At 45.9% G+C, this 72,089-nt stretch overlaps 2 protein-coding genes across 3 annotated transcripts; one reads left to right on the forward strand and one right to left on the reverse strand.

Moving 5' to 3' along the window:
* Positions 1 to 8,817: 8,817 nt before the first annotated feature.
* PHC1 (polyhomeotic homolog 1) lies at positions 8,818 to 30,880 on the forward strand. Of its 2 annotated transcripts, none has more exons than XM_069980156.1 (15): positions 8,818 to 8,968; positions 12,135 to 12,262; positions 12,727 to 12,837; positions 13,573 to 13,650; positions 13,788 to 13,940; positions 14,536 to 14,694; positions 16,359 to 16,683; positions 16,936 to 17,492; positions 17,587 to 17,719; positions 17,843 to 18,030; positions 18,104 to 18,203; positions 20,445 to 20,550; positions 21,905 to 22,055; positions 23,113 to 23,338; positions 27,942 to 30,880. In XM_069980156.1, the coding sequence occupies exons 2-15, from the start codon at positions 12,149 to 12,151 to the stop codon at positions 28,094 to 28,096; spliced, it is 2,556 nt and encodes an 851-aa protein (XP_069836257.1). In that variant the 5' UTR covers positions 8,818 to 8,968; positions 12,135 to 12,148; the 3' UTR covers positions 28,097 to 30,880. The 2 variants fall into 2 exon arrangements, with proteins under 2 accessions (XP_069836257.1, XP_069836256.1); XM_069980155.1 differs by having other exon boundaries at positions 8,819 to 8,968; positions 21,905 to 22,064.
* A 7,791-nt stretch (positions 30,881 to 38,671) lies between these two features.
* Positions 38,672 to 51,900, reverse strand: M6PR (mannose-6-phosphate receptor, cation dependent). The gene is made up of 8 exons (XM_069980157.1): positions 51,802 to 51,900; positions 51,505 to 51,653; positions 46,528 to 46,674; positions 46,064 to 46,236; positions 43,859 to 43,968; positions 41,679 to 41,809; positions 41,005 to 41,131; positions 38,672 to 39,538 (listed from the first exon to the last, which is right to left on the reverse strand). The coding sequence occupies exons 3-8, from the start codon at positions 46,671 to 46,673 to the stop codon at positions 39,416 to 39,418; spliced, it is 810 nt and encodes a 269-aa protein (XP_069836258.1). The 5' UTR covers position 46,674; positions 51,505 to 51,653; positions 51,802 to 51,900; the 3' UTR covers positions 38,672 to 39,415.
* Between the last annotated feature and the right edge of the window lie 20,189 nt (positions 51,901 to 72,089).

The following is a 72,089-nucleotide window of genomic DNA, read 5'->3' on the forward strand; positions in this document are numbered from 1 at the left end:
GCCAGCAGTTGCTGCACGATTATCGAGACGTGTAATAGCTAGCAGATCAAAGCTCGCAAGCTGTGGGTTCTCCAGCCCACTGAATGTATGCCCAGATACAGAAACTCCTTGGAAGCCCACTGATAATGGATGGACGGCATTTTCTAAAAAACACATCTATATTTGTGCTAAGCTACAATAACCATAACAACCATACTCAACCCTGCATGCTTTATGATCCTACAGACCTATAAAGAGCTAAAACTTTCTTGAGGCCAATTTATAATCAATATACAGAATGCAAAGGACACTTCTATCAAGCATAGCAAAAAAACAAACAAAAAATACATGTTGAGATGTCCGGTCAGCTCAGATGTTGGGCAAGCAGTGACCTCACATATCATCTTCTCTTTTTCTGAGCTACCATTATAAGGTAGCTTCTATCATGGGGTTCAATCACCTTGTCCAAAACCTTGCTTTTCCCACGTGTCTCATGTTCCCCGCTGTTGTCGGCTCGCCTTGTTTGAGAGGCCATATTCATCAGATATCCGATCACCCCTTTCAATCACATTCCTTGTAGCCGCTTTGTGTCTAGAGGACTTGCTCAGTTTCAGGAATAAGTGTTTTCTCAGGGTAGACAAAGCTGTTAAGCAGCAGACTGATATCAGTACCGTGTCCTATATTAGATCATAGGGAATGAGTTATTTAGCGTAGTACAAAATATAAAATCTTTTCAAAAGTCAGGGGTCGTTATATACGCCGGGTGTCGTCTTATAGGGCAGGTGTATAAAAACTGAACTCGACTAGAGAATCTGCGGTCACCGCATATGGTGGGGGAAGCTAAAAACAGCCGCATCCCCTTTGTATGCGGCGACTGTATGAAGGGCAGAACAAGCTGCAGGCGTCCAGGGTATGGGCAGAAAAACACACCTCTACCACCTGTCTGGTTGCCCTTGTATCCCACCGGGATTACTGTACCTGCTTCTCTGCCTCTCAGATCTCGCTGCTGTCTGAGGGTTTTTTTATTAATTTTTATTTGATGTGCGTTGGAAGACGGGTAGTCTTATACGGCGAGTATATGCCAAACTCTGCATTTTAACTGGAAAAGTTGGGGGTGGTCTTTTTTTTTTTTTTAAATTGTAATTTTTATTAAGTAGTTTTCCATTATAGTAACAGAGAACAAATGGACAACACAATACAAATCAAAACAGAAACAACAATGCAGTTTCCTCAACAATACAGAAACAGCAAGAGGAACTTAGCAGGAAAGGATATAAAAGGAAGAGCATATGGAAGGTGTTCAGTGCAGGAAGACAGTATATCGTGAACAGTTTCACAGGTTAGAACACAGCCATCAGTATGAGGAAATCAGTAGCAAACCAAAATGAAGTTCAACAGTTTATGCTATAACCTTCAGTCTAAGGTAACACTAGCCACACATAACAAGGACATAGGAGTTGACACTCAGGGAAGGAGGGGAAATGGGGAGGGAAGGGGGGGTGAGAATAGATAAGCCGCATGTAGGTGAGACTGTCGGGTCGACATTCAACATGAGTAACCAGATCTCAAGCAATAGGCGTCCCATGGCGACCACACCGAATCGAACATGGGGAGCGTATTATTCAGGGACGCTGTTAGATGTTCCAGAGACCTTATCTCCTTCACCCTGGAAACAAGCTCAAGGGTTGAAGGTGGCGTAGTTTTTTTCCAGTTTCGGGCGATCAGGGTCTTAGCAGCAGTTAAGACCTGAAGTGCCAGCTTAGTGTGCTTTTTCCCTAAAGTCTTAGGAGTGAGGTTGAGCAAATAAGCCATAGGGTCTAACGGAATCTGGACGCCCAGGAGATCGGTAAGCAGAGTGTGGACGGTCGACCAGTATCCACAGATGCCTGTACAGGACCAGAAAATGTGAAAGAGAGAGCCAATGGCACTCTGGCATCTCCAGGTTGGGGGTGGTCTTATATGCCCAGTCGTCTTATACGCTGGCTATATATATATATATATATATATATATATATATATATTAGTCATGAGGTTTTAGCCACAATTCCTGCTGTTGCTTTACTACAGATACAACCCAGGCTGGCACACAGCAGGACGAGCTGCACCATGACACAGCAGGGGACAGGTGCCGTCTGTCCTTTGCACCCTGGTGCACAGGGCAGGGGATTGCTGTGTCATCTCAGGCATTGAGCCCAAAGACTTAAGGCCCTATTACACAAAACGATTATCACCCGTTACGGCCGATAATCATCTTGTGTAATAGAACACAACAATCAGCCGACATGAATGATGTCGGCTGAACGTTGCAGTCCCTTGTCTTTCAACATGTTGAAAGACAAACGACTCATATAGCAGCGATCCGCTGCCGTCGCCCCACGGAATAGGAGCGGCGGCGGCAGACTGCTGATATCTGCTATGGGCTGCCTGGACGATCTAACAATCACCCGGGCAGCCCCCCCTCCCGATCCCCATTGCCCCCCTGCACTCACACGCTCGCTGCTGACACGTGTAATAACGCCGGCAGCGAGCGGGGAACAAGAAGCAAGCAAGCGCTGACAGTGCTTGTTTGCTCCTCTCCTTCGCCCCGTGTAATAGGGGCTTTAGTGTAATGGAGTGGTAGACATGTCTGTGCAGTTGTTCTATTCATTGTGTATGGGAGCTGCCATACTTGGCTATCTCAGGCAGCTTCCATAGATAATGAATGGAACAGCAGTGCGCAGGTATTCTGATGGAATACTCAGGACCCTGTTCTTGAGATCATGAGGGGTCCCAGCATTCAGACCTTCCATAATCAATGATCATACACCAGCCCATTATCCTGCGGATAGAAGATAAGTGTAATGGTGGGGCAACCCCTTTAAGAGGAATAATTTACTGGTTTTAAAGGGCAGTTACTTTCCTTTTCTTCTCCATCTGGCCAAGGCCACCATGACGATTTCTTCCAGCTGTAATTCATCTCTTCAGAACCTGCCAGACTAACATCATAGGCTCCACACTTGCTCAGCAACTTTCTTTGCCTTTTCCCTCCTATAGGGTCTCAAACAGTAGTAATTCTGCTGTCAGGTGTAATGAGCAGTAAAGTGAGTAGGTATGTGGATTGCCCCCTGTATGTAGGATCTGTGCCCCCTATCTAGTAATAATGCCTACTGCTCTCCACTCCCTCATAGTAATCATGCCCCTGCTGTGCAACCCCACATAGTAATAATACCCCCTGCTGTGACCTCCATATAGTAATAATGCCTCTGCTGTACCCCCATATAGTAATAATGTCCCCCTGCCGTGCACCCCCACATAGTAATAATACCCCCTGCTGTAACCTCCATATAGTAATAATGTCTCCTGCTGTGCACCCCTATATAGTAATAATGTCTCCTGCTGTGCACCCCTACATAGTAATAATGGCCCCTGCTGTCCCCCATAAAGTAATAATGTCTCCTGCTGTGCACCCCCACATAGTAATAATGTCTCCTGCTGCGCCTCCATATAGTAAAAATACCTCCAGCTGTGACCTCCATATAGTGATAATGCCCCTATATAGTAATAATGCCCTATGCTGTCCCTTCCATATTGTAATAATGCTCTCTGGCGCGCACAGCCCCTCATAGTAATAATGTCCCCTGCTGTGTCCTCCCACATAGTGCAATGCCTCTTGTTGTGCCCCCCCAGGACATTGCCATCTGCTGTGCCCTAACAAAACAAACACAATACTTCACTAATCCAGGCTGTGTGGCTGTACTGAGCACGTCCCTCCATATTCTGCAACCGTGAACTGCAGGGTCGGGATCCTCCAGCTGGGGCAATGACATTATATCATTGTGCCTGCTGAAGAGATCATGACCTGGCGTCTCATTGGCTGCAGATCTTAAGTGCCCACCGGAATGCTGCGGCACCTTTGGATTGCTCTCCCCAGTCAGGAAGTGCTGCATAGAGCACTGTCTAACCCTTTGGGGGTAATAGAACACACCTAAATCTGTAGCTTCCAGCCATGTCCTGTATGCAGAGTGGTTTGCTATTGACCTGGAGAACAGTTTGTAAATCAAAGGTCTTTAAGCAGATAGGAAAGCAAATAGTATTTCATAATTTTAGCTATCTGCCAGAGACCTTCAATCTCTCTGCTTCCAGAGAAAAAAAATCATTACACTTCAAAGACATTTTGTCATTTACACCTCTGCTTTTTTGTGTAGCTACATTTGTTTGGACAGCGCTGACTGTGAGCTCCACACTCCCCCCCCCCCCCTATTTTCCTGTTTTTTTTGTGTAGCTTGCACCAAAAGTGGCACCAGAAATAAGCCCTCTTCAGGAACTATACCTTTAAACATGACCATGTCATAAACGTGTAGCCCAAACGGCGCACATTATTAGTAAGCGGTGTGTACCCGTCACATATACAAGAACTCCTCATGTTTAGACTTTTTTTTACTGCCCATGTTGTAAAATGTGGCACTAGGTATGAAATAGTATTACAGTATAGGATTGGCGAACACCTCTGTATTACAGTATATGGCTATGTTCACACAACGTATCTTTTCTTAAAAGTACGGCCGTTGTTGCAATCGGCAACAACGGCCGTACTTTTTACGAAAAGATACATTGCCTAGTCCTCTATGGCCGGGATAATCTCTTGCGGTGCCATAGAAAACTGAAATGTCATTTTCTGTGGCCGCTATTCAGTGAATAGCGGCCGCAGAAAACCCTGTCAGTGCACACTATGGAGCAAGCGGCTGTGGCCGTACACTCCATAGTGTGCAGTGGAAAGTTCTGATGCGGGCACGCACAGTTGCGCCCGCCTCAGAACTTAGCAGTGCTAAAGATGATCCTGCCAGTACTGCAGTACCGGCCGGGATGATCTTTTCTTAAACCCTGCCAGGGCACAGAACGGCCGGTCTCTTACAAAGTCTGAACATAGCCTATAACTGTAGCAATATTTAAAAAGTTTTCCAACACTAGAATAGGTGTTCCACAGATCTCTCCTGCACTGAAAAAAAAAAAAAAAAGTTTAAGGAAAATAGACGTTATTAGCAGGGTCTGATGTGCATTGTGGCAATCTCTATACAATGTGGCCGAACGCATTGCCACTATGAGTAAGATGTTGCTGTATCCCATAAAAAAAGAAAAAAAAACCTTTAGTGACTGTCCATATATGTTTTTACGGCTGTCACTAAGGGGTTTTATGCTATTCTATCGCCTTCTACTGCTACAGACCAGCAGTCTGCAGTAGGTCTCCAATAAAGATGAGCGAACCGTCGGACTTTCGGTACGAAAGCCGCTCACTCCAGTGCGATGCCTGCGATCCCGGGTAGATAGTTGCACTCCCGGGAATCTGCGGCCGGGATCTTCCAGGGAATTCAAGATACATTCCCTGGAAATTCAGGGAATGTATCTTGAATTCCCTGGAAGATCCTGCCCACAGATTCCCGGGATCGCAAATATGCACCCGGGATCGCAGGCATAGTAATTGAGCGAAGATGCCGTCGGACCAAAAGTCCGACGGTTCGCTCATTCCTAGTCTCCAACCCAGGCAATTTAACCCATAACATGCTGCTGTTAAATCCTGACTGTGGTAAGTAATAATTGTGAGGGTTTCTCTTACCCCATCAAGGGTATTGATTGTCAGCACAATGCTCGCAGTCTAAATACACTAAGGGTCCTATTCCACGGGCCGAGGAGGGCCCGATCAACAATGTAAACGAGCGCCAATCTGCTAGATCGGCACTCGTTTACTGGGCCTATTCCACGGCCTGACAATCGTTAGCGAGGGCTGCAGGGACATAGTTACCGATATCCTTGCAGCCCTTGCAGCATACGTTACCTAGCATGGCTTCTCCTCCGCTCCATCTTCCTCGACGGGTCCCGTGGCGCAGCATCACCTCCGGAGCAGCCTGACTGAGCTGTCAGACCGCTCAGCCTATCACTGGCTGTGGTGGTCCCGGCCAGTGATTGGCTGAGCGGTCTGACGGCTCAGTCAGGCCGCACCGAAGCTGCTGCTGCGCCGCGGGACCCGGGGAGGAGAAGCCATGCTAGGTAATGTATGCTGCTTCTCAAATCGTCGGTCGCCCGCCGCGCACCGCTATTCCATGAAGCAATGCAGGGTGGGTGACCGATGATTTTAGGTTTGGACCTAAATAAACGATAGTCGGCTGATCGTTTTCTATATTCCTCAGAGCGATAATCGGCCAAATTGGGCCGATTATCTTTCCATTGAATAGGCCCCTTAATTATAGTTGTAGCAACTAGGTAGTAAGTTAGAAAAAAAAAACTGCAGTATTGGCTGGGTGAACATTACTTTATTTTAATTGGAATGCAGGCACATTTGGGTGTGCCCGCGCTCCAATTTGCCATAAACCAAAGTTTAAAGTATAGCCGGAAGCCGTAGTATACACTGTGAGCACAGCCTATTGTGTACGGCTAAATAGTGGCCATACAAAATAGACCTGTCAATTATTTTATGCTGCTGCAGAGAACCACGGCTGTAGCGTATTCAGGGTGTATACACTTACAGACGTTGTTCCATATTGTCATGTAATTGATCGTTGTCATTAAACAACGGCCGCTGTTTAATGCTAAAATACAATGTGTGAACATGGCCTTAGGGTAGATTCACATGTAACAAGTTTGCAGTGTATTTCACACTGCACATATCTCAGCAAATCCTCTGCCATACTTGTTCCCATTAGGGTGCCTTTACACAGAGAGATTTATCTGACAGATTATTGAAGCCAAAGCCAGGAATAGATTTGAAAAGAGGAGAAATTTAAGACTCTCCTTAGAGTTTATAGCCCTGCATTATCACAACTGATTGTAATTCTGCTGCCAGAATGTAGTGGCAGCTTTCTTGTAGTGGCAGCTACTTCTGTGTTGAGCTGGTAAAAATAATAGACACCATGCCTCTGGCGAGCTCCCGCCTGCTTCCTTGGGTCCTGACTCACTGACAATCCGCTCAGCCAATCACTGACTGCGGTGGGACAGAGCAGTGATTGGCTGAGTGTGCCAGAGGAACATAAGCAGGTAAGCATGAGGTCTTTATTATTTTTACCGACCTGGCATAGAAGTAGCTGCCACTACAAGGAAGCTGCCACTATGAATGCAGGGCTATAGACTCTAATGGTAACAAACCCACTCCTGCTGCGGAGAAATCCCCACCGGAAGGTCCGCACACTCAATATGCAAATGAGAAGAGTTCGACGTCCATAGGAAGTCACTGCTCCAGTCGTTTTCTCATCTCTTCTCAATTACATATTGAGCGTACAGACTTCCGGGTGGCAATTTCTCAGTGGCGGGACGGCCTTCAGGAGCAGGTAAGTATCAGGGGCTGTACCTGGGGGGTTTCGGCAGGCTCTGCTCAGGGTGACTGGTTCCCTTTAAGTGTGAATCTACCCTAAGGCTATGTGCACACACAGTAAGAGACCAGACGTTCCGTGACCCGACCCGTACTGCAGTACCGGCTGGATAATCTTTAGCCCCGCAGAGTTCTGATGCGGGGCGCATCAATGCGCGCCTGCATCAGAACTCCCCACTGCACACTCTGGAGTGTACGGCCGGAGCCGCGAGCTCCACAGTGTGCACTGACAGGGTTTTCTGCGGCCGCTATTCACTGAATAGCATCCGCAGAGAACTGACATGTCAGTTTTCTATGGCGCCGCACGGGATGCCGGCCAGTGTTTCTATCAGTATTTTGGCCAGGTTTCTATCAGTATTTTGGCAAGGTTTCTATCAGTATTTTGGTCAGCGTTTCTATCAGTATTTTGGCCAGGTTTCTATCAGTATTTTGGCCAGGTTTCTATCAGTATTTCGGCCAGGTTTCTATCAGTATTTCGGCCAGGTTTCTATCAGTATTTTGGCAAGGTTTCTATCAGTATTTTGGTCACCGTTTCTATCAGTATTTTGGCCAGGTTTCTATCAGTATTTTGGTCAGCGTTTCTATCAGTATTTCGGCCACGTTTCTATCAGTATTTCGGTCAGCGTTTCTATCAGTATTTTGGCCAGGTTTCTATCAGTATTTCGGTCAGCGTTTCTATCAGTATTTCGGCCAGGTTTCTATCAGTATTTTGGTCAGGGTTTCTATCAGTATTTTGGTCAGCGTTTCTATCAGTATTTTGGCCAGGTTTCTATCAGTATTTTGGTCAGCGTTTCTATCAGTATTTTGGCCAGGTTTCTATCAGTATTTTGGTCAGTGTTTCTATCAGTATTTTGGCCAGGTTTCTATCAGTATTTTGGTCAGCGTTTCTATCAGCATTTTGGCCAGGTTTCTATCAGTATTTTGGTCAGCGTTTCTATCAGTATTTTGGTCAGCGTTTCTACCAGTATTTTGGTCAGGGTTTGAAGCCAAGAACAGAAGTGGAATAGAAAACTATAATGGAAAGATGTGCAGTTTCTGTGTTTTCAAGCCACTCTTGGTTTGGGTTGAAAAAATGCTGACCAAAATATTGGAGGAACTCCTGTGTGAACAGAGCCATAATGCATAAAGTGGTTGCAGGTCGCGTGCATCAATGACTTCTGTGTCTGCGACTTTTCTGCGATTTACAACCATCTCACACCTGCACTAAAGCGGCACAACACTTCGCAGACTCGGTGACAACGTCCATTGGTTGTTGTATAAGCATTGTTATATAATACACACAGACAAGCTCGTATTCTATATACCATATTATACGTCACGGAGGATGGCAGCGCTATACACATAAGAGCACTGTACGTAGTAGCGGAATGTGAGGAGACGCGCACCCTCCTCTCCGCTCTCTTACAACTACTACTACTACTAGACGGCCCCCTCCGTCTCCATGACAACAAAGGGGGAGAGGAGGAGATGGGAGGTCACGTGTTCAGGAAGTCGAGCCGTCTGACGGGAAATGACGTCAGGAGCTGAGAGAAAGAACCAGACAGAGAGGGAGAAGCAGAGCTCGAAGTGAGAGCGGCGGGGAGAGGTCAGAGGTCAGCGGGGGACTGCCGGGGGGAAAGGTCAGGGGTCAGCGCCGGACCGGAGGCCTAACAGGTGAGGAGCGGAGAGGGAACGGCGGCAGCTAGTCGTCTCCATCAGGCTGTGTGTATATGTGTGTATTAGGGACATGGAGCTCCTCCCCCTCTGTCTATACACAGTATTGGTGTAGTGTATGTATACAGGGCGCAGGCCTCCCTGTCTCCTTGTGTTATATATGGAGGCCCCCACTATACTGGGAGGCTTCTGTCACTGCTGGCAGCCATGGCCCCAGCTGCTTCCTGCACTATTCCCAGTACCTGCCCCATGTTCCACATATACAGGCCAGGCCATGGCCCATGCTGACCGGTGGCACTGGCTGTGGTCGTGCGGCCCTTGTTTTATTGTTGATGTTTTGTAAATGGGTCAGGTGACTTTTGATCCTTCAGCCACGCCCCCTTTCTGATCTAAAATAAGTGGGATCCGTCATCAGTTCACAGGACATTGACGGATCTTATGTACGCATCAATCTTATTCATCGTAAACGGACGGCAGTCGTCCAGGGTGTATGGGAAAAGGGCAGACACGTACGGCCGGTGACTGGAACGCCTCCCCGTGTCCGACATGGATAGAAGGGAGTATCCATATATCACACTGACTGTCACTGAGAGGGAACTATATCTCCTCCACATCCAGTGATTGCAGACCTGTACACATCCCCAGAAAATACATGGTAGGAGGACACTACCGCAGCATTAGCAGGGACATTTCTACCTGGTTTGTAGAGCACACTTAGATTTTTTTTTCTCCAACCCTCCATTAATGTCGGCGTGTAACATGTCTTTCTTGACAATCCTATGTGAACTGTCATAGAACATGCTACAGTGTATTAGAAAGGCTTTGCTCACATCATGTTTCTTTTCATCTATATCAGACATGGGGAACCTTTGTCCCTCCAGCTGTTGCAAAACTACAATTCCCATCATGCCTGGACAGCCAAAGCTAAAGCTTTGGCTGTCCAGGCATGATGGGAATTGTAGTTTTGCAACAGCTGGAGGGACAAAGGTTCCCCATCCCTAATCTATATTGTGTTGAGCAGCAGGGACCCCCAACATACACACTAAACCTGTAGGGTTACATTGGCCTGATGGATCTCAGTTAGTACACCATAGACCAGGGACGAGGAATCTTCCGCCCTCCAGCTGTTGCAAAACTACAATTCCCTGTCATAGAACAACATGAAAGTGACCTCCAGCACATCCAGATGGGGTAAAAGAAGTAACTTTTTTTTATCTTGTAGAAGTAATCAAAACAGGCACAATCGGAGGAGGAAAGAAATCCCGGAAGACTGTCCTATGTTTTTTTTTTTTTTTTTTATCTTTTTGTGAATTCTGCACAATAAAGAAGCTGGTGCTTTGAGGGTACAAACCCACACACCGTATACGCAACAAATACGCAGCAAATACGCAGCAGTTTGATGGTGAAGATTTAATGCTGAGTTCAGTTATTTAGATCTAATCTGCTGCGTTTTTGTTGCGTATTTGTTACGTTTTTGCTGCGTATTCGCTGCGTATCGCAGCAGTAAATACGCTGTGTATACGGTGTGTGGGTTTATACCCTTAAGGAGAAGCCAGGTGAAACTTTATTATTAAAGTATTGTATTTCCCCCCTAAAGTTATACAAAAAAAAGTTATACAAATCCCCAATATACACATATTACAGTAAATGCTTATAAAGTGCTTTTTTCCCTGCACTTACTACTGCATCAAGGCTTCACTTCCTGGATAAAATGGTGATGTCACGCCCCGACTCCCAGAGCTGTACGGGCTGTGGCTGCTGGAGAGGAGGATGGCAGAGGGATGCTCAGTGTCCCTCCAGTGCCCTGTGTCCCTCAGTGTCCTCCTGCCATCATCCTCTCCAGCAGCCACAGCCTGCACAGCTCTGGGAGTCGGGGCGTGACATCACCATGTTATCCAGGAAGTGACATCACCATGTTATCCAGGAAGTGACATCACCATGTTAACAGAAAGTGAAGCCTTGATGCAGTAGTAAGTGCAGGGAAAAAAACACTTTATGTGCATTTCCTGTAATAAGTCTATATTGGTGATTTGTATAACTTTTGGGGAGCAATACAATACTTTATAAAAATTTTTTACTGGACTTCTCCTTTAACCCCATCTGGATTTACTGATGGCCACTTTTATTAGAGTTCTTCTGAAGCTGAGTTCTTCTGTGCGTCATTTGATTAGCTGTGGCTGCTGAAGTTTGATGCCGCCCTAGGGACTGCTGGAAAACATAAACCACCATAGGCAGTAGCCATGTATTCCTGGCAGTGCTAGGGCTTCATCCAATTTCTCCAGCCACTGACTTGAACGTGCTTGAGTCTCGCTCATCTTTAGATATGTTTGAAGGGATAGTCCATTCTAAAAAAAAAAAAAAAAAAATGTTATTGAGGGAATGGTAAATAAAGAACAAGTCATACTTTGCATACCTCCCCCGTATCTCCCATTGATTTTCCGCTCATTATTGCTTGTTGCAATTTCCGCAACAGGACATCTCAGCAGGACTTTCCCCGCTCAGCTAGACCCTGCAGGGGTGTCTAGTCTTAGTTAGTGATTGGTTGAGTGGGCAGGTCCAGCACATCTCCATCTTGAGATAGATATCGATGCAGATTCCCAATCTATTAGACATTTATGGCATATCCTACGTCTAAGAAGAGAATATGGCTGCCACTGTATGTGGATGCCATATAAGACTATGGTGACAGATGCCTGTGATGGATTACATATAGTGGGGATGCTATTAAAGGTTATGTGTGATGCATGCTGCTGTTTAAGATGCAGAATCTGTGTCTGTTTATGGTCAAAATCAATGTCTTTTCTGTCTAGTAATGGGGAAAAAATAGGAGACTGCTTGCAGTGCACATGGTGCTAACTTTTTTGCCCAGTGACAATGAGTTTTTAGATGCTAAAAAGAGACTTTTGCCCGCTTTATCAGGACTTTTTCCCTTGAAATCTCTGACAGTTATACGTCTCCTTTTAGAATCTGTGTGAATTTTTGTGAATATGCATTAGAGAAAGGTATCAGACTGGAATCCAGGCTGTTTGTCTGGACTGGATGCAGTTTATATAAATGACAAGAAACAGTGGTTTTCAGCTCATTGTGACCCATCCTCTGTTTTAGTGTCAGTAGATAGCTTTGCTAACCAGTTTTCTAAAGAGTTTATTTGATGGTTATCTTACAGACCCAAGAGCCAAGATGGAGACTGAAAGTGAACAGAACTCTACTTCCACCAATGGAAGTACAGCATCCAGCGCCAGCTCCCGTCCACAGATATCTCAGATGTCTCTGTATGAACGCCAAGCTGTCCAGGTATGCGTCATTCATGGACTGCTGAATAAGACATTGAAATCCTATTGCCAGCCACCTACCCCTGCTTAGTTATAGCATTGTATTGGTATCTGAAACTTTGCTGATTTAATACTCACAAGCTGGATCTCTTATTGTAGATTGTTTTTAGACAACTTTCTTTGAATGCTTTGTACTTAGTCTCAAACCTAACAATGTTTGATGTGATTTCCTTGCATTTTCTATTTACTGGAACCTCACAGGAAATAGTCATGTAGGTTCCCATCGCAATTATGAGCATGTTTTACAGATGGTCATTATCCCTTTAAAAGCCTCTTGAGCATTGTTTGATCTCTGGCGCTTATACTTGTGTTCTTTCATGGCATTATTACAGATTAACCATCATTCCCGATCCCCGATAACTATATATTTGTAGGTGCGAGGTTCAAGGTCTACATCAGGATGTTAATATGATCTTTTCTCCACAGGCTCTGCAGGCTTTACATAGACAACCCAATGCAGCGCAGTACTTTCACCAGCTGATGTTGCAGCAGCAGCTGAGCAATGCACAGCTACATAGTTTGGCAGCAGTTCAGCAGGTAAGTGATTTTCTCATATACAGCTTAAGGTTATGTTCACACTACGTAAGGTTCATATTAATTACGACCGTTGTTGCCGATTTGAACAACGGCCGTGATTTATACGAACCTTACATTGTGCTGCCTTCTGAGGGATCCCAGCCGGAGTGTATACACATAGTACATATATACATACACATAGGATACACTCCGACCGGGATCCCTAGCGGCACCGCAAGAAACTGACATGTCTGTTTCCTGCAGCTGCTATTCATTGAATAGCGGCAGCAGAAAACCCTGTCAATGCACACTATGGAGTGTGCGGCTCCGGCCGCACGTTCCATTGTGTGCAGTGGGGAGTTCCGATGCGGGTGCGCACGGTTGCGCCCGCATTAGGACTCAGCGGCGCTAAAGATTATCCTGCCGATGCTGGCGTGTTTTTTTTTTTTTTTTTTTTTTTTTAAAATCCAATTTTTTATTTTTATTTTTTTTTTTTTTTTAAATGCCGTTTTAAAATCTACTTTGCAAGTCTTTTTTTTTTTTTTTTTTTTTTTGCAAAGATTTTGCAAAGATTTTATATGTATTTAAATAATTTTTTTTACACCCCACCACCACTGTCAATTTTGCTGATTTTTTTGTATGGGAATTACAAGGGGGAAAATCCTCAGCAAATATGCATCATGTTTTTCTTGCTCTTATGTGAATTACTTGTTTTTCACTTTACAATTGTTACCTTTTTTATTTTTGCCATTATAGGCAACAATTGCTGCTTCCCGCCAGGCTGCTTCACCCAACACAGTTTCCAGTCAGCAAACGAGCACGACGCAAGGATCAGTAAGTAATAGCTATTCTGTTAACATAACATCATATAGAATAGTCAGGACCTCATAAGCGTTTTACCATTCAAAGGAACCATGCAGCTATGTGTTTTGTTGATGTAGGTTATGAGTTCAGTTTTCTTACTTCCTCAGCAGGCAAATATGTCAACCAGCTCCTCAGCCCAGCTCCTGGGTCGTACCCAGAATGTCACTGCCCCCAGTGCTACAACACTCACTCAGTCAGTTTTGCTCAGCAATGCCAGCTCTCCACCTCTCAGCCAGTCACAGACACAAATGTACCTTCGGGTAAGTGATACAACTAATCCATTGCAGGTTTGTTATCATTAGGGGATAGTGGCTGCATAATATCCCTTGGTGCAGAATAAGGGTAATGTCAATTATTTGGGCAGACTGCAAAATCTGCCTAAGCATAGAATGGAGCCTATGGGCCGGGCGAAACTTCAAGTGGGGCGTGCAGCAGAATCGGCTTGAAGTTCTCGCTTCGGAATCTGCAGTGTGCACATACCCTAACATTACACTATTTGGGCTCAATAAGTGATTTGGAAATATGTCTTAAAAGTGGCTTCTAGGAAAATGTATTGAAACAGATACTTTGTGAATGCATTAATGTCCCAACATACATTTCTGTGCCGTGGGAAATATCAGAGCTACCTAATATATATTAAGAAAGCTTAACAGGGTCTTCTGATTTAAACTTTTTTGTATTAGATAGAGTATATGTATGAGATTTGTGTGTGGGGGGGGTCCAATCTCCTGTCCCTGTGCACAGCTTTTATGTGTTTGTTGAGAACCCCTCTTAACCCTTGTGGTATAGATGTCCGTATCTTGCTATTAGTTTGAGATTTTTACATCTTGTCCGTATGTTGTTTTCTCTCTGCAGCAGCCTCAGCTTGGTAATCTCTTACAAGTAAACCGATCTCTTAATCGTGGTGTCCCTATAAACTCTCAACTTATTCTAATGCCCAATGGCTCAGTGGCTACAGTCCAGCAGGAAGTGGCATCTCCCCAAAACCAGGGCATGCATCAAGACTCTGACCAGGTAGGTAGTCAAACAGCTTTTAGTATTTAACTAGTTAAAGGTCGGATGGTAAGTAGTACGGCAAATTTGTAACCATGTTTGTCCAAAATGGCCATAGTGCAACCACATCTTAGTTGCTGTGTTATGGTGGCCGTTACACTGGGATACTGTATTTTCCTACATTACTAAACCATATACTAGGGCTGGGCGATAATGGCCTAAATCAATATCGCGGTTTATCGTACATGTAGCCGCAGTAACGATAAATTGAATGATAATTATGGCACGCCCCTTTTAAAAGCCACACCCCTTTTGAAAACCCCATTTTCCGATGGTAATACAAAAGTGAATTTATTCCATATAACAATGTGCAGCAAACTTCATAAGTAATACACAACATTTTGGCATCTCCTAGTGCCACTTGAAAATGGGAATAGGAGATGCCAAAACGTATATTACTTGTGAAGTTTGCTGCACATTGTTATATGGAATAAATTCACATTTTCACGTTTGTATTACCATCAGAGTAATTTTTACTAGCTGATTTTTTACGTCTGCTGGCACCCACAGTTCAATTAGTGTGCTGCCTATATTTTTTGCTATATCTATCTATCTATCTATCTATCTATCTATCTATCTATCTATCTATCTATCTATATACAGTGTGTGTGTGTATGTGGATAGATAGATGGATAGGTAGGAGATAGATAGATAGGAGATAGATAGATGGATAGATAGAGATAGATAGATGATAATAGTTAGGAGATAGATAGATAGATAATAGTTAGGAGATAGATAGACAGAGAGGCGATAGACATCTATCTATCTATCTCCTAACTATTATCTAACTATTATCTATCTATCTATCTATCTATCTATCTATCTATCTATCTATCTATCCCCTATCTATCCCCTATCTATATATCTCCTATGTATCTCCTATGTATCTTTCCATCTATCTCCTATCTGTCTGTTTATATCTATCTGATATGTACCCCCAGTCACTGTCACGTGCTGTTCTGACCCCCCCACCCCCTCTCTCGCACATACTGTTGTTGCAGGGGTCAGGTATAAGTCGGTACTTCCATGCTCCACCGGGCACCTCTCTCTCTCTCCCGCACAGGAAGGAATCCTCTGCCCCCCATCACTCAGTGTTGCAGCACATATATCTGCCGGCAGCATCACCGGCAGATCGTCACACATGGCTGCTTCCAACATTGCCAAAAGATAACTGGACGCCGAGGATTCCTGTGCGGGGACAGAGTGCGGTGCCCGGTGGGGGGAGGATGTGCCTACCCATACCTGACACCAATTGTATGTACGGGAGAGGTGGGGGAAGGGCACACTGTGTAGCTTCCAGAGAAGCTAGGAGAAGTGAGTGAGCCGCCCGGCAGCAGCAGCAGCACTGAGCACACAGCACGCCTGTGCGCAGCTTGTCAGATCTCCAGCCTTCCTCCTCAGGAAGATTAACAGAGGGAAGCAGAGCATGTGGCCGCAGGGTGAGGAGGAGGGGGAAATACCGCAGATACTGTCCTGGCAGAGTTGAGGTCGGTTAACCGACGCCACAGACGGTATCGGTATTTTAACGGTATACCGCCCAGCCCTACCATATACCATATCTAGATCTGCGCCACTAACTTGGACATCGAACATTGTTGCAATTTGTTTTTTGTTTTTCTGCTTAGGTTCAGAATCTAGCTGTACGAGGTCAGCAGACTGCTCAACCCACATCCACGGCTGCAGGCCCTACGATTGCTCACGCTGCACCTCCGCAGTCAAAACCAACCACTCACCCAGTGCCCTCTTCCTCTGCACCTTCACAACTGCCATCTTCCCCAGTACCACAGACTGTGAAGAGTCCGATGGGCCCAGCAGGGGGCACAGTGAGCCAGGGGAGTCAGACAGAAGCAGAGGGGAGAAAAGCAGAAGGCGAGGCTGTGCAGCAGAACGTTGGTATCAACCTGACCAGAGCTGCAACACCAGCACCCAACCAAACCCTTATAAGCTCTGGTGAGTTCCGTATTGTCAGGCATATCCCCAACCTTATGCACTGACCTTAGAAATGCTTGGTTACTATATCGTATATATGACACATATATGCACATATGCTGCAATGTAAATTTCACTGTTTTTAGTGATTTACTGTTTTAGTTTTTTCACAGTCTACTTTTTGTCCATACACTTTATTTATTTTTTTTCTAAATCCACCACTCATCCTATGTCTGTCTTTCTGCTCTCTCCCTTTCATTAATACTCCATCAGCTACTTACACTCACATTCAGCCTCACTCAGTCCTACAACAGAAGCAGGTGGTATTCCAGCAGCAGATTGCCATCCACCAGCACCGCCAGTCCCAGCTCGTCCATGCCACTGCTCACCTTCAGATGGCACAGCAACAGCCCCAGGCCCCCTCTCAGCAAGGCTTGCAGGCAACTCCGGCACAACAGACCCTGGTTGTTCAACCTATGCTGCAGACTCCTGAGGCGACTCTGCCAACTAAAGCTCCTGTGCCCATTCAACCCAAACAACCAGGCAAAGGGGTTCCACCTTTAAATTTACAAGGACACCTGGCAGCCAAACCTACCCAAAGTGCTAGACCACTTCCTACACCACCTCCTAACCAACCTCACATTCCTGTTCAACTCGTGGGTGCAAGACAACAAGGTCCTGCCCAAGCTCTGGCCCTCGGAGCACCCCAGGTTCCATCACAGGGGTCTTCCTTATCACAGATTACGCTGCCCCCGTCTCCTGCTCCTGTTCCGTCTGCCGTGTCTGGTGCCGTGCAGGAAGCCCAAGCTGCATTTTATGGAGTCCTGCAGGTGAGGCTTTGTAAAATAAAAAAGTTCATGGTGCTTTTTTTTTTTTTTTTTTAAATATATAAAATACCTTTTCGATTGGTCATTGGTTTCATAGGGCAAGATGTCTGGGGCTGGAAAGAGAAAGACAGAGTCAGAGGAAGACAGGGAGGAATCCCCAACACTACCTGTAAAAGCATCTCCTCCAGCAGACACTCCACCTACAATGGAGGAGAGCAGCACTCCAGCTGGTGGGTGAATGTAGCATCCCTTTCCCCTGCCCTATTCCATTCATCATTCTTTCAGCTGATTCCACTCTTTCTTTATACGGGTTCTGGGAATGGTTCTCACTTTCTTGGTGACTTTCTTCACAGATAAGTCTGAGGCTGCCTCTCAAGTCTCCCCAGCTCTCACTGTGTCTGCTCCTCCTTGCGCACCCACACTCTCGGTCACGTCTCGCCAGCACAGTGACTCCAAGCCCCCCCAAGCCATTGTGAAGCCACAGATCCTGACTCACATCATAGAGGGCTTTGTCATCCAGGAGGGAGCAGAACCCTTTCCTGTAAGCAGCATTACAAGTGACCACAACCGAATTTATTACTTATTCTTTTCTAACTTACTGTTTCTCTTTCCAGGTCGGCAGTGCTCAGATACCAAAGGACCCAGAAAAGTCAGTTGCACCAGTTACAGTACAGAGTCCACCCCCTCACCCTTCAGTAGATCAGACTGTTAGTGGTACGTCTCATTCTTATTATAGAGAGAAATTAAAATCACACTACAAAGTGAGCCAGTGCTCCACACTGGGTATGCCAGAATTGTCTTATAGATGTGAGTCCATTTCGGGTGGAATGGTTGGAGTGTTCAGGCTAAAAAATAAATAGGGGGCTGGGCTACTCTCTCCATTTATTTCTTTGCATGCCATGGCTTGCTGCTGATTTTCTAACTTGGGAGGAGATGGAGAGCGACACATACATGCACACATAGGTTTTTATTTATTCTCTGCCTTGATGCAGCGAATAGCAGTCACCTTGCTTGGTATAACCCCTGTTCTCCCCAGCATCTATCACTTGTTTGTGGTATATCCAATATACCCATTTTGATACGTTAGAGAGACATGTCAAAAGCATTGATCGGTAGAGGTTCGATTGTTCCGCGACCAATCGGGAGAAAGAACCAAGAGAAGTCCGCAGTCAGCGCCTTCTTTCCCATCCCTGTGTCAAATAAGACAAACCCTTAAAGAGGTTGTCAGGAAAAAAAATACCTTTTTCCCTATCCACAGGATCTCCGTACCCCCGGGGTGACAGGCTCCCGACCTCCCCGCTACAGCCCCCTATTCTCACCTGATCCCGCCGGGTCCCGCTTCTGGATCCGGTCGGGTCACGGAGATCTCAGCCGCTGCAGCCCGGCGCGTGCGCTGATAGATGAGTCCAACACTCATAGAGAATGACTGAGAGTCCAGCGCTCCGTCATTCTCTATGAGCGTTGGACTCATCTCAGCCGCTGCAGCCCGGCGCGCGCGCTGAGAGATCTCCGTGGCCCGACCGGATCCAGAAGTGGGACCCCGCGGGATCAGGTGAGTATAGGGGGCTGTAGCGGGGGGTCGGAAGCCTGTCACCCCGGCACGGGGGGTGACGGGTTCCCTTTAACCTCTTCACATCCCAGAATTGTAACTGTATATCAGCCCGAGACTGCGGCAGTTAGCGGGTGTGGTCTGATTGCCGTGGGCACTAATTAGCTGTTTAGATGCAGCAGTCAAAGCGGACAGCTGCATTTAAATAGATATTTCCCTGGATCCATGGTGGTCTAGTGGGTGGGGGATCACTCTAGATGCGATCGCGGAGTGGCGATCTGTTCTACTTACCCGACCGGGCCTTAGCGCTGGTATGACGCTGATCCCGGGTTGGTAATCCATAGATCTGGTCTGCAGCAGCCTAGAATACTAATCGATCAGTGCTGTATTATGTACACGAAGTTTTTCGTTAATAAAAATCCCTCCCCTAATAATTTAAATCACCCCCCCCTTTTTCCATTTTATAAATAAAAATAAACATTTGAACTGTTAAATTATCACATTCCTGATCTCGCAAGGTAAATGGTGTAAGCGCAAAAAAACGCCAAAGTGCAAAATTGTTGATTTTTATTTTGTCACATCAAATCATGAAATCATCATTGTGATTAAAAAGTCATCCAAAAGTTGCACAAAGCCTCATAGACCAAAGGATATATAAGGGTGGCAATAGAGAAATTTTAAGGAATGTTTAGATTTTTAGAAAGCCTTTACATTTTTTTAAGACCCATCAAATGAAATTAACGTTATACAAGTTATATATCGTTATAATTGTAGCAACTTGAGGAACATAGATAACATGTCAGTTTTTTCCGGTTTTGCAGCAAATTTTATGGAAAAATTAAGTCTGCCATTGCAAAGTACAATTAGTGGCGCAAAAAATAAGGGCTCATGTGGGTCTGTAGGTGAAAAAAGGACGTGCTATGGCCTTTTAAACAAGAGGAGAAAAAAATGAAAGCACAAAAGTGAAAATTTGCCCAGTCCTGAAGGGGTTAATGCAAGTCTATGGGGCTGTCTACTCACAAAGGCAGCGCGGTTGGCTTACCCATTCATGCTAATGATCAGTCAGGGTCTGAACATTAAAACCCTAACCAACAAAAAAATGTTGACATTTCTTTGACATATGAAAAGGTTGTTTTTTTTTTTGTTTTGTTTTTCAGGACAGGTACACTGTAAGACTAAACCCTCTGTGCAAAAATTCTACTTTCCTATGGCCAGTATGGTCATTTTTGCATGTGTACTTATTATTACTGACTATTATGTGGATTGTTAGCTGGACAGTTTGGGGAAATAGCTGAAAGATAAGGGTCATAAAATACATCCATATCACCTCTAAATGAGTTGTTAATCGTTTGATCTGTTGGATTCTACTGGAATATTTCTCCCCCTCCCCCCTCTTCTTTTTACAGATTCTGGAAGTTCAAAGGTGTTGAAGTGTGAGTACTGTGGGAAGTTTGCCCCATCAACTCAGTTTCGTGGCTCAAAGAGGTTCTGCACTATGGCTTGTGCCAAAAGGTAACATATGGGTACAAGTACTGATTCACTGCTGTGTAAATGTACTCTGAGATTGATTAATTAACTATTGATAACATTTTTTATAAAGTTATATATTTATCAGAGAATGCAACTTTTTTTTTTTTGACTGGCAACAGTAAGGGGTAACAAAGCCCTTCTGCTGCCACCAGTGACTGTGTCAGGAACTGCAGTTCTTCATAAGCCCTGGTCCCAGTTACATGCATACAACATAAGTGATACTGAGCCTCCCCTCATGTCTGTTCTTTTGCATATCAGCATTAAAATAGACATTAGACTAGGCAAAGCAGCCACACATTGAGCAAGAAGGAATATCAAGTTATTCTTTATCAAAAAATAATAATAATAATATGCTAAATGCTTCAGGACAAGGGTATGTTACATAACACCGGAACCCCAATAGATCAGAAGAAGCTTATTGCTCCTCATGAATACAGTAGTAGTGTGCCTTTGTGACTGCTGGTTGATTCATAGGAGACATTTACCAAGACTGGTGCACTCGTATGCTAGTTTTAAATAAAACCCGCCCCCATTTACCCAGCCAGATTTACTTAGAATATGCAAAAAAAAAAAAGAGTTTGTGGAGCCTCATTAAAGAGTCTCAAAACACAGAACTAGCCAGATATCTCTCTGGGAAGGACCCAGCCAAGGGGTGGCTCCTGTAGGGAAACCACCTTTATTACATGGCCCTATAAGTCAATGTAATGACAAGGGAAAAACCAAGGCCAGGTAACCATCCACTTACAGCTGTTTTTGGGTGTTGCCCCTCATCCGTGTGGAGCAGGATTCTAGACCAATGCCTAGTAGAGCCATAAGAGAAACAGATCACTGATCTCAGGGAGACCAGCCAAAGGATAACACTTCCTGCTTCAGTGTTATATTTGGCTGGTCTCCCTGAGATCAGTGATCTGTTTCTCTTATAGATTTACTAAGAGGCACACACCATCAGTTGAGCGGGTCTTACAGGGGGCATATGCCAGGCGTGCATTTTGATAAATGTGCCTCATAGAGTTACACTCTGCTGTTACTGTCAGTCTCCATAGACAGTAAATGGAGCAGCAAACGAGCAATCAGAGTACCACTCCTTTTATAGGAGCCATTCAGGGACTGCCGTTCTCCGATTGTGAAACTTAATACATTAAAATGGTTATCCAGAGCTACAAAAACATGGCCACTCTGTGAAAAAAGAGAGTTAGTTCCAAGGGAAAACTGCACAGTTTTGGAGGCTGATATTAATAAAGTTTGTGCATGAAAAATCAAGCCGATTTTACCTGTGTATACATGCTCTAAAGCAGATGTTTTTAAGACTTATAAACCAACAATTTTTGTCTTTAAGATATAACGTCGGCTGCAGCCACCAGTTCAGTCTTACAAGAAAGAAGCTAAACCAGCTCCAGGACGCAAGTGGAGTAAGAGTGTGCAGACGCGGTCCAAGGAGGAACAGCTCTGAGATTGCACTGGCCAAGCTGCAGGGGAAGAGAATGCGGGTAACAGAGGTGCCTGCAGCCTGATTCTTTTTATTACATAGAAATAAATGTTTTACCTGTAAAACCTGCATGAATAACTCTAACTCAAAAGCCTAATAGTTTACACTTTGATACACATGCTGTAAATATAGATAGTTTCCGTGCCTATGTTTTGTCTGTTATTATGTTAAAGGGGTTTTCCAATTCAAACTTCCTTGGCCCCTATCGACAGGAGGTCGCTGGGGTCCAACCTCCGTGCTTGCAGGGAATCTCTAAAACGCGTCCCCTATCTCTAAAACTTGTCCCCTATCCTGTGGGAACGGGACAAGTAAGTTTAAATTAAACCCCTTTTAATGAAGTATTAAAATGTTTCTGTCATTTAACAAAATGTAAGACATGTCACGTGTCAAAAGTTTTAGTTGGGGTCTAATTGTTCAGAGTGCCATCTCAGTCCAGTTGCACTAGATGGGTTCCATCGGCTTATAATGGAACCTTTCTAGTGCAATTGGACAGAGACTGCAGCGGGTAGTGAAGTTCACACCACTTTTCCTGGCTCACTCCAGTTATTACCGAGGCTCTGAATAGTCACTGATTGACATGTCTCTGTGACGTATAATTTTTTTTTAAAATGACAGAAAACGCTATAAATGAACAGTAGACCAAAGCGTTTATTATAGTGGCTGATATAGTATATTGACAGAAATATCTTAGCTGTGTAGTGCCTATAGGGGTTGTCTTCATGCTACACAAAAGGACCTTATGGGGAAGTGCAGCCCTTAGTATGCTGAATGAACTATGGACTGATTTGGATTTATTGGAGAATTGCTGACTGGCATCCTATATGTAGGTCAGTTGCTGTAGACTGTGTAGAATTGTGCACTGAAAGTACATGGCATGGGATATGTTTTTCACAAACTTAATGCTTATTCTGCAAAATATTTCTAAGCAGAAATTGACCTACAGAGGGTGCATGAATTGGTTGTGCGTTTCCCTCATTGACTGTACACATTGAGGCACCCATAGGCTTTGATACATCTGTCCAGCTTTTTGTCTCTTTATAATTTGTCCTTTCTTACAGGAGGATTCCAGCCGCGGGTCTGATAATTCCAGTTATGAAGACGCCTTCTCTCCAACTTCTCCAGCACCACCATCCTGCAGAACACCACAACGGGAGAGAGATGGGAGTACGCCAACTAGTGGACCCTCAAATTCTGAGCTACTGGGGATTAATCCTGTGTTTCTGTCAAGCAATCCCAGTCGCTGGAGTGTGGAGGAGGTGTATGAGTTTATTGCTTCTCTGCAAGGTAATGTGGACATGATGCTTATCCTAGGCAAGGAGCAGTGTGTGTAGAGGGTACCATTACCAGCAAGTTGTGTTAATTACAACAGTGTTTAAATGGGTTATACAATTGACTTGGGATGATTATAGTACAAATTATATTGTTTGAATTTAAACAATGATTGTTTTGTGTACACGCAGGCAATGATCAAAAGACCAACAAGAAATTGTTTCTCGCTGCGAGTCTGGCAGGTCCTGGCAGTTCACTGTCACGACCGCTGCGTGTATGTAATTCTGCCGGCTTCTTAACCCCTTCTGCTGCCGCCCGGCTTCCCCGCTGTGTCTGTATACATTACCTGTCTCTCGCTGCACAGGGTCCCAGCGTACTGCTCTCCTGCCCAGCCAATCAGTGGCTATGGCTGGGCAACACACTGATTGGCCGGACGGGAGAGCAGTACGGCGGGACCCTGTGCAGCAAGAGACATGTAATGTATATAGAGCGGGAGCCGGGCGGCAGCAGAAGGGGTTAAGGGGCCGGCAGAATTGCATGAACGCAGCGGTCGTTCAGACCGCTGCGTGTATGAAGTGACTGTGAACTGCCAGGACCTGCCAGACACGCTGCGAGTCGGTAGGTGTGAAGGCACCCTTAATTGTTTGCTGTAATTCTGCATTCTTTCTATTCAGTGTAATTCCACATCGTTCCTTCATTTACTGGGATCAGATGGAGTTAACAATAGAAACTAACGACCATCGTTCTGTGTAATATGGTGAATGATTTCAGGTTAACAATAAACAATCTCATTTGCAATTGTTAATCGTTAAAAATAGATTTGTCTTTTACACAAAGCGATTTTTGACGACTAACGATAAATGATCGCAAACTACATTGTTTATCGTTAACCTGAAACCGTTCACCATATTACACAGAACGATAGTTGTTACCGTACTTACAATTGTTCACTCCATCTAATTCCAGCAAAAGAATGAACGATTAGCGAACGATTAACAATGTTTTTAAGTTCAGGTCTAAATAAACGACACACGAAGATTTTTCGATTGTTGCCTGCAATTACACAGGACTATTATCATTCATATTGATGTAGTAGTTTTTCTCACGATAATCGTCCCGTGTAATAGGGCCCTAAGGATGCAGTATCTTTTACTACTAATAGTACAAAGGGCTCGTATACATCGGAGAGGCTGAAGCTCTTGCAGCCTATTCAAGCAGCAGAGCAACAAGGGTGCCTGGAGTTAGATCCCTGCTGATCTAACTACCTGATGGACTAGCTTGAGAGACCTATTCCACGGGACGATTGTTGTTCAGATTATCGTTAAGTCGTTCGAATCTAAGCGATAATCATTCGGTTGAATAGCAGTTAACGATTAACGACCGAACGAGAAATCGTTGATAGTTTAATAATGCAATAGTGACGACAAGACGACCGCAAGATGGATCATAAGTTCATTCAGTTCCATGTAAATGGGTGAACGATTTTAGGTCTTTCGCAATAGCGGTCATTTGGATCATTTATCGTTAACGATTATGCGAACGATAATCGTCCCGCGCAGTAGGGCCCTGAGGATAAGCCATTGATTTTATAATCCCTTTAACACGCCTTTAGACCAACTTAAGGCATCCATGGTTGTTTTTCAGGAGGTTTCAGGAAATCATCAGTTTCCTGGCTGTAAAAACGGAGGAATAAAAAAGAAAAAACCAAACCTCACCTGCTTCAGCCTGCAGCGGTGTCCTCCTCTGGCTTCTCTTACAGTCTTTTGGTGCTGTGTGCGCATGAGTGACATCACTTGTGCGTCACAACACTGGAGGAGATAGAGGCCTCTTCAAGTGGGCCTTAGGCAGAGGGAACATTACATAAGTGGATATACATTAAGGATGCATTCACACGCACAGGATCCGCAGCAGATTTGACGTCATTTAGTTACATTAAAATCAGCTGCAGATCCTGTATGTGTGAACGCACCCTAAGGCTACGTTCACACAATGTATATTTTTGTAAAATTATTACGAAAATCTTTGTTACCTCTCAGTCTATGGGATCCTGGCTGGAGAGTATACACATGGTTTATGCTCCAGTCCGGGATCTCTCGCAGCGCCGCAAACAACTGACATGTCAGTTTTCTGTGTCCGCTATTCAGTGAATGGTGGCCGCAGAAAACCCTGTCAGTGCACACCATAGGGTGCTGTGGGGAGTTTTGATGCGGGCGCGCATGGATGCACCCGCATTAGAACCCTGCGGACGAAAAGATCATCCGGCTGGTGCTGCATACATGGTCTAATACATAGTCTGCAACTGTTTTGTAAAAGAGGAAAATATCCATGCTACTGAATACCGTAGCCACTTCCCAACCACCATATGACATATGTGAGACAATGCCCTTTACGTTAGGTTCACACAGTTTTTGTGACCTATGTCCAGCGTGTGCTCGTTCTCTTGCCTGTGTACATACTGAGCACAAGTTTGCCTAGATGAGATGTTATTTCAGCTTACTTTTAGCCAATAAAGGTCAGTCGGGATGTCTGATTTCTATGTCCATTCCCAACATACAGAAACTTAGGGGAAAGAAGGGAAGGCACTGATGGTTTATTACTCTGGCTCCTGTTCATACAATACTGGCCTTTCTTTCATCTTTTCCTTTGCACTACTTTTCATATCTCTCACTTCAGTCATGCCATGCCTTATTGAATATATTTTTGGGGATATTCATATGTATATGCTGTGGGTTTTATGTGGGCTGTTTGTTTATATTGATTTAGGTTACAAACCCACTTGCCGGATCTGCAGCGAGTCTCCTTGTTGCGTTTTTGCAGCGAGACTCACTGCAGATCCCAGCCCTATACTTTCAATAGCAGAGAAACTCGCAGCAGGGATGTACATCCCTGCTGCGATTTTGTCTGCAGCCCGCCCCATTAACCCCCTGGCCGCCGGATACTATACATTACCGGGTCACCGTTCCTTCTTGCTTCGGGGCTCCCGGTGTCTTTACGGCCCGCCCGGGCCAATCAGTGCGCTGCGGCGGGGCAGCGCACTGATTGGCCGGGGGCGGAACGTGCCGGGAGCCGCCGAAGCAAGCAGGAGCCGGGATCAGGTAATGTATATCCTGCCCGCCCCCCGGCAGCCCCAATCTCCCGCAGCCCCGCAGCCCCCGGCCACACGATCGCCCCGCAGCCCCCGGCCGCACGATCGCCCGCAGCCCCCGGCCGCACGATCGCCCGCAGCCCCCGGCCGCACGATCGCCCGCAGCCCCGCAGCCCCCGGCCGCATGATCGCCCGCAGCCCCCGGCTGCACGATCGCCCGCTGGGGGCGATTGTGCGGCCGGGGGCTGCGATGCTGGGGGTGATCGTGCGGTCGGGGGCTGCAGGGCTGGGGGCGATCGTGCGGCCGGGGGCTGGGGGCGATATACATTACCTGATCCCGGCTCCTGCTTGCTTCAGCGGCTCCCGGCACGTTCCGCCCGGCCAATCAATGTGCTGCCCCGCCGCAGCGCACTGATTGGCCGGGCGGGCCGTGAAGACACCGGGAGCCCCGAAGCAAGCAGGAACGGGGACCCGGTAATGCATAGTGTCCGGCGGCCGGGGGTTAATGGGGCGGGCTACATCCCTGCTGCGAGTTTCTCTGCTATTGAAAGTATAGGGCCGGGATCTGCAGCGAGTCTCGCTGCAAAAACGCAGCAAGGAGACTCGCTGCAGATCCGGCAAGTGTGTTTGTAACCTTACACAGCATCAAATTTGTAGTATACAGAGTATGTGGGAACGTGCCCCTGACACTACTTTCAGTTTTAGTCATTGACTGCTTTGCCCTACATAATCCACCCTGGTATATATAGAGGTAAATTAGGATTGTTACTTCCTCTGCATATTATGCAATTACTGTCCACAGATCAGGTTGTTCTTTATTCTGATGGAAAACACGAGCTATTAGCAACCAGATGAGATCCCTTCTTCCATGGTAGAACCTGCTCTGTTCTGTTGCTACATGAATTGCCTTAATTTCTTCTTAGCACTATATTGTACGACCTGTATTCCCTAACGCATGACACTGCAGCTGTTGCCAAACTACAACTCCCATCATGCCTTGACATCGTTAAAGGGGTTGTCCAGTGAAAAACTTTCTTTCAAATCAAGTCAGAAAGTTATATAGATGTGTAATTTACTTCTATTAAAAATTCTCAAGTCTTCCCATACTTATCACCTACTGTACGTCATGCAGGAAATGTTTTCTTTTCAGTCTGACACAGTGCTCTCTGCTGACATCTCTGGCCAAGACAGGAACTCTGTCTCGGTTTTCTATAAATCCCCATAGAAAACCTCTCCTGCTCTGGACAGTTCCTGTCTCGGCCAGAGATGTCAGCAGAGAGCTCTGTGTCAGACTGAAAAGAAAACCACGTTTCATGCAGGACATATAGCAGCTAATACGTATGGGAAGACTTGAGAATTTTTAATAGAAGTAAATTACAAATCTATATAACTTTCTGACACTGGTTGACTTGTAAGAAAAATTTTTTCGCTGGACAACCCCTTTAATGAAGGTTGCAAATCTACAACAGCCGGAGAGCCACAGTCTGAGGAACACAACTTTTAGGCTGACCTTTTAAATTTCCTTTTTTGCAGGATGCCAAGACCTAGCCGAAGACTTCCGATCCCAAGAGATTGATGGGCAAGCTTTGTTACTCCTAAAAGAAGAGCATCTTATGAGCGCCCTGAACATTAAACTCGGACCTGCATTGAAAATCTGCGCCAAAATTAACCTGTTAAAGGAGACTTAACTTTCCATGCTATCCCTACAAAGCACAAGGGGGTGGAGAAAATGACTGAGGACTCCCCAGGGCTGTGGCCCCCCCCTGTTCCAAGAGAAAGTGTAGGGAAGACAGAACTTTGAAAAAGAGAGAGAAAAAATAACATTGGGACATCAGTGGTCTTTACAACTGGCCGCCATTTCTAAAACACTCCCCTACACTCGTACTCCAAGCTCTTCTTTTACCATCTCTTCATTATTACGCTAAATATATATCTCTATCTTCTATATGTCTGTATCTGTTCATTCAGGTACTGTGCCTAGTATGGGGACGCTTAGGCCACGGAAGACTTTTCAAGCCTTGTGCAGATTAATGTTCCTTGTGAATTAGACACGTTGTCTATGGACATTAATAGGTTCCGGAGTAGGTGGGAGTAGGGCAGCGGACATTGATCTACATACATGTAGCAAATCTGTAAGTGAGATACAGATAAAGGCTTTGTATATATACTGGTCTATACAGGTACAGGGGTCTCTTTACTGTTTGAATCATATGCACACAATTTTACATGGACCTGAATGTATATAATGAGATCCCCTGATCACGCTTACTGTAGAGACCGGTATTTCTGACATGTCCACACTGTTTTCTCCGTGTGCCTCTCATTCGTGTACGCTGGTCTGTTGCACATATATGCAATGGTTTAATACGTGGGACATTGTAGTCTAATATGTTGCTGCAGCATGCAATACTGCCTATTGATAGCTCTAGTCACTGAGGTAGACCACTGCTGCACACTGTTACGTTACAGCGTTCTCCATTACCACCAAGCTCCCCCCAGTGTGAACCAGCATCCCCCATGGTTGGGATCTGAGCCTTAATAATAATAATTTTCATCTCATTACAGTACATCCTTACTTATTGCTGTACTGATGTACGGCACATGGATCGCTGTGCACAGATGCCTCTTCACGTGGTCAGTAATGTCTTACCTTAACCTACATATGGTGGAGGCTGCCATCTGGTGGACCAATTCTCTAGAAGCTAATAACTACTTCATCTGAATAAATATGAAACCTCCCAGTACTCCTAGCTTCTGAGTGTGTGTATCTAGGGGGTGGTTAAGACAATGCTATCTGTACCCCTTTCAATAGATGTGGCAGGGGAGTAGTGATTTATACACTTTAACCGTTTCCCTGGGATTGTCTGATATTAAGACGTAGTGTTGCTGTCTTTTAAAAGGTGAAAAAGTTTTGACGTGTCTTAAATACACACAAAAAATGTTGATGCTAAGGCCCCTACCGATGGCTACAACAAGCAGGGAGAAGTGCTCAGCGAGGTGCTTCACTTCCAGTCTCTTATTGTTGCAAGAGACTGGCTCCCTAAACAGTATGTGGAATCTGTCTCAGAAAATCGTTTCGCTGAGCGCTGCGCCCTGCTGGTTGTAGTGAGAGGTGCGTCCAGACCCCACCAGTCAAAACCTTTGACACGTTGATTTGTATAAATGAAGGGTAACCTATACATATTAGGTTAAAGGGTACCTGTCCGTATATATTGTTTGGCTCACGCTGGAGACATCTCTCACCCTAATGTCCAACCCTTATTCTAATTATAAGGGCTTGTGTATGAAACTTGCTGAGTATGGGACGTTTTTTCAGCATCAGCTGCCTCTCCACACTCTTAGTAACAGGTACCCTTTAGTGTAGATATCTGCAGGACCAGCCAACCATCTATTGCAGGGGTAGGGAACCTTGGCTCTCCAGCTGATGCAATACTACAACTCCCATCATGCCTGGACAGCCACAGCTAAAGCAATGGGAGTAGTTTTGCAACAGCTGGAGAGCCAATGTTCCCTACCCCTGATCTATTGTGTGATCTATCTGTTGTAAGATCAGAAAGTTGAGTTCCAGTGTGAGATCCTTCTCTAGGGAGATCAGTTACCACTAGAGGTGTCTGGCAGGGGCTTACATCTTCAATTTGGAACACATTCACTGTCAGCCGAGCTGAGTGTGCATGTCTGTAAGGGCGGGGATGAGGAAGATGGATGTCCTTCAATGGCAATCTGAACTGTATGGTCAGCTTTAGAAATGGCGCCACTCTTGTCGCTGTACCTAGCAGTTTTATTCCATGCATTGTTTCTGGAATAGAAAGCAGCACCCTAGTCCGAGTGAATACTACAGGTTGCTGGATGTATCATGGCCTCTCTTCGTGCATACTGCTGGAAGAGAAATCTTGACATCCCTGGACCATAGAACCCCAGGGATGTTAAATGTTGGGGTAGGAAATGAAGCAAAACTCCAATATGCAAACAAATTTCTGTTTGTACTAGATATACGAATGCATAGAGAAGTTAGATTAGTGATTGAAGAACATGGCGGCCTCCACTGTGTAGGTGACTGGTCTACAGGACACACTGTAAAAGCACAGCACTCTATCAAACTGTTTCTAGTCCAGGCAAACCTCTACCGCCTGGCCTGGAATATGTGTTTATAAGGTTCCCGTTCTCCTCCTTTGCTTCTTCTCATGGTTTTGTGACCTTCCTTGCAGTAATGGCTTCCTTTCCCCATTTGTATTTCCTTTTTATTATTATTTTTTTTAATTCTAACATATATGAATATATATATTTTCTGTAGGTTTTTATGTAAGAGCTCTGTGGAGTGTCACCGATCATAGGACGCTGTGACTCTTGGCCGGCTGATGAAGCCGTCGCAGCAGCGGGTGGGAGGGAATTGGAATGTGTTCCCTTTATTTTTTGTTTTGTTACATTTTGTCAGCACTTGAAGACAATGACAATAAAAGAATCATTGCTTTGGATCTTTTGGGTGATGTCAATGGTTCCTTCAGGCAGATGATGCATCCGTAACTCCTGGGACCTGGTTCCAGAACAGATTCACCAGGTTTACTTTTTTTTTTTCTTCCTTCATTGCCATTATTTGTGAAAACATTGAGCCCCTTTGCCCTTCTAGTGATGGGTGAGTGGGGATCATAGCAGGTACTGCAAACTCACTGGCCGTGTGGAGAGAATCTGCTGTGCTATGCAATGTTCTGCTGGAGGGCTGTGATAAGGAGCTGAGGGGGAAGCAGTGCCTTCTGGGAATTGTAGGAAGTTCACTGCCTATCTGACGTAGGTACAGACCCACAAACAAATGTTTTTTTGTGGTTTCAGAACTGGGGCAGATAAGTAAGCCATGATATATGCTTCTGCTGCAGTTTTTTTTTCTTGTGCCTGTCATTGGGGGACACAGCACCAGTGGGTATAGGCTACTGCCACTAGGAGGCGACACTAGACAGAAGAAGTGACTCCGCCTGGCAGGCTATACCCCGCCTACAGACACCAGGCTAACTCAGTTTTAGTCTAGTGTCCATAGGAGGTAGACACAGGTGCCACGCACCTCTTTATTATTTTAGTTTTATTTCTTTTTCTTCTTTCCTAGGTTATCAGGGGGACCGTCGGCGTGGGCTGCCACACCAGGCGTAGCCTCCCCCTGAGGGTGCACTGGAAGTTTTCACTTCCCATGCGCCGGTCACCCGTCCCCCATTGCCCGCTCCCTGCGGCAGGATGCCGGTACCCCACCCAGGTGCGAGGTTACCGAAGGGGTGAACCTGCGAGCACCCGAAGACGCCGGACAGGTGAGTAGTCCTGTCCTTGGGGGGGTCATCCTGGCTAGGGCAACCAGTAGCCTCTTCCCTGTTCTCCCTAGTCCCCATTGCCACAGGGCAGCCACTTCCCTGCAGCACAGCCCTCCCTCCCTCCCTGTCCTAGCTGGACAGCTTGCCTCCTGCTTCCCCTTTCCTATCACCCTCCTAGCTGGGCTGATTGCCCACCTCTTTTCGTTACAGGGGGGCAGAGCGCATCTCAGGGAGCTCCTGCACCACGCAGCGGCTTCATAGGGGACAGCTGGGGAGTTGCTGGGCTCCTCTCTCCTCCGGCGATTGCGTTTTTTTGGCGCTCCGCGCCGCCGTCTCACTACCGCCGGTCTGCCCCGCAAATTTAGTCCCCGGCTTCTGCCGGAGCTAGGCCGTGTCGGCGCACGCTAGTGACGTCACTGGAGGCGGGGCACCCGCCCGTTTTTCGGCTCTGCCCGCCACAGCCGTGTCTCCTATTAGCTACTCTGTAGCCCCCACCTTTTTATTCCTGTGCCCCCTCCCTTCCTCCTCCTCCTCTTGCCGACAGCAGCTTCAGCTCCTGGCCACCTGCTGTTATCACTGTCTGCCAGTACATCAGCCTCAGCTACCTGTGCACAGCAGCAGTCCAGCATCCAGTGCAGCAGTTCCAGCGTCCCCCAGCTCCAACATCCAGTGCAGCTCCAGCGTGCCCCAGCTCCAGCATCCAGTGCAGCTCCAGCGTGCACCAGCCCCAGCATCCAGTGCGGCAGCAGCTCCAGGGTCTGGTAGGCTCACCCAGTGGGTGACATTCCCCTCCTCCGCTCACCCAGTGGGTGATATTCCCCTCCTCCACTCCCCAGGCTAACAGCCCTAGCTACCATGTCTGGTCTCCGGGACGACCCCCCTAGGCAGCTCGCTCCCGCGGCTGTGGCGACACACTTTGCGTGTGCTCGTTGCAATAAGAAATTCCCCTGTGGTCAGCCTGGTTCCCTCTGCCTGCTATGCCTTAACCCTGGTGCAACTTCCCAGGAGGCCCCTCTCCAGGTTCAGATGTAGCCTCTCCTGAGTGGACTAGATCCCTGTCCCAGGCGATCGGTGACCTCTCTAAGCTGTCGCAGGTCATGATCCATGCCATTGAGTGGTTGCCCTCCCAGGCGCCTCCAGCAGCAGGACCCTCCAGGGTATCTCCTGACTCCCCTTCCAGACGGTCTCATAAGAGACCTAGACTCTCTGTCTCACGGTTACCCTCTAGGTGTTCCTCAGACCTTTCTCCTCCCAGATCCACTGCAGGCGGTTCCGCTTCCCAGCGACCCCTCTCCGCCACCTCGGGGGGCCCCTCTGACTCTGCTTCAGAGTCTGACAGGGAGGATCAGCTGGCCTTTGCAGTGCAAGCCTTGATCCGTGCAGTGCGGGACACCTTACATATTTAGGAAGAGTCCCCTTCTACCTCCAAGAGTGAGGTTTCCTTCAGACGCCATAAGCGACAGCCATTGGTTTTTCCCAGCCATAAGGATTTTGAGGATCTCCTAGCCAAGGAGTGGAATCACTCTGACCGGCGGATTCCATCCTCTAAGCGCGCCGAGGCTTTGTTTCCCTTCTCCCCTGACTTGGTCACTACATTCTGGTTTCTCGACTTTCCAAGTCAACTACTCTGCCTCTGGCAGATGGTGCTTCACTCGCTGACCCAGTGGACAAGAAAATCAACGCTTTTTCGAAGTCTGTCTTTGTTGCAGCTGGTTCGGCCCTTCGTCCTACCTTTGCTGCATCCTGGGTCAGCAAGGCTTGTTCCTCTTGGGCCAGGCAGTTAGTCCATGACCTCTCCCTGGACACCCCGCGTGAGGATCTCCTGTCTCTGGCCTCACAGATTCTACATGCGTCCAAATACTTGTGCGACGCTTCTCAGGAAGCTGCTCGTTTGTTTGCGCGGGCCCTGGCTAACTCTGTAGCCATCCGACGCTCTGTCTGGTTGAAATGCTGGTCAGCTGACGCCACCTCCAAGAAGGCTCTGACTTCTCTTCCCTTTTGCAGAAAACTTTTTGGGGAGTGGCTGGATAAAATAATCTCGGACGCTACGGGGGGGGGGGGGGGGGGGGGAAGAGCTCCTTGCTTCCTCGAAACCGGTCCCGGCGCCCTCAGCCCTCCTTCTAGGAAGCCCTCCTTCAAACCCCGCCCCTCCTGGCAGCCCCGTTCTCGTCCGTCTAAGGGTCCTGCCCCCAAGTCTTCTTCCTGAGGGTCCTTCCCCACTCGGGTCTCTCCCTCAAGTAGGGGGTCGTCTGCTCTCCTTCAAGGAGATTTGGCTCGCCCATGTGTCCGATGTGTGGGTTCGGGAGGTGGTGTCCTCAGGATACAAAATCGAGTTTTGTGCATTCCAACTCCTCGCTTTTTTCCATCAAATCTCCCACGCTCTTCGACACGGCTTTCCGAGCGGTTCAGAATCTCCTAGCTCAAGGAGTTGTGGTCCCAGTTCCTCCCTCCGAGCGCTTGTTTGCCTTAGGCGGTTCCACATGGAATCCTTGCAGTCGGTGGTCGCGTCTCTAGAGCTGGACAAATTTTTTGCATCTATAGACATCCGCGACACCTATCTGCATGTTCCCATCGCAGCCAGTCATCAACGTTTCCTACGTTTCGCCGTCGGTTCTGGACATTTCCAGTTCGTTGCCCTGCCCTTCGGACTCGCCACGGCGCCTCAGGTCTTTACCAAGATCCTTGCACCTTTGATGGCTCTGCTTCGGTCAAAGGGGGTGGCTGTCCTGCCATACCTGGACGACCTCTTGGTAAAGGGTCGATCCAAACGGGACACTTTGTCCAGTCTCCAGATCACACTCGATCTCCAGACCAATTTAGGTTGGGTGATCAATTACCAAAAATCTTCCCTACTTCCCTCCCGCTCTATGGAGTTTCTCGAGATGCTATTCAACACCGAGACGGCCCGCATCCTCCTTCCTCCCAACAAAGTTGCCTCCCCGCGCTCGGCAGTCACTCTGCTCCGCTCGGGTGCCCCCTGTTTCGATTCGCCTTTGCATGCGAGTCCTGGGAAAGATGGTCTCCTCTTTCGAGGCGATCCCCTTTTGCTCAGTTTCACTCGTGCCCTCTGCAGCGAGCGATTCTCAGTGGGACAGGTCCCCTCTGTCTCTCCACAAGAAGATCCTCCTGTCCCCTGCTGTTCGCAGGGAGCTTCTTTGGTGGTTGACGTCTCCGGTGGTCCTTCTCGGCCGCTCGTTTCTCCCCCTCAATTGGCTGGTCATCTCTACGGATGCCAGCCTGTCCGGGTGGGGGGCTGTCTTCGGGAGCCACACGGCTCAGGGCTCTTGGTCACCGATGGAGGATTCACATCAATATCCTGGAGCTCCAGGCCATCTTCCTCACCCTGTCTCAGTGGACCGATCTCCTGAGGGGTTTCCTGGTCCGTGTTTAGACCGACAACATCACCGCCGTTGCTGATCTGAACGCCGCTCACATTCTCCATTGGGCGGAGCGTTTTGTTCCAGCTCTCTCGCCAGTCCACGTTCCCAGGGTGGACAATTGGGCGGCGGACTATCTCAGCCGCGAAAGACTGGATCACGGCGAATGGGCTCTTCATCCCGGGGTGTTTCTTCAAATCGGTGGGGATTCCCAGACGTGGATCTCTTCACCTCCAGGCTGAACCACAAACTCCACACCTATGTGACTCGAGCCCGGGATCCTCGCGCTTTCGTGGTGGATGCCTTGGTGACCCCATAAGAGCAGTTCTCCCTGGTTTACTCCTTTCCTCCTCTGCCTATTCTCCCACGAGTCCTGAAGCTCATCAAGGCACTCGGCGTTCCCGCTATTCTTGTCGCTCCAGACTGGGCGCGCTGGTCCTGGTATGCCGAAGTAGTGCACCACCTGGCCGACGCCCCCTGGCGTCTTCCCCTGCGGGCCGACCTCCTTTCACAAGGGCCAATATTCCACCCCAATTTACCTCAGCTGAGTTTAACGGTATGGCTGTTGAAGCCGCGGTATTGAGGTTTCGTAGGTTCTCGGAATCAGTCATCCAAACCATGCTTAAGGCCCGTAAGCCTCAGTCAGCTCGGATCTACCATCACGTGTGGAAGGCCTTCTTTACTTGGTGTGAACAGAATAATTTTCACCCTTTGGTGTGTTGACTGCTGACTGTTATATGAAAGGTACCATGTGTCTCCTTGCGCTGCCTAAAGAAAGTAATGCAGAGACAGCATCCAAGTAGTGTCAACCCGTGGCTACTTTATTCACCGAACCATGCAACATTTCGGCTTTGTTGTTTTTGTTACTCCTTCTAATCAAGTGCTGTTGGTACATTGTGTTTGTGGACTCCTTGCTCTACCTGTCTGCGCTTCCATAACATAGAAAATGTTTTTATTTTCTGGGGCAAATAAGCTTTCCAAAGTCTGAATTGCTGAGGGTATATAACACCTCCTTAATCTCCCATTCCTGACAGTCAGGGCTCAGCTTCCAGCTGTCAGGGATGGGAGGGGGAGTGAGAAGACATTACAGCCCTCACCACTTCAGGATCTTAGGAAAGCCTTTTGGACACTTTGTACCAGAAAATAAAAGCATTTTTCTACATTCTGAAAGCAAAGACAGGGTGAGAAGATACATGGTACCTATCATATATCTAACATACATGCACATAAATAAAAGACTGCATCCAACTTCACCAGCCACTGGGAGTCAAATACAGAGTGTTCGGGTTTGGACCAACCTGAACATTCAGTAAGTTCGCTTATCACTGGCAGGTTTGCCTACAGATGCCACATGAGCCTATAGATGATAAGTGGCAATGTACAGCATCTGGGACAGACATCTGCTTCATGGATATCTCAGAAAGCTGTATTAACCCTTTTATGTCCTGGGGTCATTCATTCCTCAATGCCCAGGTCATTTTAGGACATCAGCTTATGGGATCATAATGATCCCATAAGCTGATGTCCCAGTGTCTGCCCCCTGCTACAATCTTGTCACAGCGGCAGGGGAGAGAAGGGAGGGGGCAGAGCTCACAGGTGCGCGCCCAGCCTTCCCTCCCCCTGCCAGTCTCCGTAGCCAGGAAACTGGAAGCGTGAGGCTTCCGGTTTCCATAGCTACCATCAGGGCTTTGCGATCACTTTGCAGAGGCCCCATGGGCAGCGGAGGGAGAATTCTGTCAGGAGCTCTATAGATGTTGCAGTCTTGCTGACCGCAGTATCTATAGGGTTAACCCTCAGCATCGGAGCACGGCTCCGGTGCTGAGAGTTGCAGCGGGTTCACGGCTATCACTAATGGCCGGGACCTGCCGTGGATGACACAGGCGCAGCTCTTGCGCCATCCTGGATCGTAAATTAGTGTTGCTGCAGCAATGTTAATTTACTGTGCAGCGACGGGAGGGGGTTAACATCACTGTCCATTATGGAAACTAATCACTGGAGATCACCAAGGCAGAAACGTAGGAACTTCTCTCCTCTCTGTGGTACAGCTGACAGCCAGCAGGGTGACTGTCCTCTTCTCTAGGCTTGATCAAACATCGGAAAATCGTAGGTTTGATCGAACTCGAACATTCTCTAGCATGCCGCATTAGATTACTGATGCCTTGCCGGTCCATGCGGATGGAGGAGCGTGCCCGGGAACCGCCTGGAATTCCAGGCGGTCCCCGGGCACGCTCCTCCTTCCCCACGGATCGGGTAGGCATCGGGAATCAAATGCGGAAGGTTCAAGAATGTTCGCGTTCGATCGAACCTACGATTTTTGATCATCTCTACTCTTCTCTTCCTCCAGAGTGGTGAATAACTTTGCTCAAGGAAAGCTCTGGTGATGTATCTATCCTATATAAGGATAGCTATACCATTAGGGCTTCCTGCTCTAAACAGGCAATTTATCCCACTTTACACCTTTCTAACTGGATTTGCTAAAGCCATTGGGGGGGGGGGGGGGTAGAGTATATGTCAGTGGTTCTCCTGTGATGTGAACAGGTCCTTAGTTGTTACCCTGTCACTGAACACTTCAGCAGCAGAATGTATACAGAAAAGGTGAGATCATACAATTAACAGATTCTGTAAATCAGCTTAAAAATAACTAGTGTACACCTGGTCCACCACCTGCAATATAACAATACCTGATTTTTCATAACTCTTCAGCTGATTATTTCCATCCTATGTAGATGCCAGTGACACAATACGTTTCCATTATATTTTATCAATGCGTTGCTATTGTGTACCGTATTATACATAAGCCGATCTGTATTAGTTCATGTCACTTTTCCCTGAATATATACACCACTGCGCACCAGTGCTTCAAAAAGACTTAAAGATGAGTCCAACTATAGTGTTTTTTTTGTTTGCAATTTCAGGTGGCTTTCCAGAATAAGCTGGTTTGTATAAAGGAGAAATAGCACTTTTTCTGTTTTTTTTTTTTATATATGGCGTTTTACTAATTTTGTCTTCTTGCAGGTTTCAGCTCTAATTCCCTGTTGTCCCTGAATTAGGCTGCTATGATATCTCCCATACACACAAAGAGGGAATCCAGCTCCCCTATAGCTCTACAGCATCCTCAGAACTGAGGACATTCAGCATCTGTGTGAGATATAGCAAATTAAGGGCCGCATTCACATGTTCCGTACAGAACAAGGATGTTACCTTGCTCCCAGCATCTTATCACAAATGCTGCCCTGGGGAGGGTATTTCCGTGTGAATGCGGCCTAAGTGTCTTTCTACCTACTCGCCACTCTATAGGCTTCTAAAAGCCGCTGTATCAAAGGTAGCAATGACGGCTAAAACAGCTTTTCAAGGATAAAACATGCAAGGGCATGCTGTATTTTGTTATTATATAACCCTAGCAGAGTCTTATTTTTATATATTCTGGATAGCACCTTTTAGCAGATAATACATTAGATAGGAGTCAGCCAACCATCTAACCTGTATGCCCAGCGTAAGAATTATATCGCCGAAATACACAATGGATGACTAAAGAAATACAACCCATTGGTTTGTTTAGTTTTTTTTTCACTTTTTAATTCTTTTGTTAAAAAAACTGAAAACAAAAAAAAAAAAAAACAGAATTTGCCAATAAGTCACACAAGATATAAACACCCATAAAAAGGTAAATACCCCCAAACCGATATTTGGAAAAATATTAAGAGGGAAAAAGCGAAGCAAGAGAGTGGAAAGTGATTCAGATGCTGCACTAAGTTTCACATAAACCCAATGGTGGTGAAGCGTACAGAAGAACTGCACGGGTTTGTGTGTTTCCAGTGTGTACAAAAGAGTTCAAGTACTTCTGTGGCTCTGATTTTGGTGACGCTATGCGAGTGGCCATATACAAGATTATTATATATCTTATACAATGGTGTGAATTATGCTATTCTGCCCAATAGTCCATCTGACAGAGGACTATGGTGGTTCTCAGAGTGCTCATGTGTCTGTCCACACAGTGGTAAGACATGGTCCAAGAACAGGCCTTCCAAAGGCCTCTAGGTCTCTTCTATCAATTTCCTGGCTTATCCTGAGTTTGCTTCTTGGTTTACAGCCTGCACCCATATAGTGCTAGTACAGGAGAAGACATCATGTATCTGGCTATGCTCCCAGTACAAAGCACAGGAGGTGGCTGCCCAATATAGGGTTACACCACAGAAGGGTTATGGGGACGGAGACCCCCAACTGCAGCAGAAGAGCATTAGGAAACAAAGGATTTTCTAAGCAGCGGGGGGGGGGGAAGAGTGTGGCGGAAGATAGGAGCTTCTTCCAATGACTAATTTTCATAAAGATGTCAGGAATGGTATCACATAGGTAGTAGGTGGTCATCTCTCTCTTCAGGTTCTTCTCCAAGTTGATCATCGCCGACACCTCGGTAGGCAGTTTCGGAAGATCGGGGTTGGGACCGACATACAAAATCACAACCGTCCTGGAAGGAAAAAAAAAAAAAATCAGGGCCAGTAATCCAATGGAAAGTAGTGAGATATCCTGACATGTTCATAAGGACAAGTGGAAGTGGAAAGTGATGAAGAGCACAGATATGGCACAGCATTATATCATGGGATCTACTACAGACTAGATTCAGTCACCCCAAGATATATAACTTACTCTAGAGTCTTGTCTCTTGCCCCCCCCTCAACTGATGTCACCAGCTCAATCAGCCCCTACAACCTACATCACCATCTCCCCCATCACATACAAATACATATAAATTTATTGGAATATTTAGAGAAGAATGAGTTGGGCTTACAGCACGCGGTTTTGTGCTGGGCAATGTCGCAAGCAGAGGAGCAGACAGGAAATGTATACAGCAGGTGAACAGTGTACTGAAATGTTCTGAAACAGCACTGGGCAGGGAAATGGTAGACGTGCAGTAGGCAGGATGGAAAAACTGTGATAAAGCGCTGAGGAAAAGCTAAGCATTCTGGGCATCATTGTACAGAGCAACAGCTTATTCAGAAAGTAGTGAGAGGACATGGTAGGTAAACAGGACTACATACTCATAAAACAAATAGATTTCTGGTTACTTCATAACTGGGGTAGATAGGTAAGCTATTCTATGTGCTTCTGCAGCATTTTGTTTTCTACCTGATATTGAAATACCGTTTTAATATGGCAGCACCCCTCTTGCTTATGGATGGTTGTAGCTGTATTGTACCTGACACCATTTGCTTAAAGGGGTACTCCAGAGAAAAAAAATCTAAAAATGACTTTCTAGCACAGCTGATTTGAAAGTTTTTTTTTTTTGGTGGAGTACACCTTTAAAGGGTACCCTGTCATGATGTTTCCTTATTCGTTAGCTGCACATAGCTGCTGCTGCTGCTGGAAGTTTGGGTAACTATGGATCTGACCACGCTGGGTCAGTTCAGTGCACAAGCCCTGTTTTTATCCAATAGGGTTTGATCATAGAACCAACCTATATCCAAAGTTCCCTCTGAAAAACGAAGGCGACATCATGACAGGTAACCTTCAAAGGGGATCTGTCAGCTCTATTACCATACCCTAATAGTGTCTGCAGCTAAGGGCAGGAAACAGAGCTGACAGATTCCCTTTGTAAGGGGTATTCCCACTAAGAACATATATTACCTATCCACGGGGCATAAATGTGTGACGGCCATAAATGTCCCAACTTCCCCATTTTTCCTCAACATAAAAGCAGCGAGGAGGAGTATGAAGATAGTGAAGGCCTATAGGGATGACGGAGCTATGTAACATGTCATAAGCATCTGAGTTGATCAATTCTTTGCAAAACCTCCCAGCACATTTCTTACTTCCCCATACGCATGCACTTCAGAAGAGATGTAGGAGATGTACGGAGGGCTGATAAGGGAGCAGCTTCCCAATTTGTATGTCGTGGCCGAGGTTACCGGGGTCTAGTATATTTCCAGTACTCACTGCGACTAGGTTGCCCAGCTCTCTCCAGAAGGTGATGTTCGGAAACTGCTCCATGCCCTTAGCCCCCACAACGAACCTCTGGTACAGGAATCCACCGATAATGTAAACTCCAACTAGTACAGCAAATCTAATACAATGAAGACAAGGTAAGTGCGGACTCCATAAATACATAGCTACAAGACCTCATCCACAATGAATGAAGGGCTCACCACGCTTGCGTCTCATTTGCTATGAGGCAGTCAAAGGTTTCCAAGCACTGAACTCAGAAATGTTTACCAGCCCCATAGAGGGAAATGGAGAGAAGGCCGCAGTGGCCACCCACACAGGTGCAGCAAAACGCTCCATTCATTGTGGGGACTATTGCATCTCAATATTTCGTAGAGGACCCAAGCTGAGAAGTGGCCAATTGCCAAGAAATGTGGCAGCAACATCTTTCAGCCATTAGCCATCACATACAACATAGGACCAGTACTGGGAAAAGAGACCACCCTCTGCAAGTGGAAAAAATAGAAACGTTTATAATAGTGATCAAGGAACGTGACTCATGGTCACAGTCTAGAGACAGATATGGTGGTACAAGGAGCGTCAGTCTTTGGTTTGGTCAAGAAGCCTACAGTAACCAGATATAGGAAATGCAACAACAAAAATTTTCCATCGCTCATCAGAGAACTCACACTATGAGCAGGATGGAGCCCACACTGAGATGAGACTCTTCTATAGGACAAGCAACACTACTGTCCATCTCAAAGAGGTAGAAACATTCGTTCTCCTTATCTCTCTCTTCATTTACCATCGTGAAGCCATCCTGAAATAGACATAGAAATATCAGCACCATATAATGGAGTCAGTCACACAAGGATCACACAATACAGCAACCAAATGCATCTACAGCAGCCAACATTCATGTCCCATCATCCACCCATAATATGCCAGTCCCTTGTAGCAGGGTATAGCTCACATTGGTGTCCACCTTAACATGGAATAGGACCTATATCAATTTCCAAAGCATGTGCTGGTCATTAGGGCATGGTTAACAGGCTTATGTTTCCAGCAACTCACTTGTCAGCTTTGCTGTATAGATTGAGGCGTGCTGAGCAGAGTTATTTCAGTTAGAAGAGTGGGTAAGAGATTTAAAGGGGTATACCTATCTGGGACACTTATGTCATATCCACATAATATACCTTAAAAGTGCCCCCTAGATGTGGGTTCCACATTTGGACCCCCACCCGTCTTTAGATTTAGGAGCTCCATGAACCCTGACCTGTTTGTGGTCACCAGAGGTGGTTGGGTAGTTGAAAACTTTAAAGGGAGTTGTGCACATGGTGCAGGCCCATGACCTGCCGTGTTTATGTAAATCCCAGAGTTATGTAAAGCTGGGTTCACACTACATTTTTTTCTTATGTTATTGCAAAAAATGGATGCATGTGTGTGCATCCATTTTGATCTGTTTTTCCATCGACTTGAAAAAATGGATCAAAATGCATCAGTTTTTTTTAGCGGACACGGAAATGTGGTCGACCCTGTTTTTTTAACATACGTAAAAATATGGTCAACCACATTTTTGTGTACGTTGAAAAAAACTGATGCATTTTGATCCATTTTTTTTTTATAATGGAAGTTAATGGAAAAACAGATGCACACAAATGCATCCGCATGTGAACCTAGCCTAAAGCGCACAGCTCGAGGGCTATGCTGTTTGTGCAAGTCTCATTTAAGTCAATGGGAGTTACACAAACTGCATAACTCTTCCAGCTTCGGGCTATTTTTGTGTTCCCAAGCACAGAAAGACCAGAGGGGCCCAGAAGTTGGGCCAGTGTCTAGGGGGCAGTTATGGCATGTAATAAAATGACCCCTATACCATTGTATTAATAAAGTTTTCCTTTTGTCACAATGATTTATTATTGGGGGTTATAGTCACAGAGGCCTTCTCTGTAGACAGCATTTATGTTGATGGCTGTATATGAAATATATTATATTTATAAATATATATATATTTTCAAATTATTTATTGGTTAATAAAGTTATTGATGAATGGCTTTAATAACAACCCCACAATAAAACAGTGTGGCCAGTTCACACCACTTGTTTGTCTATGAGTTGTATTTATTAAGGTTAATTGTACGCATGGGCCTTGTGTTATCTTGTGCATGGGCCATAAGTGTCCCAGATGGGTATAATCTTTTAAAGGGGTTATCCAACGTTACAAAAACATTGCCACTTTCTTCCAGAGACAGCATCGCTCTTGTATCCAGTTTGGGTGTAAATTTTGTAAATCAGTTCCATTGAAGTGAATGGAGCTTAACTGCAAACCACACCTGAACTGGAGACAAGAGTGGTGCTGTCTCAGGGAGAAAGTGGCCATTTTATTGTTAGATTGGATAACCCCTTTAAAAAGTTTCTCCCACCCTCACCCTTTTGATTGGGGACAGTATGATCTCTTCCTGTCTAAATAGTTAGTTAACTAATAACTAGAGATGAGCAAACCGGGTTCGGGTTCGAGTCCATCCGAACCTGAACATTCGGCATTTGATTAACTGGGGCTGCTGAACTTGGATAAAGCCCTAAGGTTGTCTGGAAAACATGGATACAGCCAATGACTATATCCATGATTTCCACATAGCCTTAGGGCTTTATCCAAGTTCAGCAGCCACCGCTAATCAAATGCCGATTGTTCAGGTTCGGATGGACTCGAGCATGCTCCAGGTTTGCTCATCTCTACTAATAACCAATATAAACTATAATGACATACATGGATGTGATCAGTCAACAAAGAGGCGGATGTTTATACTGGGCAATGAGTGGGAGCGAATGTTTGTAACAGTAAAAACTCCTGACCTATTAACTAAGGTCATACCCCAAGTGTATTCTTGTTACAGGATATCATGACCTTCGCCTTCCTTGGCTCATACCCGCAGTGACTGTCGTACTTCTCTCCACTTCCATAAGTAAGGAGAATCCAGTCCGCTGTGGGATACAGAAACCATGTTAAATTTGTGATGCCGCTTTCTGACTCTCATAAACATACAGTGTTATCATCAAATGATGGCGCCCCTTATACTGCACCCCTCATATAAGACCTATAGCGATCCTTTTGATCAGAGCCCCATGTCCCTGCCAGTGTGTTATACAATTTGAGTTCATATATATTGTATATATTAATATGTCGCCTGTATGAGCCCTTGATCGTGTTTTATTGTGACCACGACCATGCACCCAGTGTGGATCCAGTCACATTACATAGACTCAATGATCACACTATCTCGACCTGGTTTTTGTGTCGCTTCCTGTAATTATTCTGCTTTTCATACATCATTATGTAAAATGTATTTATCATAGTTCATCTATAACTAAAAGCTTTGGCTGTCACAGCATGATGGGAGTTGTAGTTTTTCAACAGCTGGAGAGCCAAGGTTCCCTACCCCCGATCTATAATGTCCTATTTTTTAGCCATTTATGTCTTTTTTCAGATGTTTTACTCTCTGACCTCGCACTCCCACACACGGGTGTATACAATACATGTGCACACAGATATAGCTTCTGGTGTAAAGCATGCGTTACACCTGATGAAGAGATCCTCCGTCATCTTGAAACATGTTGTCTAGTAATAGTCACACAAAATACAGCTCCCTGAGCTCAGCGACAAAAAAAAATCAAATGGAGTACTCACTGAAGAGTCTCCACTGATGCATTGCCCCCTATTAATTTAAAAAGTAATAGTCATAGTAATAGTCACCTTAGGAGGGCGGGACTACCACCCTTAGTGCACCGATCCACCAATGAATGCTGGGGCAGAGCGCTGGATGAATATTCATTACAAGAGGGTGGTAGTACCGCTCCCAGTGCGCCAAACCGAGTAATTTACATATTGATTAAAATACAAACTACATGATAATGGCACTGAGGATGAAGATAAGAAAATTACCTTCATCCTCAGCTCCCCCTGCGCTATAGGGACATAGGGGGTAGTTTCCCCTTTAATGTAGCTTCATACGTACAGGATACGCAGACAAAGCATCAAATCTGCTTCGGATCCTGTACATGTGAACGCACCCTTAAAGTGTCACTGTAATTTCTGTTTTTTGTTTTTTTTTTTGCAGAAATCAAGTACAAGCGATTTAAAGAAACTTTGTAATTGGGTTTATTAGGCAAATATGCCATTATCTGCATTTAAAAAGACTTTCCCCAGGCCCCACCCCCTCCTCTCTCTCATCCACTGCTCATCATCAGGAAATCTCGACTGTTTTACAACAGCAGAGCCCTGTGTAATCTATGGAGAGGGGAGAGGGGGAGGAAGATTAGTCATCAGCAGAGAACAAAGGATTACACAGTGGGAACTGTGTGAAAGCAGATATTAAAAAGTTAAGAGAGGTCTGTGCTGATGTCAGAGGAGATAGCCCGGTGATGTAGCTGTAAATTACCTCTTTGTTGTCCTGTTTTGGTGCCTTATCTCCCTCCACCCCTCCCCTCTCCATAAAGAACAATGAAGACAGGGAGAAAGCTTCAAACTGCTTTTTCATGATAAAAGTTTCTTAAAATCGCCTGTAATATTGATTTCTGCAAAAAAATTTTAAATGACAGTGACACTTTAAAGTATATGGGTCCTTCTCCATGTTGACTCACTATATGTCACACATTTTCCCCCAATGGTCAGACAAGGTCTTCTCCCCTCTTAGTATCAGCAAAGACAGACAAAATCTACTTCCCTCTCCCCATGTCTCCTGGCAGGAAGCTATATATAAGTGGCTTACTGAAGGCCGCTGTATGTAGCTTTTAGCTGGTAACAAAGGCTCATGCAGGAGCACACAGCTATGCCATATCACCACCACTGTCAGACTACTTCTGCTAGGACAGCCAGAGCTTCCTGTTTCATGTATTTGGTAACAGGTGAGGCCACCTAATACCTAAACTACAGGGAACAAAACCTGTTTGTCGTGAGATGCGCTTATCAGCAGGGATTGGGCACTAAAGATGGCAGAAGAGAAGAATCGGGCAGGGGTGTATGACTTCTGTCACTTTTACACCAGCCCGAGCCGCAGCACACTCAGGCAGCAAGTCTTACTTCCATTGATGATGTGAGTGTCGTTGATGCGCCCAACCACGGTGGTCTTTGAGGTTTTGGTATCGTTTTGCAGCAGTCCTTCATTCGAGCTAACGCTGCTATTGAGAACGTGTCCACAAATTACAAACGTATAAGTGTAGGAGTCTTGGCCGTTATTGAACGTTGTTTCAAACCTAAAATCAGTAGGAAAAACAAGATTTTTATAAACAAGTAGGAAAAACAAGATTTTTATTTAGCAGCAAGACTACCCTGGTGTCATATCTGAGTAAGAAGAGCGAGGGCTAAGGGGTAACAGAGAAGTTGGGCTCTGATTGTTAGAACGAGCCAGGAGAAGCACCCATCTAAGGGCTTCTCTCACCAGCTCTTTGTGATCATCATCACTGGCTTTTGAGGCATGATGGGAGTTATAGTTTTGCAACACATTGACAATCTCCTTGTTTTTTTTTCTCATGTGTATAAATTACCTCTTTTGCTTTAATGGAGCCAGTCTCTTGAGGAGGGCTTGTTCAGTGGAAGATAGCTTCTCGCTATTCAGTTTACAGTCTTCGATGACTTCAGCAGCCACAACCGACATGGCAGCCAGACAGACGCACAACGCCCGGGCATACATCCTGTAACATGGAACACAGGCAGAATATGTCAGTCCCCAGAGAAAAGAATAAAACATAATAGTTATAGGATGCATGCTAGAAAGACCAAGGCAAAAACATGGCTCTGTACCCAACACACATAGAGGAAGATTGTTCACCAGGGACGGATCAGAAAGAACTGGTCCCACTGTGGGCAATAGTGCGAGGAGAAGAAATCCTGATGACAATTATGTCATAGATCACCACCATGGAAAAAATCTTTTAGACGGAACTTCTGTGTCTAGGGTGGTGCTCGCAGTAAGAAAAAATTCCAACATTATAAAAGTTCATTCTCGGCACTCACCAAAATGCTTCATAATTTTTGTTGTAGAAAAAAATTCCATCAAAAAAATATACAACGGCAACAGGACGTTTCGGTGTCAAGTTGAGGAAGGCTTGACGCCGAAACGTCCTGTTGCCGTTGTATATTTTTTTGATGGAGTTTGTCCTACAATAAAAATTATGAAGCATTATGGTGAGTGCCGAGAATGAACTTTTATAGATCACCACCACAGCAGAATGGGCTACCATTATATCAGTACTACTAGGAGATAAAGGCAACAAAACAAGGATAGAAGGATTAGGGGATGGAGGCCGGGATTGGGAAATTCTCTCTCTGCCGGCTCATTCTAGTGATTGGTTGGGGTCTAAACGCTCAAACCACCGACAATCAAAAAAAAAAAAAAGTTGGCAAGTCAAAAACTGTGACGAGTTTACTTTAAATTCAGAAAGTTAATGGTAATCCAAGACATCTTTAGTATGGCTCAGAGATTTCTATTAGACATAATAATTGAGTATAATTATCCTCTGGATTGAATGGAAAGGCAGTTTACACACAGTAACACAGAGTGGGGATCAGTGGGGGTCCCAAAGGTCAGACCCCCACCAATCAAATTCTTATCCCCTATAATGTGGACAGGCCATATCCTTTACGGAAATGTCTTAACCGTTGATCTCCGCTTCCTATCCTGAGTGCACAGGGTGGGGGTGGGGGAATTGGCCATGCTGAATTTTAGTTCCCCATCCTCTGTTCTGACAGGAGATAAACTGCTGCCAGACGTATATAGCAGCAGGTTACCCCCCTCTCAGAGAGCATGCATGTGTATAAGGGTATCTGCAAAGAATAGCTATCTGGGTCTCTTTAGGCAGGGAATTCCTTTAAGGGAAATAATTTGCAGTGGTTTTAAAGGAACCATTTGTAGGTGTGCGGACCCTGCACTAGAGCCCCCCAGATCACAGCTTCCTGCCTTCGGCAATGAGTATAAGAGGAAATACATGTAAGGAGACACTTCACACTTTCACTTTCAGGGTTTTACATGAACAAGAGCACATGACAGTGAGCCAGTGCCGGATCCGGCGTGCAAACTGCTCCGACCGGTTCTATAAATAAGCAGATATGCAAACGCTTGGCACGTGGGTACACACAGGAGGGGTAGAGAGCGGCCAGACTGAGCTGCTACAGGTGCTCAGCGTCTACCAGGAATCACATGAAGAGTGCAGATATGGCCGAGGGACCACGGCGACTCACAAAACTGCAAAGTGCTTCATGTGTACAATAAGTACCAGCAGTCTATGTCATATGTTCTCCAAACCCAGAGAGGACTACTGGTCATCTAGTAGTGTATGGGGACTGCACATGTGGGGTGGGTTCTGGATACACAACATGTTTCAGGCCTGATGCTGGGATGGTAATATTAATGTAGGTTCATACTGTACAAATCTGAGCATGTGACGCAGAACCAGCCCCATTCATTGGTGCAGCAGTATTCGAGAGGAGAAGGCAGGTGTAACGTCACAAGGATACACGCAAGCTGGAAGTGCAGGGTTTCAGTTTTGAAATACTAGTATTAGTTTGGGGAAAAAAACATGTGTGACCTATAGGTGTCAGGTCATGAAATGCGTCTCAGTAAAAATACGGGTATGAGAATCAGGTAAGTAGTGTCTATGGGTCTTGTTGTAGGGATGATATATGTGTCTGTCGATGTAGGGATTATGTATGTGATGTCTATGGGTCCTGATACAGGGATAATATATGTAATGTCTATGGGATAATAAATGTGATACAGGTATTATATATGTGGTGTCTATGGGATAATATATGTGATACAGGTATTATATATGTGGTGTCTATGGGATAATATATGTGATGTCTATGGGTCTTGTTGTAGGGATTATATATGTGATGTCTATGGGTCCTGATACAGGGATTATATATGTGATGTCTATAGGATAATATATGTGAAACAGGGATTATATATGTGATGTCTATAGGATAATATATGTGAAACAGGGATTATATATGTGATGCCTATGGGATAATATATGTGATACAGGGATTATATACGTGATGTCTATAGGATAATATATGTGATGTCTATGGGTCTTGTTGTAGGGATTATATATGTGGTGTCTATGGATCCTGATACAGTGATGAAATATGTAATGTCTTTGGGATAATAAATGTGATACAGGTATTATATATGTGATGTCTATGGGTCCTGATACAGGGATTATATATGTGATGTCTATAGGATAATATATGTGATACAGGGATTATATATGTGGTGTCTATGGGTCTTGATGCAGGGATGATATATGTGATGTCTATGGGATAATATACGTGATGCAGAGATGATATATGAGATGTCTATGGGATAATATATGTGATACAGGGATTATATATGTGATGTCTATGGGATAATATATGTGATGTCTATGGGAGGATAATACATGTGATGTCTATGGGTCCTGATACAGGGATAATATATGTAATGTCTATGGGATAATAAATGTGATACAGGTATTATATATGTGGTGTCTATGGGTCCTGATACAGGGATTATATATGTGATGTCTATAGGATAATATATGTAATACAGGGATTATATATGTGGTGTCTATGGGTCGTGATGCAGGGATGATATATGTGATGTCTATGGGATAATATACGTGATGCAGGGATAATATATGTAATGTATATGGGATAATATATGTGATACAGGGATTACATATGTGATGTCTATGGGTCCTGATGCAGGGATGATATATGTGATGTCTATGGGTCTTGGTGTAGGGATTATATATGTGGTGTCTATGGGTCCTGATACGGGGATGATATATGTGATGTCTATGGGATAATATACGTGATGCAGGGATGATATATGTGATGTCTATGGGATAATTTATGTGATGCAGGGATGACATACATGATGTCTATGGGTCTTAATGTAGGGATTATCTATGTGATGTCTATGGGTCTTGATGCAGAAATGATATACGTGATGTCTATGGGTCTTGATGCAGGGATGATATATGTGGTGTCCATAGGTTTTGATGCAGGGATGACACAAGCAATGTGTATGGGTCTTGATGTAGAAATGATATATCCTGAGCCCCCGATAATATACTGCCCAAGCTTCTATACTCTGGAACTCTCTAACCCAACACATCTGGCTTTTATCCACCATCAAGACTTTCAAAAGCAACCTGACAAAAACATCTCTTTATACTAGGCTACAAGCCACAATAACTCTGCACCGCACTGGCTGCCTCTTACCTTGTGTCTCCCTCCCTTATAGATTGTAAGCCCTCGCGGGCAGGGTCTTCACACCCTATGTACCACTCTGCCATTTACCTTATTCATGTAACATGTTCTGATTTTGTAATGTTTCTGTCATCCCCTAATGCTTGTATAGCGCTCTAGAATCAAGGACACTTTAAAAATAAATTGTTCTTTTCCCTCTGAGGGATCTATGCTTTAAAAAAACAAAAACAAACAAACAATAAAATATTGTTTGAAAATAAATAAATAAAAATAATATATGTGATGTCTATGCAGGGATGATATATGTGATGTCTATGGGTCCTGATTCAGGGATGATATATGTGATGTCTATGGATCTTGTTGTAGGGATGATATATGTAATGTCTATGGGTCCTGATGCAGGGATGATATATGTAATGTCTATGGGTCCTGATGCAGGGATGATATATGTGATGTCTATGGGTCCTGATGCAGGGATGATATATGTGATGTCTATGGGATAATATACGTGATGCAGGGATGATATATGTGATGTCTATGGGTCCTGATACAGGGATGATATATGAGGTGTCTATGGGATAATATACGTTATGCAGGGATGATATATGTGATGTCTACAGGATAATATACGTGATGCAGGGATGATATATGTGATGTCTACAGGATAATATACGTGATGCAGGGATGATATATGTGGTGTCTACAGGATAATATATGTGATGCAGGGATGATATATGTGATGTCTACAGGATAATATATGTGATGCAGGGATGATAAATGTGATGTCTATGGGATAATATATGTGATGTCTATGGGTCCTGATGTAGGGATTATAGAAGTGATGTCTACGGTCCCAATATGACCAGGTCTAATCCTTTTAAGGTGTTGCGGATTTAGGGCAAAGTACTAGATCTGGGACCTTAGACCCTGGGCAGCAGACACCCTGGGTGATGGACACCCCAAGAAGCTGGGCTACGGACGGGCACCCCAGCATACGGGCGGACGGGCACCCCGGCATACGGGCACCCCAGCATATGGGCGGACGGGCACCCCGGCATGCGGGCGGACGGGCACCCCGGCATATGGGCACCCCGGGATACGGGCGGACGGGCACCCCGGGATACGGGCAGACGGACAGACACCACGGGATACGGGCAGACGGACAGACACCCCGGGATACGGGTGGGCGGACAGACACCCCGGGATACGGGCGGACGGACACCCCGGAATACAGCAGGGTGACTCCCGCTCATGCAGCCACACATTACCTGTAGGTATCTTGCAGCTTCTAATAGACGTCTTCCCGAGCAGGGACTGTTATCCTGGGAGTATTCTCCTGCAGGGTCTCCGGGTCACACACCAGCGATGTCTGTCACCCCCCAATATCTATTGCTTCATACAGTGTCCTGGGCAGAAGCTGCAGAATAAGTTATTAGTCTATGTGTATCCCCCTCTGCTACAATATGACGGCTCCCATACTACTCTATGTAACAGCCCCTCCCGGTATATACAGCGCGGTGCTGCCTGCCCTCCCCTAGCTGCTGCCCCGGCGCCGACACACTCACTCCCTGCCTGGGATCATGTGACTCCTCATCCACTTCCTCCTGTCACTTCTCCTTCTGGTCACAAGCTCGGAAACCGGAAGTGAAATCGTTATTTGCAATTGAGGTTAGGAAGGGACAATGGTAAGCGACGCGACAGATAACCAATCAGCGAGTAGTATCTCGCGTTGGCCACGCCCAGATGCGTGAGGTCAGTCATTAGAGCAGAGTCACCGGTTGCGTCACATGACATTGAAGCGCCGGGTATGTCGGGAATTGTAGTTTCTATAGTTTTTGCGCCAAGCTTCAATGGGATTGAAAGAAAGGAGTGTAAAACGGCATAGACAGGAACCATAGAAAAGGAGAGAAATACTTTCTGAATGGAAATTAATACAATTAGTATTAATAATAAAAAAAATATATAATTTTAACCTAAAACTTCTAGGTTGATGTTTGCATTTGAATATTATTTTGCATTTCAAATCTAAATAGATTTATAATTCTGCCCTGCCTGGTTTTTATGATTTCTATATTGAAGATTTTTTTTTATTACCAAATCTCAGCATAAATATACATTTAAAGGAGCCATTCAGAATTAGAAAAAAACCACACATATATATATATATATATATATATATATATATATATATATATATATATATAAAAAGAATTTTTATTTTTATTTTGCATAAACAGCACCACCCCTGTCCTCAGGATGTGTGTGGTATTGCAGCCTAATTACACTTAAGTCATGTAGATGAGCTGTAATACCAAGGGCCGGTTGTGATGCCTGGACTATTGGGGTGTTTACTGCATGTAGTGGTTAGTTACTTACCAAATGGGGTCTAAGAGGGAAAACAGGTGACATGACACTAGGGTCATGTGTTTATTGATGTAAAGGCCATTTTACATCGCATGATAATGAGGGGGAAGCAAGCGCCGACCTGTCATCTCAGGGCTTACGTCATGATGCAGTAGTAGGTGCAGGGAAAAGAGCACTTCATAACCATTTCCTGTAATAAGTGTATACTGGGGATTTGTATAACTTTTGGGGGTCAAGACAATACTTTAATAAAAATTTTTTTGCCAGACTCCTCCGTTAAAGCTTTGGCCATCCAGGCATGATGGGCAGGGCCGTTGTCAGCACTCGGCTTACTTGCCCGAGCAGTGAGCCACCGGACGCCCACCACATCAACCAACCCCAGCCCCCCCCCCCCCCCCCGGAGGGGGTTGCGGAGGGACGCTACTCTCCACCCGTATGGCATCCTGGGCTGGGCCTCCCGCCACAGCGCTGCGTGGATGTGATCTCCCCAGCAGGTGCAGAGCAATGACGTCATTGTGCCTGCTGAAAGATCCATCCCCGCGGCGCATACAAGGGAGAAGACAGGAGGGAGAAGAGGACCTGTTCCCCGGCCGGATTAGGTAAGTATGATTTTATTAATTTTTTTGGGTGTTGAGGGAGAGCAGGGGGCATCTACTATGGAACAGGAGACATTACTATGGGGGCAGAGCAGGGGACATCTACTATTGGGCAGAGCAGGGGACATCTACTATTGGGCAGAGCAGGGGACATCTACTATTGGGCAGAGCAGGGGGCATTACTATGGGGCAGAGCAGGGGGCATTACTATGGGGCAGAGCAGGGGGCATTGCTATGGGGGCAGAGCAGGGGGCATTGCTATGGGGGCAGAGCAGGGGGCATTGCTATGGGGGCAGAGCAGGGGGCATTACTATGGGGGCAGAGCAGGGGGCATTATTATGGGGGCAGAGCAGAGGGCATTGCTATGGGGGCAGAGCAGGGGGCATTACTATGGGGACAGAGCAGGGGGCATTACTATGGGGGCAGAGCAGGGGGCATTACTATGGGGGCAGAGCAGGGGGCATTACTATGGGGGCAGAGCAGGGGGCATTACTATGGGGGCAGAGCAGGGGGCATTACTATGGGGGCAGAGCAGGGGGCATTACTATGGGGACAGAGCAGGGGGCATTACTATGGGGCAGAGCAGGGGGCATTACTATGGGGGCAGAGCAGGGGGCATTACTATGGGGCACAGCAGCAGACATTACTATGGGGGCAGAGCAGGGGGCATTACTATGGGGCAGAGCAGGGGGCATTACTATGGGGGCAGAGCAGGGGGCATTACTATGGGGCACAGCAGCAGACATTACTATGGGGGCAGAGCAGGGGGCATTGCTATGGGGGCAGAGCAGGGGGCATTACTATGGGGGCAGAGCAGGGGGCATTATTATGGGGGCAGAGCAGAGGGCATTGCTATGGGGGCAGAGCAGGGGGCATTACTATGGGGACAGAGCAGGGGGCATTACTATGGGGGCAGAGCAGGGGGCATTACTATGGGGGCAGAGCAGGGGGCATTACTATGGGGGCAGAGCAGGGGGCATTACTATGGGGGCAGAGCAGGGGGCATTACTATGGGGACAGAGCAGGGGGCATTGCTATGGGGGCAGAGCAGGGGGCATTGCTATGGGGGCAGAGCAGGGGGCATTGCTATGGGGCAGAGCAGGGGGCATTGCTATGGGGGCAGAGCAGGGGGCATTGCTATGGGGCAGAGCAGGGGGCATTACTATGGGGGCAGAGCAGGGGGCATTACTATGGGGCACAGCAGCAGACATTACTATGGGGGCAGAGCAGGGGGCATTACTATGGGGGCACAGCAGGAGACATTACTATGGGGGCACATCAGGGGACATTACTTTGGGGACAGAGGGCATTTTTACTATATGGAGGGCACAGCATGGGGACATTATTACCATATTGGGGGCACAGAACAGGATCCTACCTACGGGACCCACATACCTTCTTACTTTACTGCACGTGACACCAAACAGCAGAGTTACTACTGTATAGGAGCCTATGGGTGGGAAAAAGGGAAGGAAGTTGCTGGAAATGTGCAGAGCCTAACATGTTTGTCTGACAGGTTCTGAAGAGATGAATTTTAGCTTGAAGAAATCATCATGGAGGTCTGGGCCAGATGGAGAGGAAACGGAGAGTGATCGCCTCAGATCAAAGAAGACGTCACCTGTGAGTTACTGCATTACGTTTCTATTTGGTATTTTGTCAAACTTTATTTGGTAGGTGTGCCCCAGGTGGAAAAGGTGATCAACAGTGTATTATATACTTATTATCCTCTTGTATGAGTGTGTATATATATCCATTCTGTGTAGGTATACAGCAGTGTATTATATACTTATTATCCTCCTGTATGAGTGTATATATATCTCCATTCTCTGTAGGTATACAGCAGTGTATTATATACTTATTATCCTCTTGTATGAGTGTGTATATATATCCATTCTGTGTAGGTATACAGCAGTGTATTATATACTTATTACCCTCCTGTATGAATGTATCTATCTCTCGATTCTGTGTAGGGGATCAGCAGTGTATTATATACTTATTACCCTCCTGTATGAATGTGTATTTATATCGATTCTGTGTAGGGGATCAGCAGTGTATTATATACTTATTATCCCCCTCCTGTATGAATGTATCTATCTCTCCATTCTGTGTAGGGGATCAGCAGTGTATTATATACTTATTATCCCCCTCCTGGATGAGTGTGGGTATATATATGTGCCCTCATATACACATACAGGAAAAAGGATAATAAGTATATAATACACTGCTGATCCCCTATGCAGAATTGAGAGCCAAAGACCGTTTAACAATGATGCCACATAATTTGTTATACAAAGGGGCCCGCTGAGGCTCTCTCGACCAACCTGGAGCTGGCCCTGATGATGGGCATTGTAGTTTTTGCAACATCTGGGAAGCCACAGTTTGACCCCCCCCCCCCCCCCCCCCCCCGGCCTACAACCTACATACATGTATTTCTGGTTCCTCAACGGGGCGTAGCTGCGTGGCTGGACCTAGAACGGCCATGTTAATGGGGCAGCGTTTCAGTAAGTGAAATTAATAAAATAAATAAATGATGAAGATGTAGCTGCAGCTGCCAAAAAGCCTCTCCCCTTGGTTGAATCCACTTGGGTCTGAACTGCTGCAGAATTTACCTGCAAATGGACGCATCATTCTTCCCTATAGGGGCGAGACGCACCATGAATCTCAAAAATCTGTTGTGCATTTGTGACAGATCTACATAAAAAATTTCTTATGCACATGGGATCACCCTAATGGGGTGTATTTAGTACGCGTTGTAAATACTAGGGAATCTGTCAGCTGTAACTCATGTTCCAAACTGCTGACACTGTTAGGCCATGTTCCCACTACATAGTGTAAGTTCCATAGTAATCACGGCCGTTGTAACGGCTGTGATTACTACGGAACTTACGTAGTGCTGCCTTGTAAGGAATCCTGGCCAGAGTGCATACACATGTCAGTGTTTTTGCAGCTGCTATTCACTAAAAGGCGACCGCAGAAAACCCTGTCAGTTCACACAATGGAGCGTGCGGCTCCAGACGCACGCTCCATTGTGAGCAGCAGGGAAGTCGGATGCGGGTGCGTACGGATGCACCCGCATCCGAATTCAGCTGCGGTAAAGATCATCTACCGGCCGGGATGTGAATGGGGTATGTTTTGGGCACCATCAGGGTTTGTTACACCCATGATGTAGATTGGAACATTGTAAGTTCACAATTTCTTCTCACACCTTCTATTCACTTTTCGGACATCGTTTCAGTCTGTAGATTTTTAGCAGCATGTTGGGGTTGCTCTGTGTGATACCCCAATCCATACAGTAAGTGTTTGTTCACAGTACATGACTCGCTTGCATGTTTATTGCATCACATGTGTGTACTGTAGGCTGCATTGGCTTTACTGTGATGGTGTATGGTTTATTTAAAGGGATATTACTGTCACTGTAAGTAGGGCTTATACACTGTATGAAGAATATTATTTTCCTCACAATTTTTATCTCATGTGAATGGAAACGTTCATTGTTTACCTTCTGCGGATACACTTCTGTCCTTGTCATATGATACGTCTCCATGGCTTGTTCAAGCATAGTGTATGTAGCAGAGTTATGAGTCCATCACATGACCAGAAAAAGTAAACAATAAAAAGAACAGAACACAATAAATTATAAGGAAATGTTCAGACTATGTAAAACAGTGGCCGTTGTTTGCAGTGTCAAACAACAGCCGCTGTTTAACATGTTCCTCCCGCCGATACTGCATTATCAGCCATCGGAACATTATTAAAAGCCGTATGGGTGTGCCTGGAAATCACTGAGGGTACAAACCCACACACCGTATATGCGTATTTACTACTGCGATATGCAGCAAATACGCAGCAAATACGCAGCAGATTAGATCTAAATAACTGAACACAGCATCAAATCTTCACCATCACATCTGCTGCGTTTTTGCTGCGTATACGGTGTGTGGGTTTATACCCTATAAGAGACTGTGTCAGCAGGATTATACTGTCCTATCGCAGAGTAGCATAAACTAGTGACAGAGAAGCTGAACAGAATGATGTATCACTTACATTGTCCTGTACAGCTGATCCGAAGATATCTTACTGAATAACATGGACAATAAGTAGTCCTCTCCATTATGTGCATGAGCTCAGTAGTCCTCAACATTCATGAGAAGAAGAAAACTCCACCCACCAGCTGCAGATTGGCAGGTATATATCCATGCTATGTATAGGCAGTCAATTGTCAATCAGCAGCTGGAGGGTGGGGGCAGGGGTGCATGAAGAATCCTATTCTGCATATTAGGAGAATGGCTGAACAGAATGATGTAAGTAATACACCGATCTGTGCAGCATTTCTGTCACTAGTTTATGCTGCCCTCATTTAAGGTGGAATATACCTAGTGACAGATTCCCTTTAACCATTGATTTCCATGCACAGTATGGCTGGCATGACAGCCACACAGTGTGTGAACTGGTAATTATTTGCGGCTGCTGTTTGGAATTAACGGCCATAAGTAACTGACATGCAAATTACTTCCACAGCCATATTAAACAACGGTCGTTGTTCAATGCTCTGTGTGAACAATGCAATTGATTTTAATATTTTAATGCAACAATTTTTTTATGACAAGAACGGCCGTTATTTTAATTGCCAACAATGGCTGTTCTTGTTATAAAAAAATACATTGTGTGAACATAGCCTAAGGCTAATATTTTGATCAGTTGTTTATTTTTTTAGCTATAACCCAGAGTGGGTCCATAATGCAGAAAATGGTTCAAAATGTTTAATATTGGATGCAAAAAAATATATATATATAAGTCACTGTATGTACAATATGCCACATAATCCTGTTATGTATAGTGTAGGGGTACAGAGTCCTGTGCATTCCTTGTTTTCTTCTTTACACCAAATCTCTAAGGGAGTCTTCTAGGTGTACAGTTTCCACCTGCAGAGAGAGTTATCATGTAAGTTGTTTAGATTCAGATGACCTTAAAGCGAATGTACCATCAGGTACATTCACTTTAAGTGTTGCACATGAATAGTACGGCGCCGGCGTGGGGAAGCCGGTGCCGCGATCCTTTTTTTGAACTGCGGCCCGGTTCCTGTGCATGGCGCCGGTCTATTACCAAGCAACGGACTGAAGCGCTGGAGGTGGTCCAGCCTGCCCCCAGTGGGAGGACACCCGCCCCTCCATGACGCGGCTTCATTGATTCTAATGAAGCCACATTACAGAGGGGAGGGGTTTTTCTCCCACTGGGCGCAGGCTGGCCCGCCTCCAGTGCTTCAGTCCGTTGCTTGGTAATAGACCGGCGCCATGCACAGGAATCAGGTCATGGTTCAAATAAAGGACAGCAGCACCGGCTTCCCGGCGCCGTTCTATTCATATGCAACAATTAAAGTGAATGTACCTGATAGTACATTCGCTTTAAAGGGCGTTTTACTTAGGGAGATCTTTGGCCACTCTGGGGATTACTGTCCTGTATAAAGGACCCAGTGATAAGCCGACAAATCAGCGACTTTTATTGATCCGTGTAAAAGTCTCATAGATGCTACAAGCTGAGGCTACAGTCACACGTTCCGTAAGTTTGGAAAAATTGGACACATTTAGGGCCTACTGATTTATATTGGGCTCTATACACTGTTCGGAGTTTTTTAAATCCGTAATCCGTAATGTTTTATGGATCCTCAAAAATAACTGACAAGCCCTAGTATGGGCCGTAATAGTGGCATCGATTCTCCTACAGAAGTCTATGGGCGCGTCTGTAGTTTGCGGGTGTTACGGAAGTAATGTCTGTTACCTTCTCATTTTTTGCAGAACTGCAAGAAAATACGGATTACAGATGCACTACGGATTATTTTTTTGCAGATCGCAGACGACATAATATACAGTCCTCAAAAACTACTGAACGTGTGAATGTAGCCTTACTCCTGACTGTTCAATGACATTAAACAGATACTGATTTGTTCTCTACTCACCTTATAATTTGGATGCATCATATATGATATAGCTTTCTTCTCCTGTACAAAAAAGATACACAGTAACACGTAACGTTTAAGAATATCATCACCACTTTAGGCCATGCTCCCACTCTGTAAGACACCGTCCGGTGTCAGAAAAGATCATCACTGCAGTACCGGCCGGATGATCTTTACTGACGCTGAATTCCCTGCTGCATACAATGGAGCGTGCGGCTCGAGCAGCACGCTCCATTGTGTGAACATTTCAGTTTCTTCCAGCATTGCTAGGGATCCCAGCCAGAGTGTATACCATGTGTATACACTCCGTCCGGGATTCCTTAGAAGGTACCACTACGTAAGTTCCGTAGTAATCACGGTCTTTGTTACAACGGCCGTGATTATTACGAAACTTACGCAGTGGGAACATGGCCTTAGCATGTATACAAAGAGATTAGACGCTGGGACTGTGTTGTCTAATGGCCACATGAGGAAGTCTGTGATCCGACCCTTGTACTGCTTTATCCCTGGCAAATTTCTATACTAAATGCCCTGGGCAATAAGAAAGGTTACTTCCCCATACTGTTTGCTCTTTCAGACAGGTTTCTCATAATTTCAGACTACATAATACTGCTATATAATGTCCAGCTAACATTAGCGTCATAATACCACATAATACCGCTATATAAGCTGCAGTACGTAAATAATACTCCATAAAAGGGGTATTTCTGTGTACGCTAAAAAACATACCCATTTTTTGGTCCATTTTTTTAAATAATGGAAGTCAGTAGAAAAACAGATGCACACAAATATATCCGTTTTCCCCATTAAACGGTTCTGTGAAACACAACAAAAACTCAGTGTGCGCCCAGCCTAAGCCGGTCAGTGCAATGACTGTACTGATCTCACCTGTCTCATAATAGTCATACACCTTTATGGAGCGAGGCTTCAGATCTTTCACGATAAATTGTTGCTCGGCTGAAAACGTGAACGTCTACATTGTTTTATGCAGCTGACAAAAAACACAAAAGTAAAAAAAAAAAGTTAAATAACAGAAAAAAATAAGAGGAGTGATCCAAAGGTTGTATCTCACCTCCTGGATATAAAGAATGACTTGTTTCTCTGTGATTTCCGTTCTTTTCACCAACTTGTTTGTCTTCAGCTGATGATAAATGGATAAAACATTAAACTCAATGGCCTTACTATATTATAGTGTTCTAATGACATCACATATAAGTGCCCCCATATAGCTGCATGTTAGAAAAATAATAATAGGATACATTAATCAGTACTGACAACATCACATTCTGCATGACAATGTGTATTTTCTAGGAGTCTTTCCCCTGATGACCTCACTATTATAGTTATAGAAACCCGTTGGGTGGTATAATGATATTTTTGGTGTCAGCAGAATATATACACATCTTGCTACCCCAGATGGTCTATGGTACTTAGAGGTGGGCACATTACCAGTGGCCTAAAAGGGAGTTACTAGGAAATCTTTGGCACAAACAGGTTTCATGCAAAAGGTATTTCAGATGGGTATACACATATGTACTTTGATCGCAAGTTTTGATCATGGTGTGAAGCCTGCCTTATTGTGGTGCTATGCACATAGAACAACACAATAAACACCACAAAACAGATGAAAAATGATTTTACAGTTGCTTGCCCCGCCCTGTTGGCACTTTATGTCCCTTTATATAAAATACGTTAACATGCCTCTAGATTGTAACCAGCAGGGTATTATAAAAAATATTATGTAAAAAATAACTTTATTTTCAGTTCCCATATCTTCTAGTTGTATGTTTCAGGTTGTTTCTGGATTATTATTATTATTATTATTATTATTATTATTGTAAGTATACTAGTAATGATACTTATTATGTTCTAGGAGAGGCTCGTTCCTTTGTAGCCATAACATCAAGGTCACTTTTTACCATGACTCATTGTGAAATGAACCCAAAATGTAAATCCTATTTGTTACAATAATGTGTATAAAGCACGGCTGATACTCACCTTCAAACAGCAATTTGCTTTATTTAAAGGGGTTATCCAGCAAAAATCTTTTTCTTTCAAATAAGAAAGTTATAGAGATTTTTAATTTACTTGTATTTAAAAATCTGATGTCTTCCAGTACTTATCAGCTGCTGTATGTCCTGCAGAAAGCTAAAATTATTATGTTAATTTGTTTTCCCTAAGACCCATTGGCATCACAACATATGGGGTAAATTCGCCCCTGCGAGCCCCTGGGACGAAGGAATATTTAATGAAAAAATAACAATTTAATTTTAATCCCCTCCTCCATGAGGTATAAATAGGCTCCACCTCCCCCTAGACCTCAGTCTAATTATAAAGAAACATAAAACACAGGGAGGGAGTCTTGTGATGCCAATGGGTCTTAGGGAAAACAAATTAACATAATAATTTTAGCTTCCCTTACGTCCCATTGGCATCACAACATATGGGGAATTAGCAAGCATTATCCCCAATGGGCGGGTTATTTATTACGTCCGCATTAAGAACAGATCTTGCAAAGGTTGTTCTTGACAAGAAAGAAGTATCCAGCCTGAAATATCTCACAAAGGTAGTCAAAGACGACCAGGTAGCTGCCTGGCATATGTCCTCAAGTGGCACAGCGGCACGCTCTGCCCAAGTGGAGGCCACAGCTCTAGTAGAGTGAGCCCTGGTAAATTCTGGTGGATCCAGATCAGCAGAAGAGTAACATAAGGCAATGGAGTCACAGATCCATCTGGATATTGAAGGTTTTGAAGCCTTCCTCCCCTTGTTCTTTCCTGCAAAAGGGATAAAGAAATTCTCGTCTTTACGAAAATCACCTACTCTATGTAGATAGATCTTGATAGCTCTGGATACGTCCAATAAAGAAAGATCCAAGTCTTCTTTAGATGATCCAGTAGGAGAAAATACAGGCAATACTATTGGCTGGTTGATGTTGGCAAATGAAGCCACCATAGGCAGGAATCCTGGAAGGAACCTAAGGATAACTTTGTCTTGGGAAAAAGTCACGTATGGAGGTGCGGAGCCAAGGGCTTGAAGTTCTACAACTCTCTTAGCAGAGGTAATGCTAGTAAAAGAGAAACTTTCAATGTTAACTTGAAGTCTACTTCCTCCCAAGGCTTAAAGGAAGGAAGACACAGGCGTCTCAACACAAAGGATAAGTCCCATGGGTCTACCTGCTTTACCAGGTAAGGCCTAGTCTAGCCTTAACAAAATTCTTTACCTCCAAGATCTGAAAGAAACGTGAGTTTAGGTGTGCAGAGAGGGCTGCTATCTGCACCTTGATGGAACTAGGTTTTAATCCTTTATAGAAGCCTTCCTGTAAAAACTCCAATGACTGTGGAGTAGAAGGTTTAAGTCCATCAATACTCCTGCTTACACACCAATCTTGAAAATCTTCCAAATCCGTGCATAAGATTTATTTGTAGTGCAACTACGAGCGTGAGAAAGGGTATACTATACCTTCTCAGAAAAACTAGAGTCCAATACGGTCCTCTCAGTCTCCGAGCTGTCAAGCTGAGGCTGGAAAGATTCCTGCACAGATGTTGACCCTGGAATATTAGATCCGGATGCAGAGGTAATCTCCAAAATTCCCCTCTGCTCATATTCATGGGCAGGGTGAACCATGCCCTCTTCGGCCAGAAGGAAGTTATTATTATCACTGACAACTGATCTTCATCAAACTCTGGGAATCATGGCTATGGGAGGAAAGATATACGCCAGCTGGTAGGTCCATGGTATTGTCATTGAGTCCACTACCGTGGGATTGTCTGCCCTGTAAAGGGAACAGAAATTCCTCAGTTTGGCATTGCTTGCTGATGCCATGAGGTCTCTCTGAGGAAGCCCCCACCTCTGGGTTAACTGAATGAACACTCTCCTTGAGAGAGACCATTCCCCCGGTAATGTCAGGCCTCGACTCAGTCAATCCGCCAATATATTGTCGACACCCCTGATATGAATCGCAGAGAGTCTGGTTATTCTGGTTTCTGCCCAACAGAAAAATCTTCTCTACTTCCCTGAGGAGAGAAGGGGATCTGGTACCTCCCTGTTTAGGTACGCCACACAGGTCATGTCGTTCATCCGGATTCTGACTGCTCTCTGTAAAATAGGAGGAGAAAAATGAAGAAGAGCTAGGTAAATCGCTCTAAGCTCCCTCACGTTGGAGGGCAGAGCGGATTCCTGTTGTTTCCAAGATCCTGCAGTCGTGATGACTGTCAGATGAGCTCCCCAACCTGTTCCTGAAGCATCCGTCGTGATGGTTATCCAGTGTGGTTCTGAAAATAAAACTCCATGTTTGACTTGTCTCCACCACATTAGAGAATGTCTTGTTTGAGTCGATAGAATATGCATCGCATCCAAGTCCTTCAGTCCTCGGTTCCATACTGTTAGTGCTTCTCTCTGAAGAAATCTCATGTGCCATAACGCCCATGGCACCGCGTCCGCAGCTGAGGCAAGGAGCCCTAAAAAGCGCATTTATGTTCTTATGGATACCTGACGAGGAGGAATTAGGAATTAAGTCTGATTTCTCTATGTTGATAAGCCAACCTAATTGTTGAAGTATGTCCTGGACATAGTTCAACTGAACTCTCAGAAGATCCTGAGTCTGAGTCATAATCAACCAATCATCCAGGTAAGGGATAACTTTATCCCCTGTAAACGGAAGTGAACCATCATGGTGACACTACCTATGTGAAAACAAAGGGTGCGGAGGTATTCCGGATGGAAGGACTTTGAATTGTAAGTGTCTTACCTTCCCCTGGATTTGGATGGCGAAGGCTCTCCTGTGAGCCTTCAGAATCGGTACATGAAGATATGCATCCGGTAGATCTATGGTGACCATAAAATCTCCCTCCTGGAGGATAGATTTTACCGATCTTATGTTCTCCATGTGGAACGTCTTCTTTACGATGCACCTGTTGAGATATCGCAAATCTATAATAAGCCTTCACTTTCCGGATGGCTTCAGCACTAGTAACACTGGGGAGTAAACTCCCTGACCGATCTCAGATAGAGGAACATCCTCTAGAGCCTCAACGGAAAGGAGGTAAAGAATTTCTGTCTCTAGGACTAAGTGTCTTTCTGGCTTAAGATTTCTTGACAGAAGAAATCTTGGAGGAGGAAGAGATGATAAATGAAGGACATAACCATTTTGAATAATATTTAACACCCAGTGATCTTTTCTTAATTCTTCCCAGGCAGGGAGAAACAAACTCAGACGTGTTCCCACTGGACAGCTTCTGCGTCAGAAGTCTGGTTTCTAGTTGGTGTCCTTATTCTGCTGCTTCCTGGAACCTCTTCTGGAATAGTTTCTTCCTCAACCTCTGTACTGGTATCTCCCTTTGCCTCGCTGAGGAGATTTTGCTCTGCGAAAGGAATCACCGCTCTTATAGGACAATGGTAGGGACTTCCCCTCCTTGTCAGACAATTCCTCCATTAATTTATCCAGCTCAGAGCCAAACGGCCTACCTGGCTGGAACTCCATATTACAGAGCTGAATTTTGGAGTTAGCATCTCCAACCCAGGGTTTTAACCATAGCGCCCTTCGGCAGCGGTTGAGAGCGTACTAGTTTTTTACGCTAACCTGGTTCCCTGAGATGCATCATCGCAGAGGAAGTCAATGGCCATAATGACCTTTTTTAAGGAGCGAAGGACCTTGTCCCTGCTAGCTCTACCTTCCAATTTTCCTGGACCTTGGCCAGCCATCTTCTTAGGCTTCTAGAAACCTCAAAAGAAGAAATGGAGACTGCCCCTTGGGCTGCCGCTGCCGTATATGATCTCTTGAGGGCTACCTCCACCCTTCTATCCATCGGATTCTTAAGGTTGGATCCGTCCTCCGCAGGCAGCACAGTACATTTCGACAGTTTGGCTATGGCCGGGTCCACCTTTGGAGGCTCAATCCAGTCCTTACATTGTTCTTCCTTGAGAACATATAAGGTCTTAAACCTCTTGCTCAAACCCGGAGCCTTTTCCGGTTCCTTCCATTCCGCCTGTAACATAGACACTGAAGTCTTACCCACAGAAAAAGCCCTAGGCTTTTTTGAGGAGGACCAATCCTATCCTCTTCTATTTCCTCAGGGTGTATTTCAGCTTGCACAGCTTAGCAGAGCTTGTGAATTCTATCAGCTGTGAAATACCCCCTGAATAATTCTTTCTCATCTTCAGAAGTAGAAGAGGTTTAGAAGAAGATGATGAGTTAACTTCATCAATCACAGTAAAACTGAAAATGACCATAATCCTACAGCCATAAAGTAATATACTCAAAGGCTGGGAGTAGAGATAGAAATACTCCGTTTGGTCTTTAACTTAGGACACGGGCGGCGATTCTCATTAGCCGCTAAAGTCTTTTGCACATAGTCCTTGACCCATACAACTACATCCTGAACATCAGGCTCCTCATAGGTTTAGGTCTGCATGAAGGACAGCGTACTTAGGCATTATAAATATTTTTAGGCATTCATAAATATTTTTTTTTTTTTTTATTCAAACACTTTATTGAAAGACAGTCATGGGTACAAGCCATTGCCCAAGATGCTAAGGCATACAGATGATATGCATTAAAACCACAGCATTTGACAACATATCAAGATCGTATAACAGTACAGTTCCACCACATAGCCCAAAGGGAGTCTCAGCCTAAGGTTCAATATGCATGTCAACAGGGCTAAGTAGGGCAGAAGCGGTATCTGATAGCTCACTATTGTAGCGGTTTAGCAGCTAGAGACCCAGACAAAAAGAAAGCACAAACTTAGCAACAAACTGGTAAAGACTAGGGAAGAGTGAAGAAGAAGAGGGAGGGGAGAAAGAATTGGAGACCAGCACAGTCCCGAGGAAGGGGGAGGGGGGAAGAGGGAGGGGGGAATACCGGGTCCACAGGAGGATCAGTCAGAGAAAGCCAAGGTACATTCAGAGCCACAATGATCCTACTGATCAGGCCCAGGCGACCCATAAGAGCGATACAGGGGATTGTCCATGAATGTCAACCAGAGTGACCACATAGCCGTTGTCGCCGGGGGTGCATCCATGTGCTCCGCTCTCATCTCCTCCATACGGTGTAGGTGCTGGATTTCAGCGAACCATTCCGTTACAGTGGGCGAGCGCTCCGACTTCCATCTCCTAGGGATCACTGTTCTGGCCGCTAGGAGCAAGAAGCGAATAACGCTCTTCTTACATTGTGAGAGAGTGCCTGGAATCATGGAGAGCAGGTAGGTGGAGGGCTGATCCGCAAGACGTACTCCAGTTATCTCGTGAATCAGTTCCGCAACCGCCGTCCAGAAGCCCCGTAATTTAGTACACTCCCACCAAATGTGTCTCATGGTGCCCTGATTTTGTCCACATCGCCAGCATAGATCTGATACCGCTGGATAATATGAGTGGAGCAGAGTTGGCACCCTATACCATCTTGACAGCACTTTAAAGTTAGTTTCCTGGGCTTTGCTCGCTACTGACGATTTATGACACAGATAAAAGGCTTTCTCCCAGTCAATTCTCGAAAAGGGCTGCCCTAGCTCCAGCTCCCAGCCCACCTGATATGGAAGCTTGGCATCAGGGAGAGGCTGCGTCAGAATAGCATAAACAAGCGACACCACATGAGTAGGCGCTTCCGCTAGTACGCAGAGCTCTTCAAAGGGCAGGAGTTGTCTATGAAGTAGCAGCGAGCGCACTGATGTATTATAGAAGTGCTGCAGCTGCAGATACTGCCAGTCATATCGCTGTAAGCGATTCTGCTCAGGAATCAGCGCCGCAAGGGGCAACAAGGCTGAGGCATTAGTGACCTGACGAAATAGAAATCTACTACCCATTGAATGCAGTAAAAAGTCTGCGTCAAGTGTGCCGGGGGGGAAGTCAGGATTATCGAGAACTGGCGTGAGAGGGCCATCTGGAGTAAAAAGCAACGTCCGTGCCAGTTTCCTTTGGAAGACGGACAGGGATGTACGGGCAATCAGGGGAATGCGGGCGAGCACTGTCGAAGACAATGCCGCCGGTCTTACCCATGTTATTGTAGGAAGGGCGTATCTCGAAAGGGATTGTTCCAGTTGAACCCATAGGACGGCGTCGGGGCGGTGGAAAGCATCCAGCGTACGAGTCGCTACAGCTGCCAGATAATATTTGTATGGATCAGGGAGTGCCAGACCACCATGTTCCTTAGCCAAAGTAAGGGTACTTCTAGCAATTCTCGGACGAGCCCTCATCCAAACGAATCTCGAAAACATTGCCGAGATGTCGCGGAAAAAAGCCCCAGGAAGAGCAATAGGAATGGTCTGAAACAGGTATAGCAAGCGTGGAAGCAGATTCATCTTTAATATATTTATTCGCCCCAGCCATGAGAAGTCTTTGCGGTCCCACTTGGCAAGGTCCCCCTTAAAAATAGCTAAAAGTGGGGTATAATTTAAATCACGGATTCGGGATAAGTCAGCAGGGACATGAACTCCTAAATATTTGAAAGACGTGTCAGTCCATTTAAACGGGAAGCGACGGCGCAGCGCAGGGATCTCAGTTCGCGGGAGGGTTACATTCAAGGCCACACTCTTGGCGAGGTTGATCTTATGATTACTCACAATACCAAACTCATGTAAGGCAGACATAAGAGCCGGCAGGGAGATGTCGGGCTGCGTGATGTATACTAGAAGGTCATCCGCAAATGCAGAGCACTTGAGATGCATGTCTCCCACCCGTATGCCTATAATATTGGCATCCTGACGGATGGCCCGCAGAAGGTGTTCCATGGCTAGGACGTACAACATCGGGGACAGAGGGCACCCCTGTCTAGTTCCATTACGTATAAAGAACGGTGCAGATAGCGACCCATTAATGCGAAGCTGCGCCGTCGGGTTCTTATACAAGGCCAGGATTCTATGAACCGCTAGTGGTCCAAGTCCCATATTAAGCAGTACGCCCTCCAGGAACGGCCAACCCACCCGATCAAAAGCCTTCTCTGCGTCTAACGAAAGCATCATACAGGGGAGCTTGGTAAGGCGCGCATGACGGATTAAGGAGAAGGTCTTAAGCGTATTTTCACGGGCCTCCCGGAGAGGGATAAAGCCCACCTGATCCGGGTGGATTGTACGTCCCAGGAGGGGCGCCACTCTATTAGCTAACAATTTCGCATACAGTTTCGCGTCCGTGTTTATCAGGGAGATGGGGCGATAACTAGGGCATAAATTGGGATCCTTCCCCTCTTTCGGGATGACTACTATATGTGCTCGCAGGAAGGATGGAGGCAGGGGAGATTCAGCAGAAATGTTATTAAGAGCCGCGAGCAGGCTCGGGCCCAGTTCCTCCTGTAAGGTCTTAAAAAATTTGGCGGTATAGCCATCAGGGCCTGGGCTTTTGCCTGACGGGAGTGTCTTTATAGTGCCAGTTAACTCCTCTATCGTAAAGGGGTCTTCTAGGGCGGCTAAGGAGTCGGGGTCCAGGCCAGGGAGTTTGGTACGGAGAATATATTCCTCTATTTTGACCGGGGAGGCCTCAGGATGTGGATCTAGGTTATACAATGACTCATAGTAGGCCCTGAACGAGGCCAAGATATCTGACGTGAGACGGCGCAATACCCCGTCCCTATCTTTAATGGATTGGACATACATAGCTGCCCGCTTATCCCTCAGGGCCCTAGCCAGCATCCTACCCGCCTTATTACCCTCTGTATAGAACCTACTCTTACAGATCTGCCTAAATCTTTGCTGCTTCTTATTCAACAAAGAGTTAAGTTCATGTCGAACTCTCAGCAAGTCTCTATGTTGCTCCTCCAAGAGTGAGGCCTTATGTGCAACCTCCAAGGTATGCAGCTCAGCAAGCAGGCGCGTCAGTTTAGCAGTCGCCTCCCTCTTAAGCCGTGCGCCATGTCTAATAAGGACCCCCCGCATTACACACTTCAGGGCATCCCACTTCATCTGGGGGGAGGTGGGATCATCAGTGTGGTCGGTCTGGAAATTTAGTATCGCAGCGCGAAGGTCAGCCATGCACCCAGGGTCTCGCAGTAGAGACTCGTTTAGCCTCCAGTTATAAGTCTTCCGGGTCAGGTCCGGTATAGCTAAACTGCTCATAACCGGAGCGTGATCCGAGTATATAGCACTACCAATGGAGGCAGAAGAGACTCTAGGCAGGAGGTGGTGATGCACAAAGATGTAGTCAATCCTGCTATATCTACCATGCGGATTGGAGTAGAAGGAATAATCTCTATCAGAGGGATGCTGCAGCCGCCACACATCGCAAAGTTGCATGTTATGGAGGGCCCTACGGATTTTGTTTAGTTTTGCTCGGGAGAGGGAGGAGTGACCTGAGGATGTATCTACGGTCGGTTCCATTGCTACATTAAAGTCACCACAGAGGAGAATGTTACCCTGAGCAAAAACGGATAGGTCATCCAGCACCTTAACCAGGAAGCTGTGCTGGTTCTGGTTGGGCACATAGATATTGGCTATAGTGTAGGGCTGGTTGGCTATGAGACAATTTATGAAAATAAACCGGGCATCGGGGTCGGATTTTGTGCCCAAAATTTGACACGACAGTGATTTGTGGAAAAAGACCGCTACCCCTTTGGATTTACTATTAGTGTTGCTGCTGTGGTGCCAAGTAGGGAAGTAGCGAGAGGAAATAGTAGGCATACTGGCCTGGCTAAAATGCGTTTCTTGGAGGCATAGGATCTGGGCTCGTTGCTTGTGCATGGTGTAGAGGATCTTGGCTCTCTTCTCTGGAACATTGAGGCCCCGAACGTTCAGGGACACAATGTTCATCACCGCCATGGCCAAGGGTAAAGACGACCTCCAGTGAACCCGGGGGAGAGGGAGGGACTGTGCTGGTAGGGTGAGAAAAGAATGTTAGAATAGAAAAACAACATCAAACAAACAAAGCAGCATCTGAAGAGAGGATGCAAAGTAACTAACAAGGGCAGTAACATGGCTGCCAGTAACAGGCGGGTAAAACCCGCTGCAATACCTATTGGGGGTAGGTACATGGTGGTCGGTTGAACAAAGTCGCCTAACAGGGCAAAGACTACATCGGGCTGACATTCTGACTATCACATGAACATAGGTTGGTAGATATGGGGGTAATCAAACCTGGTATTAGTAAAGGGAAGGGAGCTGGTGAGAATATTAATATCACAGACAATACAGTAGCTCAATGGAGGCATAGAAACATGTTTCCTGGTTCGCAGACAGACATCCGGAGCTCCACCTCAGGCCTCAGAGTCCGATCTTGACATACTGCGCCGCCGTCTGCGCGTCCGCTGCGCACGAGGGGAGAGGTGCAACTGTCTTCCTCCGGAGATAGAGGGACCCGGTAACCCAGTGACAGTGTTAGGGTCTTGCAGCAGTCTTTCCCACTCAGGGAGGGCCACATCAGGGAGATCAAGAGCGGTGAGAAAAGTTCCTAAGTCCTCCGGTGTGCGTAGCGTAGCAGTGGTCTCACCCAGGCGTGCCATCAGGGCGAACGGGAAGCCCCATCTGTAGGGGATGTTGCGGGACTGTAGGTGGGAGAGGAGCGGTCTCAGAGCCCCGCGCAGCCTCAGAGTACGTCGTGAGAGGTCAGGGTAAAAATGTAGCTTAGCACCATCAAAGTCTACTTCAGGCAGTTGGCGTACCTTTTGCATTATTTCCTCTTTGACAGCATAGAAATGTATTCTACAGATTACGTCACGAGGTTTGCTGGGGTCAGAGCTTTGAGGTCGCAGTGCTCTGTGCGCACGATCAATTTCTATCAAGGCAGTGGGGGGCTTCCCAAGCAGCATGTTAAAAATACCGGTTAGCGTGGAAAGAAGATCAGGAGGGCGAGTAGCCTCAGGCAGGCCTTTGATCCGTATATTGTTCCTCCTATTCCGGTTTTCTAAATCATCCATCTGTGAATAGAGATATTGTTGCTGGGAAGCCTGAGAGGATACTTTCGCCTGCAAATCGGTGAGGGAGTGCTGAACGGAGGCTTTGAACGACTCTAAATCTTGCACTTTTGCTTGTAGCAAAGATATATCCGCTTTAACAGCGCCCAGGTCTTTTCTCCAGGCACACTTCAGATCTGAGGCCATGGATTCAAGATCCTGCTTGGATGGGAGCAAAGTCAACAGGGCCTGCAGCTCAGGGTGAGCCCTCAAGGTGGCAGCAGCCTCCATGTGCTTCATGCTGGGAACTGTTGCAGGTGCCTGCATAATGGGGGATATAGGGGGGTCTGCTGAGTGTCCAGCCATAAGCAAAGGTAGTCTCTCTGTAGAACCCTGCAGGGAGCCCTCAGCAGGGAGGGTAGCTGGTGTCTTTGCAGGGCAGTAGTTCCCCAAAAGGGATGTATGAGGGATGCTTAATCCAGTCACCCCCTTGTCACCACAAATCAGGGGTTGTTCAATTGCAGGCCTTATGGTATGTGGCAGGGCCGCCGGCGACTGTGTAAATGTCAGGCTTAGGGGAGATTGGGGCCTCCCTGCAGCACAGGCCTCTGGAGCGGGCAGGGGTCTACTGTGTCCTGCCGGCTGAGTGCTCACAGGCGCCTCCGCCTGGGTCGGTCCTGCGCCCGTCTCCTGATCCCCCTCACCGGCTATTACCTCTGCAGCTGCCGGTCTCTCAGTGATCCCCAGGTCTGTCACCTCAGGCTGCACAGGGGGCAGCGGCGTCCGCTCGGCGCGCGTCACTGCTGCACGGCGGTCCCGGTCACTACCGACACCCCGGGATCTGTCTGCGGGCGCAGCCGCTGCTCCCACCGCTTGTTCAGCTTGTGGCCCGTCTGTCCAGCTGCGGAGTCGGCGCTGATTAGGAGGCGCCGCGTGAGTCCAAGATGGCGCCCGGGCCTCCGCCTCGTGGTCCGGATCCTCCGGTAAGCTGGCCAAGGGGGAGAAAAAGTTTGAAATCGGGGTGAGAGGTATCCCCAGCCTCCCCGATGACTGCCTGGTCTTCTTAGCTTTCTTCAGCCCCATATAGCTGCGCTGAGACCCCAAATTCTGTCAGCCCTTGCAGGAGCTCTCAGC

The sequence above is a fragment of the Dendropsophus ebraccatus genome, chromosome 8, assembly GCF_027789765.1.
Source record: "Dendropsophus ebraccatus isolate aDenEbr1 chromosome 8, aDenEbr1.pat, whole genome shotgun sequence".
Classification (NCBI taxonomy): domain Eukaryota; kingdom Metazoa; phylum Chordata; class Amphibia; order Anura; family Hylidae; genus Dendropsophus; species Dendropsophus ebraccatus.

Coding starts and splice junctions, on each gene's coding strand:
- PHC1 (XM_069980155.1), top strand. CDS start 12,149: ATGGAGACTGAAAGTGAACAGAACTCTACTTCCACCAATGGAAGTACA. Junction 16,684..16,935: donor CCAAACCCTTATAAGCTCTG/GTGAGTTCCGTA, acceptor ATACTCCATCAG/CTACTTACACTCACATTCAG. Junction 23,339..27,941: donor GTTTATTGCTTCTCTGCAAG/GTAATGTGGACA, acceptor CCTTTTTTGCAG/GATGCCAAGACCTAGCCGAA.
- M6PR (XM_069980157.1), bottom strand. CDS start 46,673: ATGTATGCCCGGGCGTTGTGCGTCTGTCTGGCTGCCATGTCGGTTGTG. Junction 46,237..46,527: donor GCTCCATTAAAGCAAAAGAG/GTAATTTATACA, acceptor TACTGATTTTAG/GTTTGAAACAACGTTCAATA. Junction 39,539..41,004: donor AGCTGGGCAACCTAGTCGCA/GTGAGTACTGGA, acceptor TTTTCCTTCCAG/GACGGTTGTGATTTTGTATG.